Here is a 71,483-nt window from a genome sequence, read left to right as displayed (position 1 = left end):
GAGAGAGAGAGAGAGAGAAGACAGTGAGGGAGAGAAAGTGGGAGAGAGAGAGGGAAGATAGTGAGGGAGACAAAGAGGGAGAGAGAGAGGGAAGACAGTGAGGGAGACAAAGAGGGAGAGATGAGAGGGAAGACAGTGAGGGAGACAAAGAGGGAGAGAGAGAGGGAAGACAGTGAGGGAGACAAAGAGGGAGAGAGAGAGGGAAGACAGTGAGGGAGACAAAGAGGGAGAGAGAGAGGGAAGACAGTGAGGGAGACAAAGAGGGAGAGAGATAGGGAAGACAGTGAGGGAGACAGAGGGAGAGAGAGAGGAAGACAGTGAGGGAGACAAAGAGGGAGAGAGAGAGGAAGACAGTGAGGGAGACAAAGAGGGAGAGAGAGATGAGAAGAAGGGTGAGGGAGGGAGAAAGAGACCGACCAAGAGACCAACCAAGAGACCGACCAAAAGACCTACCAAATGTGAAAGAGACACAGGACAGAGAGATGAGAGGAAGAGAGAGAGAGAAAGGGGGAAGGACATGGACGGAGAGATGAGAGAGAGAAAGGGGGAGGGACAGAGTAGAGGACAGATAGAGATGTGGGAGGGACAGTGAGAAGAGAGAGCGAGAGAGAGAGAGAGAGAGAGAGAGAGAGAGAGAGAGAGAGAGAGAGAGAGAGAGAGAGAGAGGGAGAGACATATAGTGAGATACAATGAGAGACACCGAGTGAGATAGTGAGAGAGACAAATAGTGAGATAGAGGGAGATAGAGAGAGATAGGGTGAGATACCATGAGATACATTTTACATTTACATTTTAGTCATTTAGCAGACGCTCTTATCCAGAGATAGAGGGAGATATAGTGAGACAGAGGGAGATATAGTGAGATAGAGGGAGATATAGTGAGATAGAGGGAGATATAGTGAGATAGAGGGAGATAGAGGGAGATATAGTGAGATAGAGGTAGATATAGTGAGATAGAGGGAGATAGAGGGAGATAGAGGGAGATATAGTTAGATAGAGGGAAATATAGTGAGATAGAGGGAGATATAGTGAGATAGAGGGAGATAGAGGGAGATATAGTGAGATAGAGGGAGATATAGTGAGATAGAGGGAGATAGAGGGAGATATAGTGAGATAGAGGGAGATATAGTGAGATAGAGGAAGATAGAGGGAGATATAGTGAGAGAGAGAGAGAGAGAGAGAGAGAGAGAGAGAGAGAGAGGAGCGTCTGCCATTCTCCCTGCCTGTCAAAGAGGGCATTGTACTTGACGTCTCTCAGAGGACACCCACTTCAAAGCCGCCCCCCAGGCATCACTCAGACAGGACCTCCATTGATCAATATGTCCCCTGGGCATCACTTAGACAGCGCTCCCCATTGATCACTACGTCCCTCAGGCGTCACTCAGATTGCGCCCCCATTGATCAATATGTCCCCCGGGCATCACTCGGAGAGCGCACCCATTGATCACTATGTCCCCCGGGCATCACTCGGACAGCGCTCCCATTGATCACTACATCCCCTGGGCATTACATAACACCTGGCCCTATACAGTGCATTGGGAAAGTATTCAGACCCCTTGACTTTTTCCACATTTTGTTACGTTACAGCCTTATTCTAAAATTAATTAAATTGTTTTTTTCCTCATCAATCTACACACAACACCCCATAATGACAAAGCAAAAACAGTTTTTTTTGCAACTGTATTACAAAAAAAACCCGGAAATATCACATTTACATAAGTATTCAGACCCTTTACTCAGTACTTTGTTGAAGTACCTTTGGCAGCGATTACAGCCTAAATTCTTCTTGGGTATGACGCTACAAGCTTGGCATACCTGTATTTGGGGAGTTTCTCCCATTCTTCTCTGCAGATCCTCTCAAGCTCCGTCAGGTTGGATGGGGACCGTCGCTGGACAGCTATTTTCAAGTCTCTACAGAGATTTTCGATCGGGTTCAAGTCCGGGCTCTGGCTGGGCCACTCAAGGATATTCAGAGACTTGTCCCGAAGCCACTCCTGCGTTGTCTTGGCTGTGCGCTTAGGGTCGTTGTCCTGTTGGAAGGTAAACCTTCACCCCAGTCTAAGCTCCTGAGCGCTCTGGAGCAGGTTTTCATCAAGGATCTTTCTGTACTTTGCTCCGTTCATCTTTCCCTCGATCCTGACTAGCCTCCCAGTCCCTCCAGACGTGACACTTGGCATTCAGGCCAAAGAGTTCCATCTTGATTTTATCAGACCAGAGAATATTGTTTCTCATGGTCTGAGAGTCCTTTAGGTGCCTTTTGGCAAACTCCAAGCAGGCTGTCATGTGCCTTTAACTGAGGAGTGGCTTCCGTCTGGCCACTCTACCATAAAGGCCTGATTGGTGGAGTGCTGCAGAGATGGTTGTCCTTCTGCAAGTTTTCTCCCATCTCCACAGAAGCACTATGGAGCTCTGTCAGAGTGACCATCAGGTTCTTGGTCACCGCCCTGACCAAGGCCCTTCTCCCATGATTGCTCAGTGTGGCCGGGCGGCCAGCTCTAGGAAGAGTCTTGGTGGTTCCAAACTTCTTCCATTTAAGAATTATGGAGGCCACTGTGTTCTTCAGGACCTTCAAAGCTTCAGATATGTTTTGGTACCCTTCCCCATATCTGTGCCTCGATTCAATCCTGTCTCGGCGCTCTACGGACAATTCCTTCGACCTCATGGCTTGGTTTTTGCTCTGACATGCACTGTCAACTGTGGGACCTTATATAGACAGGTGTGTGCCTTTCCAAATCATGTCCAATCAATTGAATTTACCACAGGTGGACTCCAATCAAGTTGTAGAAACATCTCAAGGATGATCAATGGAAAAAGGATGCCCCTGAGCTCAATTTCGAGTCTCATAGCAAAGGGTCTGAATACTTATGTAAAAAATGTATTTCTGTTTTTATTTTTTATAAATTTAAATCATTATGGGGTATTGTGGGAAAATTGAAGAGGGAAAATATGATTTTATGAATTTTAGAATAATGCTGTAACGTAACAAAATGTGGAAAAAGGGAAGTGGTCTGAATACTTTATACTGTATAAAAGGTATTTCAACTCCTAGCCTTATATATAAGGTATTATAAATCCTGGACGTATACATTTAATTGCCTTATTGCTATTATAAACTGGTTACCAACATAATTAGAGCAGTATAAATAAATGTTTTGTCATACCTGTGGTATACGGTCTAATATATCACAGCTTTCAGCCAATCAGCATTCACGGCTCGAACCGCCCAGTTTATAAAAGGTATTATAACTCCTGGCCCTATCTATAAGGTATTATAACTCCTGGCCCTATCTATAAGGTATTATAACTCATGGCCCTATCTATGAGGTATAATAACTCCTAGCCCTATCTATAAGGTATTATAACTCCTAGCCCTATCTATAAGGTATTATAACTCCTGGCCCTATCTATAAGGTATTATAACTCCTAGCCCTGTCTATAAGGTATTATAACTCCTAGCCCTATCTATAAGGTATTATAACTCCTAGCCCTATCTATAAGGTATTATAACTCCTAGCCCTATCTATAAGGTATTATAACTCCTAGCCCTATCTATAAGGTATTATAACTCCTGGCCCTATCTATAAGGTATTATAACTCCTAGCCCTATCTATAAGGTATTATAACTCCTGGCCCTATATATATGGTATTATAACTCCTGGCCCTATCTATAAGGTATTATAACTCCTGGCCCTATCTATAAGGTATTACAACTCCTGGCGCTATCTATAAGGTATTATAACTCCTAGCCCTGTATATAAGGTATTATAACCCCTAGCCCTATCTATAAGGTATTATAACTCCTAGCCCTATCTATAAGGTATTATAACTCCTAGCCCTATCTATAAGGTATTATAACTCCTAGCCCTATCTATAAGGTATTATAACTCCTAGCCCTATCTATAAGGTATTATAACTCCTGGCCCTATCTATAAGGCATTATAACTCCTAGCCCTATCTATAAGGTATTATAACTCCTAGCCCTATCTATAAGGTATTATAACTCCTAGCCCATCTAATCTGTAAGGTATTATAAATATGTCAAATGAAGGGTAGGACACAGTGTCTTTCAAGTTGAAACTTCGTATTTTGTTTTATTTTTCCTTTGAAAATCACAAGTTAAACTTTGCGCTGGTTCTTCAGATACCCATCACACAGGTTCTTGAGACGTGACACTAACGCCAACCACAGATGACTATACCACCGACACAGACACAATGTTCCATACACCCACACACAGACTGTTAGTGGAGCGGACGTGGTCTATGGTAACACTCTAGCTAGCCGCCCACATAAAAAGAGGTCCGTAGTAATCAAACCGCTGACAACCCAAAGGAGGGACGCAAATTAGAGTCATCTTCAAGCCAAGTGAGCGGCTGAACGATGAAACGCGGCGCGGCTCGTAGCGGGACAGCATCAAAGGCACCCGACCCGACCCTCACCACAGGCAAATGCTGACGGCAGGATTTACACTGCCAACAACATACGTGTGAGAGTGTGTGTGACCGTGTGTGTGTGTGTGTGTTTTGGTGTGTGTTGGTGTGTGTGATTGTCTCTTTGTTGTTCATAAGTTTGCGGTGTTGTGTGCTTGTACTGTTGTGTGTGTTGTCATGTGTGTGTGTGTTGGTGTGTGTGTGTGTATGTCATGGCCGTGCCCACTCCATACACCCGTACAGCACAATGGCCCTGAGATCTGTCAGCCAGCTGAGGCAGAGCAGAGCGGAGCAGGATGACATGGGACAAATGGGCGGCGCTCTTTCATCCCATCCCTCCATCAGCCTTTGATGTCCTTTGATTAATCTGGCCTCCACTCACTCACTCCTCCCATCTCTCCCCCCCTCCCATCCTCCCCTCCCTCCCCTCCCATTCCTCCCCCTCCCATCCCTCCCCCTCCCATCCTCCATCCCCTCCCAGGTATTGTGTGTGGTTATGAAACCCTTTTCTCCCATTGTTTCAGGCAGAAAACAATTGAAAACTAGGTCAGTAGGGTATGCAGGGCTGGGCAGGGGAGAGAAGGGGTTCCCAATGTGGTAGCACAGACAGATGGACTAAAGACAGACGCTTCAGTCAACAGAGAATATTCAAGCAGAAACATCTTGTCTGTGCAGGACTGGAGCGGGTCATTGTTAAACATCTCATTAATTATATCTTGATAATTATTAAACATTTAGTATAATGCTTTAAAATACTTAAACTTATACTTAAAGCTTTAAAATACTTACAAATACTTAAACACATATTTAGATGGAGGACAGGATACAACTGAAGAGGTTTGTCACGGTTTCGGCCGAGGCTGCCTCTCTCCCTTGTTCGGGCAGGCTTCGGCGTTCGTTGTCTCCGGAATACTAGCTGCCACCGTTGTATGTTTCATGTTCGTTTGCTTTTGTCTGTGTGTTGTCACACCTGTTTTCATTTAGTGTCATTAGTGTCCTATTTAGTTCCCGTTGTGTTTGTCAGGTGTTGTGTATTATTGATTGTTGTCAGACGTGTTTTCGCTCGGTTGAGCTTCTCTCCACTGCGCTGGAGTTTACGCACCTGTTTGTGCGCTGTTTTGTTTCTTTTTTGCCTTCGTGCGTATTTCGCCTTCGGGCAAGTGTTGTCCGTTTGCCGTGTTTTCGGCTAAATACAAGTCTGTTGGATTATCCGTCTGCGTCCTGCGTTTGATTCCGCCACTGCACCTACAGCACGCCTTGACAGAATAATACACACCAATGGAATCAGCAGGAGCCGCAGCAGCCCAGGCGACTCTGGAGGACAGGATCCGGGAGCAAGGGGACCAGATCCTGCAGATGGGGACCGCACTGCAGGAGGTGATCACCACCATCCGAGGCTGGGGGACGCCTCCACCGCCACCCTCCGTGCCAGCACCATCGGCCAGTCAGCCTACTCCCGCACCAGAACCCCGAGGAGTCCGACTCTCGCTCCCGAGGGCTTACGATGGGACCGCGGCCGGGTGCCAGGGTTTCCTTCTCCAGGTGGAGCTGTACCTGGCCACCGTGCATCCGGCGCCCTCGGGACATGAGAGCGTGTCCGCCCTGATCTCCTGCCTGTCCGGGAAGGCGTTGGAATGGGCCAACGCGGAGTGGAGGAGGATCGACGCAGACACCATAACGTACAACGAGTTCTCCCGCCGCTTCAAGGTGGTGTTTGACCATCCCCCGGAGGGGAAAGCGGCGGGGGAGCATCTGGTCTTCCTCCGGCAGGGGAGGAGGAGTGCTCAAGTGTTCGCCCTCGAATTCCGTACTCTAGCGGCAGATGCAGGGTGGAATGATTGGGCCCTCGTCGATCACTACAGGTGTAGTCTACGAGAGGACGTCCGTCGGGAGCTGTCCTGTAGGGACACCAGCCTCACGTTCGACCAGTTGGTCGACATGTCCATCAGGCTGGATAACCTGCTAGCTACCCGCGGGCGTTCCGAGGGGGGTCCGTCCATTTCACCCTCCAGCGCTTCCGAGCCGTGCCCCATGGAGCTCGGGGGCGCTGGCGCTAGAGAGAGGAGGGGTCGGCTTACTAGGGGGTCCATCCCTTGCACCAACTGTGGTCGGGGAGGACACACCGCGGCTAGGTGCTGGGGATGGCCTCCTAGGGGAGAGGACGACAGGTCCCGCACTGGGGATTCCCTCCAGGTGAGTAGGCGCCCCACTCACCCAGAGCTCTCTGTTGCACATTTTTGTATGCCTGTGCGTTTTCCACAGGTAGCACCTCATTCCCAGCATAAGGCGCTGGTAGATTCAGGCGCGGCTGGGAATTTTATTGATAAAAAGTTTTGTTTAGCGTTAGGGATTCCCCTTCTTCCTGTTGATGTTCCTTTCCCCGTTCATGCCCTAGATAGCCGTCCGTTGGGTACGGGCTTGATCAGGGAGGTCACGGCGCCACTTAGGATGTGTGCGCAGGGGGGTCATCAGGAGATGATTCAGCTATTTCTGATTGACTCTCCTGCGTATCCGGTGGTGCTGGGCATTCCCTGGTTGAGTACCCATAACCCATCCATTTCGTGGCAGGAGAGGGCTCTGATGGAGTGGTCTGCTCAGTGTGTGGGTAGATGTTTGGGCGTTTCCGTAGGGGCTACCTCGGTGGAGAGTCCAAACCAGGTGCCCGCATTGCACGTTCCCCCTGAGTATGGGGATTTGGCTATTGCGTTTAGTAAGGCGAGATGGACGCAGTTGCCGCCCCATAGGCAGGGAGATTGTGCGATAGACCTCCAGGCAGGAGCTGCGCTCCCACGGAGCCATGTGTATCCTCTGTCTCAAGAGGAGAAGAAAGCTATGGAGACTTACATAGAAGAATCTCTGAGACAAGGATACATACGGCCTTCCACTTCCCCTGCGTCCTCGAGTTTCTTTTTTGTGAAGAAAAAGGATGGTGGTTTGCGCCCGTGCATCGATTACCGTGGTCTCAATCAGATTACGGTGAAGTACAGTTATCCACTCCCGCTGATTGCGACCATGACTGAGTCGTTGCATGGGGCGCGTTTCTTCACTAAATTAGATCTCAGGAGCGCGTACAACTTGGTGCGCATCAGGGAGGGCGATGAATGGAAGACAGCCTTTAGTACCACCTCGGGCCATTACGAGTATCTGGTCATGCCATACGGGTTGATGAACGCTCCGTCAGTTTTCCAATCATTCGTGGATGAGATCTTCAGGGACATGCAGGGGCAGGGGGTGGTTGTGTACATTGATGACATTCTCGTGTACTCGCCTACCCGTGTCGAGCATGTGGCCCTGGTGCGTAGAGTGTTGCGGAGGCTGGTGGAGCACGACCTGTATGTGAAGGCAGAGAAGTGTCTGTTTTTCCAGGAGTCGGTCTCCTTTTTGGGGTATCAGTTGTCTGCGTCAGGGGTGAAGATGGAGGTAGACCGGGTGTCGGCCGTGCGTAATTGGCAAACACCAACCACTGTGAAGGAGGTGCAGCAGTTTTTGGGGTTTGCGAATTACTACCGGAGGTTTATCCGGGGTTTTGGACAGGTGGCAGCTCCCATCACGTCTCTTTTGAAGGGGGGTCCGGTGCGTCTGCAGTGGTCGGCCGAGGCGGACAGGGCGTTTGGGAGGCTGAAGGACCTGTTTACCTCGGCCCCGGTGCTGGCGCATCCGGATCCCTCTTTGCCGTTCCAGGTAGAGGTGGACGCGTCAGAGGCCGGTCTAGGAGCCGTGCTTTCACAACGGTCTGGCGCGCCACCTAAACTCCGCCCCTGTGCCTTTTATTCTAAGAAGCTCAGTCCGGCGGAGCGGAACTATGACGTAGGGGACAGGGAGCTGTTAGCCGTGGTACAGGCCCTAAAGGTGTGGAGGCACTGGCTTGAGGGGGCTCAACACCCTTTCCTCATTTTGACGGACCACCGTAACCTGGAGTACATCCGGGCAGCGAGGAGGCTGAACCCTCGCCAGGCAAGATGGAATATCTTCTTGACCAGGTTTACTTTTAAGATCACGTACATCCCTGGGTCACAGAATGGTAAGGCAGATGCGCTGTCTCGGTGGTATGACACGGAGGAGAGGTCCGTGGAGCCCACTCCCATACTGCCGGAGTCGTGTCTGGTGGCACCGGTAGTGTGGGAGGTCGATGCTGAACTCGAGCGGGCGTTACGCACCGACCCTAGTCCACCACAGTGCCCGGAGGGTCGGAAGTACGTTCCGCTCGAGGTTCGGGATCGATTGATCTATTGGGCTCACACGTCACCCTCCTCTGGACATCCGGGTATCGGCCGGACAGTGCACTGTCTTAGTGCCAAGTACTGGTGGCCCACGTTGGCAAGGGATGTGAGGGTTTATGTTTCCTCCTGCTCGGTGTGCGCCCAGTGTAAGGCGCCTAGACATCTGCCTAGGGGTAAGTTACTAACCCTGCCCATGCCACAACGACCATGGTCCCACCTCTCGGTGGATTTTCTTACTGACCTTCCTCCTTCACAGGGGAATACCACTATACTGGTCGTTGTGGACCGGTTTTCTAAGGCCTGTCGTTTGCTCCCCATGCCGGGCCTTCCTACCGCCCTGCAAACTGCCGAAGCCCTATTCACCCATGTGTTCCGGCACTACGGGGTACCCGAGGATATTGTGTCTGATCGGGGTCCCCAATTTACCTCCAGAGTCTGGAGGGCCTTTATGGAGCGGTTGGGGGTCTCGGTGAGCCTCACCTCGGGTTACCACCCGGAGAGTAATGGGCAGGTGGAACGTGTAAACCAGGATGTGGGCAGGTTTCTTAGAACATACTGCCAGGACCGGCCGGAGGAGTGGGCAAGGTACGTTCCCTGGGCAGAAATGGCCCAGAATTCCCTACGCCATTCCTCCACTAACCTAACCCCTTTCCAATGTGTGTTAGGTTACCAGCCGGTTCTGGCACCCTGGCAGCAGAGCCAGATCGAGGCTCCTGCGGTGGATGAGTGGGCGAGGCGCTCGGAGGAGACATGGAACGCTGCACACGTCCACCTGCAGCGGGCCCTCCGACGTCATAAGGCGAGCGCTAATCTCCACCGCAGTGAGGGACCGGTGTACGCACCTGGTGATCGAGTCTGGCTCTCTACCAGGAACCTGCCCCTCCGCCTGCCCTGTCGGAAACTGGGTCGGCGGTTTGTAGGGCCATTTAAAGTCCTGGGAAGGTTGAACGAGGTGTGTTATAAATTACAGCTACCTGTTGAATATAAAAGTATTAACCCCTCGTTCCATGTGTCCCTTCTCAGGCCGGTGGTAGCTGGCCCACTCCAAGACAGTGAGATCAGGGAGACTCCTCCGCCCCCATTGGACATCGAGGGGGCACCGGCGTACTCCGTGAGGTCCATCTTGGATTCGAGACGTCGGATGGGGGGTCTCCAGTATCTAGTGGAGTGGGAGGGGTACGGTCCGGAGGAGCGGTGCTGGGTGCCGAGGAGAGACATTTTGGACCCGTCTCTCCTGACGGAATTCCATCGTGGGCACCCGACGCGCCCGGCTCCGCGTCCTCCGGGTCGTCCCCGAGGCCGGAGTCAGCGCACGTCTGGAGCCGCGCGTCAAGGGGGGGGTACTGTCACGGTTTCGGCCGAGGCTGCCTCTCTCCCTTGTTCGGGCAGGCTTCGGCGTTCGTTGTCTCCGGAATACTAGCTGCCACCGTTGTATGTTTCATGTTCGTTTGCTTTTGTCTGTGTGTTGTCACACCTGTTTTCATTTAGTGTCATTAGTGTCCTATTTAGTTCCCGTTGTGTTTGTCAGGTGTTGTGTATTATTGATTGTTGTCAGACGTGTTTTCGCTCGGTTGCGCTTCTCTCCACTGCGCTGGTGTTTACGCACCTGTTTGTGCGCTGTTTTGTTTCTTTTTTGCCTTCGTGCGTATTTCGCCTTCGGGCAAGTGTTGTCCGTTTGCCGTGTTTTCGGCTAAATACAAGTCTGTTGGATTATCCGTCTGCGTCCTGCGTTTGATTCCGCCACTGCACCTACAGCACGCCTTGACAAGGTTAGCAACATTTTCCAAAACTACAAAGCAATATGGGGATGAAAGCTTGTTTGCTTATTAAGTGATGTAATGTTGCTTTTGTGATAATGAAGTTTAATTCAAACTCTGAAAACATAGCTTTTAATATTTGTTATTAGGAAATACAATGACAAAATCACCACATTTAACATGAAATACTGTATCTTCTCTTTATCCAAAACTATCTTTAAGACAAATTAGAAACATCTAATATTTTACTTCGAAGGATTCTTCATTGATCCTTTTTATAAACTGGAGGAAGGATAGTTTAATAGCAAAATATTCCTAATACAGGCCATAAACCCAAGGGATGCATCTTAAAAGTGTCTTCCTCTCCTTGTCTCCTCTCTTTCAGTGGTTCAAAGGCAGTGCAGACTGAGGAAAGGAGACAAGGAGAGAATGCCACTTTAAACTATTGAGATGAAGCCTGTGTCTTAAAACAGTACAGTCTCTGGCTGCAATGGTCAGTATCTCTGGTTGGTGAAGCTCTTGTCCCCCCCCCCCCATCCCCATTGTGCTGTTAACCACAGCTGGTCAACCTGGCTGTCAACCTACTCTATTATGTTGCGATGCTTTTTTGTTAGGTGGGTGACCCCACAGCTCGTAGGGAGGGTAGCCAGCCGCTCAACTCCATCATACATCGTGGAGTTGAGTATCATATCATACTAAATGAAGGGTCACAAATGTATTTCCTACATGCTACGAATTGCCCCGAGGCAAGGTTGATACTCAAGGTTACATCTTTGAACCTGTATTCCCGTTAACCTAACAACCATATCAGATGCAACACCTGCCAGTACCAATATAAACACATACTGTCCCTGTTACCATGGTTTCTTCACAGTACCTCAGGCTTAGACTGTCGAGACTTAAAGGTCAGTGAATGTTTGAGTGATAGTTGAAAGTGAGTTCCAGGTAGGCATGTTCTATACTGATTAGACCTATAGGTCAGTGCAGTTAAATGAGCTGATGAGTGTATATGGGAGAATCTATTGTGTTTCCTTGATTCCTCGCATCCTCTCTCGTCGCCTCCTTCTTAAAACCCATTGGATGAGAAGGTCAGAGGTCCCTCCCCTGACTGTGTCTGACTGTGACCTGTTGAGGAGAGGCAGGCAGACAGACTCAGATCATTTGCTCTCCTGGCTCTGTCAGCCATTATCTTGAGTTATGGGCTACAGTCAGAACCAATTGCCTGGACACAGAACAGACAGCCTGAATTATGTCCACCACAGCAACTGACCCAGGAGCTGTGTTTCTGTTTGGTTTATAATGGTGATAGGTAAGGATGGGATATGTAGGGCTGATTGTAGATCAATAACAGACACATGTTTATCTTTGCATAATTTCTGGTTTATTGGTAAATAACTACTGGGAACTATACTTGTACAACTTCAAAGTTCCAATGTTATCGATATATACACTAATACTGAATGAATAAGCATTATTTACATTTTAGTCATTTAGCAGACGCTGTTATCCAGAGCGACTTACAGTTAGTGCATGCGTTTATTTTTTTCATATTGGCCACCCCCTGAGAAACGAACCCACAACCCTGGCGTTGCAAGCGCCATGCTCTACCCACTGAGCTACACTATTCTGAATGAATAAGAATAATATTATTTATGTTCATAATGTCTTCCCTGTCAGTGAATCCTCATCAATCATAATAGTTGTCTTTACAGTAAAGGGGGGTGAGTCACTTTTTGCTCAATCAGATAAGTAACAATGTTTGTGTGTGTGTGTGTCAACGCACGCACACGCTCTGCACCGTCCGTAATGCGCGTGCGCGTGTGGATAAATAGGAGCTGAGGAGCAGAGGGTCCATCCATTACTGGTTAAAACCCAGGGTTAACAACCAGGTTCACGTTTATTGTCATGAGTCTTGTCCTGGAGGCAGAGCTGAGCGATTTCCCCCTTAGCTAGATAGATAGGCCAGCTGCAAAGTCAAAATTGGCTATTTTGCAAAAATTCATGAACACAAAAATATACTTTTTGGTCTGAATTTAAGGTTAGGGTTAGGTTTAAAATCAGATGTAATGACTTTGTGGCTGTGCCAGCTAGTGACCACTGCAGAGCTGCCTCCAGAACAAGATTCATGACGAAAAACGCTAACCTGCGTTTAACAACAACCGAAGAAAAATGTGTAGTGGGATGGAGTGATGCAAAGCGCCAAGAGAGGAACCGGAGAAAAACAACGGGACCGCGGTGACCACAGAGAAGCAGGAAGCACGGTAAATTAATGCAAGGCAATGTATTAATTTAGCATTTTATAAAGTTTTTTTTTAAAGGAAATATCCTGCAGTAGCCTGTAGCCTACTCCCTTTGTATATATATCCCTGCAGTTACTTTCCACACAATAAAAACAATGAGCAGCTCAATATGAATGAATCATTTAGCTTTTTCTGTTTCATGTTTATATAATAATGCACATATACGAAGAAAAATATAAACGCAACATGCAACAATTTCAACGATTTTACTGAGTTACAGTTCATAGAAGGAAATCAGTCAATTTAATTAAATTAATTAGGCCCAAATCTATGGATTTCACATGACTGGGCAGGGGCGCAGCCATGGGTTTTTTCCCCCCAAAATCAGAATGAGTTTTTCCCCCAAAAATGACTTAATTACAGACAGAAATACTCCTCAGTTTCATCAGCTGTCCGGTTGGCTGGTCTCAGAAGATCCCGCAGGTGAAGAAGCTGGATGTGGAGGTCCTTGGCTGGCAGTGGGTGGGCCTATGCCCTCCCAGGCCCACCCATGGTTGTGCACCTGCCCAGTCATGTGAAATCCATAAATTAGGGCCTAATTTATTTATTTCAATTGACTGATTTCCTTCTATGAACTGTAACTCAGCAAAATCTTTGACATTTTTGCATCTTGCGTTTTATATTTTTGTTCGGTATATGTGCATTAATATATAAACAAAAACTCAGAGCAAGTAGGCTAAACATGAAACAGAAAAAGCTAAAAGGATTCATTCATATTGAGCTGCCATGTGTTTGTTGTTGATACCGTTCCCCTCATTCCACTCCAGCCATTACCACGAGCCTGTCCTCCCCAATTAAGGTGCTACCAACCTCCTGTGCTTTGTAGGTTATGCATTCAGATACTTACACCTTAGAAGGATAAAGGATCTCTACCAGAATACAAATACTGTTTACTTGAGAATACCTAATTCCCTTTTAACATAATGGTCTAGTCTTGTAGGATGGGGCAGAGGACTGAAGCTAAAATGATTTGGTTTATTGCCTTTGTTAAATGGCTTTCACATAGTGTAAAGTTGTTTTTATTTTATTTGACAATTTAAAAATATATAAACATTACACCAGGCAACAGATACAGTTGAAGTCGGAAGTTTACATACACCTTAGCCAAATACATTTAAACTCAGTAAAAATTCCCTGTCTTACGTCAGTTAGGATCAACACTTTATTTTAAGAATGTGAAATGTCAGAATAATAGTAGAGAGAATGATTTATTTCAGCTTTTATTTCTTTCATCACATTCCCAGTGGGTCAGAAGTTTACATGCACTCAATTAGTATTTGGTAGCATTTGGTAGCATTGCCTTTAAATTGTTTAACTTGGGTCAAACGTTTTGGGTAGCCTTCCACAAGCTTCCAACAATAAGTTGGGTGAATTTTGGCTCATTCCTCCTGACAGAGCTGGTGTAACTGAGTCAGGTTTGTAGGCCTCCTTGCTCGCACATGCTTTTTCAGTTCTGCCCACAAATTTTCTATAGGATTGAGGTCAGGGCTTTGTGATGGCCACTCCAATACCTTGACTTTGTTGTCCTTAAGCCATTTTGCCACAACTTTGGAAGTATGCTTGGAGTCATTGTCCATTTGGAAGACCCATTTGCAACCATGCTTTACCTTCCTGACTGATGTCTTGAGATGTTGCTTTAATATATCCACATAATTTTCCTTCCTCATGATGCCATCTATTTTGTGAAGTGTACCAGTCCCTCCTGCAGCAAAGCACCCCCACAGCATGATGCTGCCACCCCCGTGCTTCGCGGTTGGGATGGTATTCTTCGGCTTGCAAGCCTTCCCCTTTTTCCTCCAAACATAACGATGGTCATTATGGCCAAACAGTTCTATTTTCGTTTCATCAGACCAGATGACATTTCTCCAAAAAGTATGATCTTTGTGTGCAGTTGCAAACCGTAGTCTGGCTTTTTTATGGCGGTTTTGGAGCAGAGGCTTCTTCCTTGCTGAACGGCCTTTCAGGTTATGTCGATATAGGACTCGTTTCATGGGTAATGTGTCCACTTTGTGATTTGGTTTTAGGCAGGTGCAGGTGCTGGTCTATGGGCTTTAGGTTTGTATTCCAGGTTGGACAGGGCTTGATTACATTCTAACGTCATTAATATAGGATTATGTCTGTTTAATTTATTCCAAGGGGGAATATATATAATGTGTCCTTCAATATTAACCAATAGGCATTAACCCTTCTGTCCACCCTCCCCTCTCCCCCCTTTCCAGGTGACCCTGACCCAGGCCTGTGAATACATCGAGGATGAGGGTTGACATGCGGGGCACCAACCTGCCGGGGGCACTGTCCTGGGTCTACCAGCAGCATGTTCATCATCACAGACTGCGGCGTCAGCAGTGTGGGCAAGGTGCTGGAGCTGGTCCGCAGGAACACCTGTGCTGCCAGGTAGGGTACTGTCTGATGGCAGCTGGTAGAATGACATCAGTAGAAATGTGAACATTTTAGCATTTACAACCTACTATTGATCAAAACTGATACTGTAGGTTCAACCATTATTATTGTGGCAATAACGTGTGTGTGTGTGTGTGGGCAGGAGGGTTGGTGGGTGTTGATATTCATGTGGGACAAAGTCTGTCTGTCCTGCCAGACAGAGGTAGCTGCATTTTGAGAAGACAACACTCTGTCTGTCTATTGGCCTTTTCAATTAGTCTGGCCTGTGGCCCTGGCAACCATGCAATTAGTGAAATGGCTTTTGATTGCTCTCAGTGTTGTGTTTAACACAGCTGTGTGTAGTTACTAACTCAGGTAAACTCCGGTTTAGATGTGGAAGGACACAGTTGGGATAAATGCAGAAGACACATTTCAGTTGAATGCATTCAGTTGTACAACTGACTAGGTATCCCCCTTTCCTTTAAAGACCCCCCCTCTCTCTCTCTCTCTCTCTCTCTCTCTGTATTAACTGAATAAGAGGTTATTTTGTTATTATCCCAGGTGCTTTGGGCTTGTCCTGGGCCCCCGAGCCTGCAGGAGGCTCCTACAGGGCGTTGCCAAGGTGACAGGTGGAACCACAGAGTTCTTGGGTGTGGAGGAGACTGCAGCCCAAGGTGAGAGAAGTGACATCACGGTAGCTGACAACACTGCCCCCTAGTGGGGAATGTAAATAATTTAACTTGGGTGAACAAATGGGGAAATACACTGTAGTATGCTACTGAGTACATACTCTCTACTCTAACCCCCAAATAATATTTATTCCCTCCTGTGGAAGAAAAAAAAAAAAACATTGCTTAAAGAAAAAAATAAGCAAAGACGTTTGGTGTTCACCAAAAGGCATATGGAAGAAGGTACTCTGGTCAGATGAGACTAAAATTGAGCTTTTTGGCCATCAAGGAAAATGCTATGTCTGGTGCAAACCCAACACCTCTCATCACCCCGAGAACACCATCCCCACAGTGAAGCATGGTGGTGGCAGCATCATGCTGTGGGGATGTTTTTCATCGGCAGGGACTGGGAAACTGGTCAGAATTGAAGGAATGATGGATGGCGCTAAATACCGGGAAATTCTTGAGGGAAACCTATTTCAGTCTTCCAGAAATTTGAGACTGGGACGGAGGTTCACCTTCCAGCAGGACAATGACCCTAAGCATACTGCTAAAGCAACACTCGAGTGGTTTAAGGGGAAACATTTAAATGTCTTGGAATGGCCTAGTCAAAGCCCAGACCTCAATCCAATTGAGAATCTGTGGTATGACTTAAAGATTGCTGTACACCAGCGGAACCCATCCAACTTGAAGGAGCTGGAGAAGTTTTGCCTTGAAGATTGGGCAAAAATCCCAGTGGCTAAATGTGCCAAGCTTATAGAGACACACCCCAAGAGACTTGCAGCTGTAATTGCTGCAAAAGGTGGCTCTACAAAGTATTGACTTTGGGGGGGGTGAATAGTTATGCACGCTCAAGTTTTCAGTTTTTTTGTCTTATTTCTTGTTTGTTTCACAATAAAAAATATGTTGCATCTTCAAAGTGGTAGGCATGTTGTGTAAATCAAATGATACAAACCCCCAAAAAATCAATTTTAATTCCAGGTTGTAAGGCAACAAAATAGGAAAAATGCCATGGGGCGGTGAATACTTTCGCAAGCCACTGTAAAGTGATAGTGATGATTCATCCATAGAAACATGCTGGGCTTCCCACCTTAAATTATAGTTTTTAATTAGGTTCAGTTTAAAAATGCTTTTTACAGCTCTGGTTGTTGCTACTAATGCCTTTGTGCCCTGTCTACGAATCCCATGCCATATTTACCAGTGCAAAGATCATTTTAAAGCCATTGCATTAGATAAATGAAGAGACTTGATCATCTCTAAAGCTTTACTTTTAGTATATTTTAGTCACTGCTAAAATAAATCTTAGCTGAATGACCTATTAATAATATAATATGACTGGGCAGTATGTCTATAACTCGCATTAGTGTAGAATCAAATGACTGAATTACATAAAATTCTAATTTCTTTACACAGATATGCATTTTATTTTCTCTTTATCAACAGGATAAAACACCTTTGGAATAAATCTCCAATCTCTGTCTTCATGTGTAACACAAACACTCATGCAAATCAAACATACACTATCAACAAACAAATATGAGCACTAAACTATGGTAAACATCATCGATGGCAGCTAATTAGAAAAGTTCACACTTAAAGGGACAGTTCGGTACTCAGATTAAAGGGACAGTTCGGTACTCAGATTAAAGGGACAGCTCAGCAAAATATCGAAATACGTTATCTCACTGAACTATCTCTATTCTTAGCCTAAAATAAGTACAGTGCGTGTTTGGTCAAGGGGTAGGCTTAATCTAGGTGCGGGAAACGGGCCTTCTATTTGTTCTACTGCACACACCACACTGAAAACCAAAAACTATTTGAACATTTTAAAAAAACTAATCGACAGACATCCATGATTGTCAACAGCTTAGTTTTGCATGGTCATATTGTTATATGAAATGCCATTTATTATTATTATTATTATTATTATGTATTAGCCTATAGTAAGCCTTGTGCTTGCTAGGCTACGTAATTCCTATTGTACCCAATGGGTGGCACCAAAAGCTTATCGCAGAGGACAGTTCAATTTAAAGCTTTAAGGACAAAAACATAGAAACCATCTTTAATATAATATGCCATTTAGCAGAAGCTTTTATCCAAAACGACTGAGTCATGCATATTATTATTATTATTTCATTTATTTTTTTACACATGGTGGTCCCTGGAATTGAACCTACTATCCTGGCGTTGCAAGCGCCATGCTCTAACAACTGAGCTACAGAGGACCAGGATCTTTACACCAACAAATAGTCCAGTAACAGAAGTTCAGACCAGCTGATCGCCAGGATGAGGAACTGCTGTCCTAACAGTTTGACTATTCTCTACTATCACCAAGACTAGTGATAATACTTAACACGACAAATCACGGACTAAAGGTAGTTTCGCCATTAAAAATACATACTGGAAGTAAGAGACCCTTCCTTAAGATGTCTTATCGACGACACAGCAAAGCATTCAGCATTTCTCCTCACAACTAGACTCCCACCTTTATTATATTTCATTCTTTAACCTGAGAATCCTAATTGTTTTCGGCCTCCTCCCACCCCACGAACCTGCCACATGCAGTCTCATGCAGTACCTTCTCCCACCTGTATGTTACGCTATACATTAGCACAGAGCTACAGCCAGATGGGCAAGAAAGGGCGAAGGGTGAGAAGCAGCCTGGGGTGAGAGCAGGGTGGAGATGGTCGACCAGACCCCCATGACGGGAGGATCCCCTAGGGGGCCGGGGCTGGGGGCTGGGCGGGGGCGAACCACAGGGAGAGTATTATGATGAGGTGACACACGTGGAGGGCTGCTGAGCTGTATGTGGTAGAGGGGTAGGTGTTCCAAGACAGCTCCACCAGGCCTAGAATCAAAACCCTGTCCACAGAAAGACCATGTTAGACATAACGTAAGGCTCATATTTTATGGTTCCTAAGTTCCTAATTCTGCTCCCAACATAGGCCTGAATTCTACATGGATGTCAATAAAAATATTTTTGAAAATGCACATCGCAAGTTAGGACACTGCCCATTTCTACACATTGCAGCCAAAAGGTATGTCCCATCCCCTCTTACCTGAGTAGGTGAGCCAGCTTCTTGACCCCTCCGCTCCAGAGAAGGAAAGGTAGGGTGTGGAAGTACGTAGAACTGGTAGTGCAGCGAGCGGCTGAAGCACATGCCGATGAAGTTAGACGTGAAGAGGATCAGCACCAATTGTGATCGGCTGTTAAGGTCTAATATAATTGTCTTTTGGAACACTTCAACCCATTTCCACCAATAGTACTCTTAAGTGATATACTAGACACTGGGACTTTATGGCCATAGAGACAGACCTAATAAGTGTTAGAGATATACAAAACACCACAATGGTACAGTGTTTCTACTCATGGTTCCAGAGACACAGACTGAGGAAAGGATATGATCTGAGGTGAGTTTCTGGGCAGGGATGACTCGCTTGCCTGGCTCCTTCAGCAGTTCCATGATGCTCTCTCCAGGCCTGAGGGGAAATTAGTTGGTTTAGTTAATCAGAAAGTCCGGTAACAATAAAAAGCAGAGATAGCCAGACTCAGCATTGGTGTGCTTGTCATTTAGGCTGTGTGGTTCAATTTAGGCTGCACTATGGCCAAAACTTTCGTCCTGACCATGAAAATCTCAAGTCCTAGTGATAACCCCAGTAGCCACCTCTCTCACCTCTTCCAGCGACGCAGGGCAAACAATAGCAGGGCTAGCAGGAGGGCAGCCAGGAGCACCAGATGGAAGTAGCGACTCAGGAAAAGCGTCCCATAGGCTGCATTTACACAGGCAGCCCAATTCTGATCTTTTGCCCTATTGTTGGCAAAAGAGCTGATCTGATTGGTCAAAAAACCAATTAGTGAAAGAAAGATCAGAATTGGGTTGCCTGTATAAAACGCAGCCATATTTGCCCACACTGAACTGAACCAAACTAAACTGATCGAGGCGGAGTTGAACTGAGCTGAGATAGGCTCCAGTTGTGCAGGACCAGGGTTCATACTTGCCTGTAGAGGCCACAGCCCAGAGTCCAGCGGCCGTCCAGGAACAGATTGACAGCCCCAAACAGCATCATCATGGCTACAGGGTCGTTGAAAAGACGCAGGACGAAGATGGAGTGGATCCAGTAGGAGGCACAGCACACATTTAAGGACCAAAGGATTGACAGCCGTTCCATATAGATTGCAAAATAGTTGGGAAGAGATTTTTGACATACCGATCCCATGGCATAGTGTTTATGAACTGATACGCAAAACGATACCGGATTCAACACTTAGAATCTTTCAATTTAAATTATTATATAAAATTCTTGCTACCAATAGAATGTTATATATGGGGGATACAATCTTCCCAGCTCTGCAGATTTTGCTGCGAAGAGACAGAATCATTAGATCATTTGTTTTGGTACTGTCCATTTGTAGCTTGTTTTTGGACACAGGTTCAGGAATGGCTAAAGGATTGCAATATTTACCTGGAGCTAACCTTGCAGATAGCATTACTGGGTGATCTGAAAAGTCATAGTCAATCGATCAATAATATAATAATGCTTTTAGCAAAAATGTTTATTTTCAATTCACAATCTGTAGAAACAATGAGAATAGAAAGGTTCAGAACTTTTGTAAGACATCACAGTACAGTTGAAATATATATGGCAAATAGAAATCCTATATGGATGGTGTTAAGGGATAGATGGGAGGTGTTGAATGGAATTGAAGGATGGGACTAATAACAACTAACAACAAATAATAACAAGATAACTAATAATGTAAGCATACTGTGTCCATAATAAGTATATAGGTTGTAGGTTGGGAGCTTTTGTGAAAGAGCACAGTTAGAAATATATGGCATATAGAAGCAAACCGGATGGACATCATGAAAATGATCGGAGAGGTTGAGAGTCGAAGAAGTTCAGGAGAAAAAACAAACAAAATATAATTATTGTAAAATTGACTGTGTCCATAAAATGTAGATAGTAAGTATAAGCTGGAAGTAGAGGCCTAAGCATTGTTTTTCACTAGTTTACTCCAAGTAGGGAAAGGGTGGCGGGGTTGGAAAGTAATAAAGGGGAATATATATATTTTTTAAGGGTATATGCATGTATGTATGTATGTATGTAAAACATGGGGGATTGGAAGTGATGCAGACAATTACATTGATGGAAGTTACAATCTATCTGCAATATTAAGCAGATCTACATGTGGGGAGGAACCTGGGCCCAGATTCACAAAACACTTCTTATGCAAAAACTTAAGAAGCTTCTTAAGAAAAAAAATAAGAAGTTCATAAGATAGTTTGTAAGTGCAATTCCTCAACAATATCTTAAGATGTAATGATTTTTGAAGAAAATGGTTTTGTGAATGTGGGCCCTGGAGAGGAGGGCAGACAAACAGGCAGGCAGGCCTGCTTTTAAAGCAAACTGAATAGCCTTTTACAGTGCAGGATTTTCTTATGCAGAGATTGTTATAGGAAACGGAATATTCCAGTTCAAACTGTTTTTAGGAAACATAATTAAGTTGGGACTTGATACTCTAATATTGAGAGAGCAAACTGTAGATAAAGACTGTTCTCTGGGTAAGTATTTAGACCTAGCTGACCTTCTTGGTGCGGTGGTATATCCTGAAGACAACAGATAACAGCTACTGGGCCAGGCGGATAGTTGGTGATGTGTAGCTCAGTTGGTAGAGCATGGCGCTTGCAACGCCAGGGTTGTGGGTTTGATCCCCACGGGGGGCCAGTATGAAAATGTATGCACTCACTAACTGTAAGTCGCTCTGGATAAGAGCGTCTGCTAAATGACAACAAAATAAAATATGTAATACAGCGCTGTGAAGGTGTACACAAATCCTGCTGGGTATCTGGAATGGTAGTTTCAGAAGTCAGTTTCAAGCCTGTGATTTTGTTCACGTCAAGATATGTCACACTGCAGGCATACACACATAATTGTCATGGGGTCCGGTGATGAGGACCTGGGGTGGCCAATCCAGGTACTGGAACCTGGTTCCTTAACTTATAAAGTGCCACCACGAATAGGTTAGTGTAACTTACACCAGAGGGCCTGTGCCTCCTTTGAGCTGGGTGTAGTCGTAGGTACCGTTGATGACTCCCTCTACCTCATCCATATACGCCTTCCAGTCGATCTCTGTGTCTGCACGAGAAGACATTCACCAATGAGCAGGGACGGCTTGTTCAATAGGGCGATATGGGCGACGCACTGCCAAACGGGAAAAGGAAGGGATTTTTTTTCTAATCAATTATAAAAAAATAAAAAATAAAAAAAAATTATATATTTTTTTAAATAAATTTATAAAAAATTATATCACGGCAACAGCAGTTATCAGTGTTCACGTCTGATCTGCCAGCCACTAAATGTCAAATCAGGCTAAAGTCGTGCTTCAAATGGCCCCGCCCGTTTTTGGGCGATTTCAGTCAGGTTGAAAATCGCCCAGAAGTCTCTCATAGCCTGTCATGTAAAATCTATTTTTTTCACATTTCAAAGCTTTCAATACATTCTCTATGGGTGTCTGTGTGCATGCACTTACGCGCTTTCGTCATACGTGACGTAACGTTGAACGTAACTAAGACAATGGCGGCTATTAGCGTCTATGTTGCGACCTGCAGTGTGGCGTTATTTTATGTTTTTAATTTGTAGACTTAGTTTACAAACATTCTGCAAACATTCTGCTTTGGACTGATCTTCGGTTTTGGACTGATCTTGTTGATCGTGTACATACCCGCTACGAACGGACTAAATAATGAAAACGCTGCAGGCAGCTGTAATCCCAATACAGCTGGGAGACTTGACTGGATGACAGAGTCCCGGACAGAGAGGTGGAGCCGGTCACCTTCACCCTGGTCAGAGCGGACCGCGATCCTGGTAAGAGAGCGACTCTGTACCCCGACATTGAACTGCTTTCTGTGTCATTGAACCTTACTATTGTTGATAAAACAAGTTTACTGGAGAACGGAGAAAAAGTAGAGACTTTTGGACAAGGTGGATAATTGTATAATATAAGGCAGTTTATTCAGAGGTAAAGATATCTGCAATCGCGTTCACGGACCCGTTCGTCAAACTCTTAGGGAGCTATAAATCAAGCCCCATTACTTACCATATCAGATAAGAGAAATTGCTGCAGCTACATATATTTTACATCCTGGCCCTACATAGTTCACTATTTGCATCACTTACCAAAATATTACATGTGGTCATATATGCTTGGAAAGTGGAGATGCCATAGAACGTCAAAAAAGTAAACATTGCTGGAGACACATTGCCGTTTTGGAGAAGACATCGCGTTTGCTAGCGAAGAGATTTGTTGTGGCAAATGAACTTGGGCTGGGAATTGCCAGGAACCTCACGATAAGATATATGCATCAGCATTGCGAGTCTCATGATTCTATACGTATTGCGATTCGATACTGTGATTTTATTGCGCACCATATGTCTGTTGCAGAGGGATCAGAAAGCCATGAGAACGAGTTTTGATCAGTCATGGAAATAAAAGTGCTGAAAACAAATTGGCTCCCAATGTGAAAAGATTGAGAACAAGCTATGAAGGAACAATAATGGTGTTTTGGTGCAGGTACAGCCAACTAGCGCTAAAATATTGCGATATTGTCAATACAGTATATCGTAAAGTATCACTATGTAACTCGATTTCTTTCACCCCAATCCCTCAAATTAACGGTAAATAACTGAATTGTTTGCCCCACATTTAGCTAAGATGATTAGCTAGCCAGCTAAAATGTTTTATTTAGTTAGCAGTCGCATCTACAATAGTTTACTGTCAATAACATGTCTCCAAAAATGACGTGGTGTCTCCAATTGTGTTGACATTTTACAATTGCAATGCGCATCCATGAGTATCCACTTTCTGTAGCTCAGCTGGTAGAGCATGGTGCTTGTAACGCCAAGGTAGTGGGTTCGATTCCCGGGACCACCCATACACAAAAATGTATGCACGCATGACTGTAAGTCGCTTTGGATAAAAGCGTCTGCTAAATGGCATATTATTATTATTATTATTATTATTATCTGAAGAGAGCCCCGAAACATTGTGTGCAGACATTTTATGCAATAAATGAAGTAGGTTCAATCTAGTAGTTCTGATCTTCTGATTGGTCCTGATGAGTTGGGCGAGGTCCCCTCCAGGCTACTGTCACTGTTGCATTGGCTCTGAGTCGGGTTCTCTGTCTTCAAATGTTCAGCCTAAGAGAGGGGATTTTTGTGTGTGTGTGTGTGTGTGTGTGTGTTTAACAGTGATGATGTGTGTGTGTGTGTGTTTGTGTGTGTGTGTGTCCTCAGAGCAAGAACTCGTGAGTTGGAAGAACTGAGAGGCCTATGGCGTGGGTGTTGTCCTTGGCCACCTGCTGACAAGGCTGACAAGATAGGACCCTTTTGTCCATTGTTATTGGATAGGAACAGAACTTATAACCAGCTCCTGACCTAAATAGATCTTAGCACAACATTTTACTCAACATATCATATTCCATATTCACTATAACAAATATATTTACTACGACATTAGCAAGAACCGCCACATCCTCAGCCGGCTAATCCAGTGTGTGAAGTTTTGCGGAGTGTTTGAGTTAGCTTTGCGAGGCAAAGATGAAACTGAGGGCTCCACCAACCCTGGTAAGCCAACACTTTTGAGATCAGTCAATAAATGCTTCTGGTATTGACTTATATGCTGCCCCTGTCTTCATGTTGTTGCTGGACATATCTTTTTTTAAATGTGTGTAGGTCACCTAAATCATCAGAAAAATTGCCCCTCCTGAGAATTTTTTCAGGAGCCGCCACTGCCAATGAGTGACAGGTGGCATTGGCAATAACTTAAAATATGCATTCAACAAACTGGGTAAAAGATGTGGAAGGTACCTAAAGAATCAGGTGACGGAACAATCAAAAGCAACTACTGCTAAGAAAAAAAATCCTAAACAAGAAAAGGGAAACTGTAGGAACTGTGTCAAAAGTACAGTAGACTAGATTAACAACCTACCATCGTTGCTTTGAAATTCCAGGTTTTGTGTATCTTACACATTGTTGTGCTGGCAACAGAACTTGGCACAATTTTTGAAAACATATTTCATTCATACTAGGCAACATCATCACAAGGAAGGGAACGTAATCACGCTGTGGCTGTAAATTCACTTTGACAGGTGGCACTACAGAGGCTTGATGGCAAACTAGCTGTTAGCTAGCGAGTAGGGCTGAACGATTAATTGCATTCGCGATAATATCGCGATTTGACTGAACGCGATTTTCTAATCGCAACGTGCGCGATTTGAGGTGGTCACGTGACGCGACTTTTCATGCTGTCCAGCGCAATGGCCTCTTGCTCGACGGAACAGTCAGAAACTGACACAGCTGATACTTTAATATCGAAGAGGAACAGCACGTCGGTGGTGTGGAACTATTTTGGTTTTAAAAAAGAAGATGCTGAGCAGCGTCAGGTGTTGTGCAGAGCATGCCGTGCTCCGATTGCTACTTCACGGGGTAACACTACAAACCTGTTTCAGCACTTAAAAAAATACCACAAATCAATGCATGACAGTTGTATGACCAAAATGCCGAGCATCAGTGCGCGAGACAAGCCAAATACCTCAAGACAGGGATCACTGACAGAAATGTTCGAAAGTGTCACTCCGTATGAACGTAATTCAAAACGGCACGGAGAAATCACTCGGACAATAACCGAGTTCATAGCCAAAGATATGATGCCTCTCAGCACGGTGACCAAGCCTGGGTTCATGGCATTAATACATACGCTTGATAAACGTTACAGTATACCCTCCCGCACATACTTCAGTCAGACTGCCATACCGGAGCTGTACAAAAAGTGCAAAGAGAAAGTCGCCGCGGAACTTAAAACGGTGGAGTTTTTTGCTAGCACTACTGATATGTGGTCAAGCCGCACAGCTGAGCCGTACCAGAGTCTTACAGTCCATTTTATTGATGAAGATTTCAACCTCCGAGCTCGCTGCCTACAAACTACCTACTTCCCAGACGATCACACAGGGGAAAATATTGCAGCCGGCCTGAGAGAAGGGCTTGTCAGCTGGGATCTCCACGAGGAGAATCACGTCTGCATCACGACGGACAACGCGTCGAATATGGTGCTTGCTGCGCGGCTTAATGAATGGACGAGGCTCCAATGTTTTGGCCACAGATTACATCTTGCCATTGGTAAGTTATCGTGTGTGTGTGTGTGTGTGTGTGTGTGTGTGTGTGTGTGTGTGTGTGTGTGTGTGTGTGTGTGTGTGTGTGTGTGTGTGTGTGCGCGAGTGCGAGAGAGAGAGATGCGTCGATTAGTAAAGCTGAATATACAAATATATATAAATGATATTATATAAATCGGATGGGATTAAATAAATTCATACTTCCACTCCTTTTCTAATATGTAAATTCATTTTACTTGCTTATATCATATGTCTGTCTGTGGTGGAATGCCCACCTGCATTTTTTTTCTTTTCTTGTTTTTGTTTTTTACATGTTTTTTTAGTGTTTATGAGAGAGAGAGAGAGAGAAAGAGAGAGAGAATTGACATGCAAATAAAGACCCTTTGAATTGAGAGAGAGAGAGAGGATGTGTTGTGGATGTGTGTATTTCAGAATTACAGCTAATTTGAGTGTGTAATAGTGAGAGCCTTGTATCAAAACTCAAATTGTGTGTAATACACTACTTTTTATTTATTTTAGAAAATGCACTCAAAGATGACAGAGTGTCAAGGGCAACAGCACTGTGCAGGAAGCTGGTGGGGCACTTTTCCCACAGTTGGAAGAAGAAAGCAGCCCTGACGGAGGCACAGAGAGAGCTCAAACTCCCTGAGCACAACCTCATAACGGAGTGCCCAACAAGATGGGGTTCTAAAGAAATGATGATTGCCAGAGTGCTTGAACAGGCCAAAGCCATTTCTCAGGTATTGTCTGGAGATCGATATGCACGCTCCCTTATCCCAACCTGGCAGGATATTGACGTGTTGGAGTCGATTCACAAGGCACTGCATCCTCTACTGGAGTTTACTGATGCTCTTTCTGGAGAGGAGTATGTAAGCATCTCCTACCTCAAGCCAGTTCTCCACCTTTTTGCCACATCAGTCCTGGCTGAAGATGCTGAGGACACTGACCTGACTAAATCAATAAAAACCAAAGTCCTAGCATACCTCAATAACAAATATGGAGACCCAAACATCCAGGAGCTTTTGGATGTTGCCTGTTTCCTGGACCCTAGGTTCAAAATACAGTACATCAGTACAGACAACATCCCTGCTATCAAGACTCGTCTGAAGACAGAGATAGTAGACTTGGCACAACGTACATATCATTGGGTAAATAATTATGTATTTCACAAAAACAAAAATTTTGTAAAATCTAACTGGAAAACTAATGGCTGTTGTTTTCATCTAATAGGAGAAGAGGTCTCGTACTGAAACTGTTCAGATGCCTCAAAGTGCACAGTCCTTGGGGGAAAAGACGAAGAGGTCTCTTGGCAGTTTTTTCAAGACCAGTTCAGCCTCTCCTTCTTTGCCTGTAAATCTTGAAGATGTCGCAGAGGCAGAGATAAACAATTACCTGATGACTCCTACCATTGATGGAGAAGATGATCCATTGGCTTGGTGGAGGGTGCACAAGATCAGCTACCCACAGTTGTGCACCATGGCACGCAAGTATCTTTGTGTACCTGCTACAAGCGCTCCCTCAGAGCGTCTTTTTAGCACAGGAGGGAATATTGTGACTTGCACTCGCTCAGCCTTGAAGCCAGAAAAAGTCAATATTCTGGTTTTCTTAGCAAAAAACCTGTGAGCCACTGAGAACAGAACTGTTGGATAAGTATGGCTGGCAGTGCCATACTCGTAGTGAACTTTAGTCTGTGTGGTGTGTTATTGTTGTGTACTTGAGATAAGTGAGGCTCATCTATTTTATATTATAATATTCAAATCGTTTATAAAAAATAGTTTGTCTAAATTAAAAGTGCATTTCTCATTTTTTATTTATAACTTTATTTACTTTGATTTTACAAAATATTTTCAAAGCAAATTCCTTGTTTCAGTTGTGTGAAATGTTACTGACTTGGGAGCAGTAAGATACATACAATTTAAAATTATTTTTTTCTTAAGACTGTACCTTTTGCACACAGTGTTTACAAAGTTCATGCCTTTGTTTAAATTATTTAAATGCACAGTGGCAAAGCCACAGATGTTTCTGTAATGAGCAGTTCAATAAAAATGTCATTTATTTCAAGTCATACATGTTTGAATTTAATTCTAACAAATAGACCCAGCCTATGGGAAAGAACATTTCACACTAAATGTATATACTATTGTGTTGGTCATATTTAAATCATTCATTATGTTTTGTAGGGGAAAAAGGATAAATAAATTAAATCGCATATTAAATCGCAATCGCAATATTGGGGGCAAAAAATCGCAATTAGATTATTTTCCAAAATCGTTCAGCCTTACTAGCGAGCTATGTTAATTGCAATGCAGGGTCAAGCTAACTGGCTAAACTGCTAGCATGCTACTAGTACTGTACTTACATGCTACTTTTTGTATGACCCATATGTTTATTCCAATCTCCAAGAACCACAGAACAGAGGCGACCAGTATTGTGTACTCCGCCTTGAATACGACCAAATGTTTCTCTTGCCATAGTGTACGAAGTGGCGTTCACACTCGAGACTGTAGACCAGGGGACTACTTTTTCTTCACACCTCCTGACATTTCGGCGCAGCTAGCTACGTGTAGAGGCCGAAACTTCGCCCGCAACACTTGTGTCACTACAACCCAACCAAAGACAGTACCAAATATTTGTTTATAACTGACAATATGTGACAGGACTTATTAGTACCCTGTCACATGATTCAGGAAAGCTTCACCCGAAGATGCGTGGTGGCTTCAAGGAAGTGGAACATGTCATGTGACCAAAACAAAAATAGCCATTCTTCCGGGGATGACAACTTGAGCATTTTCAAAGGTAAAAATGGACAATACTGATTGATTAAGTCAAATTTGACGTATGACTGTAGCAGAACAGTGCACAAATACTCTTGTCATGTTATGGTCAAACTTTTGCTGACATAGGCCACCTTTATGACTAAACAAATAATATATTTTAGAGGTCAATGGCAGGTCTTCCACTTCCAGCTAACGTTTGCTAACCAAATGTAATGTTTATTTCTAGCCACTCAGTGAGCCAGCCATTACTTTCATTTGTACTTTTAATATTTATAAGTAGCTAGCTATCAATGTTCAACGAGATATTTCGTTAAATGTAGTTCTGGGTCGGCTAACGTTACATCTTAGAACTGGCTTTACTGGTTCCTATGTATCTAAACTACTGGTAGTTCTAGTTAGCTAGCTAGGCCCAAAATAACATGTTCAACTCGATAATTGTATTAGCTAATCACCTTAGTCAGTAATTGGTATTTGAACCCAAGCACTGTCATCATATGACATAAAACATCTAGAAAGAGAGATGTATAGGTACCCCTTTTGAATCAAAAAGGTAGCTAAAAAAATGCCACCTACCCATATTGTAAATCATCAATGAAATAAAACAACTTTGCAACTTTGTTGTGCTTGTGGGTGAAGGCAGTTAATATGTAAATAGTCATGATTATCTGACTGAATTAGTGTAATACTAGAATTATTTGAAATCTATTTTCTTAGATTGTAAGTTAGGTTATATAACCCAATCATATGTGAATAACCCAAAATGTTGTGTGACTCTTTGTATTCTGAGTAGCCTAATCCAGTTTACTGTCAAAGTGCTGAACAGAAATAGCAACCAGTCTTGTGCCACTTTGCTGTCATACATAAAATTATAGACATTTTCAAGCATTTCACTGAAAATCTCAAAGAGAATTCTGCAGCTGCGGATTTAATTGCAGCTTGTCAGAGGGATGCGTGGGCATCATGCTTTCATGCTGAAGAACCTCCTTCATATTACATCACATGTTTGGCAATCTGTTTCTGTACTGTAGCCCTGTTACAAGGGAGGTGAGAAGAGACACTGTGGAGAGTGTGTTGGGGGGATGGAGGAGTTTCCAGTGAGGATGGTGGAGGGGCTGTGTCTAGGCACCAGCTTGGCCATATCAGGCCTCTTCTACTACATCTACAGGAAAAAGAGGAAAACGGTGGACAAGCTCAATGTTAGTAGCCGTGCCTGCCCTGCATCTGTTCCTTCAGACATAGGCCTAGATTCAATCCGTATCGCTGAAGATCCGCGCAATAGCTCGATCTAAATTTAAAGGCAATGTTTCAGCATTCGCGGAGACTGCATTCACGGTAGCCTACACGCTGCATATGTCAGCTCAAACGGAAATGACCTTTACATTTTAATCGCGCTATAACGCGGATCTTCCGCGATACGGATTGAATCACATTGTAAACAAAGTGCAAAACCATGATTTGTTGGAGACATGTGAATTTTCTTAGGAATGACAGGCTTTTCTTTTTGCTTGTTGTTTCAGGGGGCACCCCACATGAATTTGGATGGGAAACTGGCAGACCTTTTGAATGTGATTCCGGGAAAGTGTCTGCAGTATGTTGTCATCGAAGGTAAAGTTATCTGTGTGAATGGGTAACATTTCTGAATGTATCACTATGATCATATTATTATGATATTGAGTGGACCCTGTTCTCGCTCACCTACTTAGTTAGGTGTAATTAATGGCTCTATCCATTTGTGTGTGTGTGTGTGTGTGTGTGTGTGTGTGTGTGTGTGTGTGTGTGTGTGTGTGTGTGTGTGTGTGTGTGTATATGTGTAGGGGCAGTGCAGCCTGTGGGGGAGCCTCTAAGGAGTCAGTACCAAGAAGGCAGTGTAGGGGTAGTGCAGAAACTCATGCTGAGGGAACACAAGCTGGTGTGGAACAACCTGGCCCACACCTGGTAGAAACACTCCTGACTGACACTCCAAATCTAATGTATAAGACTAGTTTAATCTGTATCACCACTTTGTTATAAACTGTAATATGACTAGGACCGTCTGACATTTTAGTCTCAGCAGTAATACATCACTAATTATAACCTATCATATCACCACACAAAACACCTTACCCACTGTGCACCCCCTTTCCTGTGTAGGATGGACAGCGAGCGTGTGCTGCACCAGAGGGTGAATGCGGTGCCCTTCAGCCTGGTGGGGTCGGACCAGGCCAACGTGAGGGTGCTGTGTCCCCTGGAGGCCTCGGAGCTGAAGATGGACATCATCCATGAGAAGTTCCACCAGGCCACCTACGGTTTCACCGACATCGTCGGACAGTACCTCAGTGGAGAGAAGCCTAAAGGCCAGCTGGAGACTGAGGAAATGCTCAAGGTGAGATTTAGTTTGGTTTGATCATTTTTTAACATAGCCATATCACTGATATATTACCTCTTACTCATTCCTAAAATTCCACAATAAGATCCCAAAACGTTCCATTGTGTTTAGGATGAGGTCACCACTATTGCCCCTGAATAGTGAGCGTGTGTTGCTCGAAAGAGCATGAATAATCCTGACCAGTTTATGTCTGTCTGTATTTCTAGGTTGGTGCTACTCTGACGGGTGTAGGCGAGCTCATCCTGGACACAGGCCGGGTGATGAAGCTCCGTCCGCCCACCGACGGCTCGGTGTACTTCCTAAGCACAGCAGACTTTGAGACTCTGCGGCTGGAGCAGGAGGGCCAGGCGGTGGTCTGGCAAGTCCTGGCCTCTGTGTTCGCCCTGGCCGGGGCCGCCGTCCTCCTCTGGGTGGGCCACCGCTATTACCGTAGCCTGAGGGTCCGCTGGGACCAGGAACAGCTGAGGAGGGAGTTTGAGAGACTGAGCGCCGGGGAGACAGGGTCTGGGTCTGCGGCTGAGGCTACACAAGAGGGGTCTGGGGAGCAGGAGACGCCCCTGGAGAACGACTGTGTGATCTGCCTGACCCAGCCGCGTAGCTGTGTGCTGCTGGACTGTGGACACGTGTGTTGCTGCTACAGCTGCTACCAGGCCCTGCCCCAGCCCACCTGCCCCATATGCCGGCAAGCCATCAACAGGGTGGTGCCCCTCTACCAGGCATGAGGCCCAGCCAGGGAGAACAACAGACATCTGTGTTCTCATGGGTGCTGTAGGTATGTGTCCCCTGGGGTGTTGTTACATGTACTATAGAAAGAAAAGGTGGTTTTATAATTGCTGTTTTGGCTGGCTGTAACTAAGGCCTCTACAGAGAGGTGGAGGGAAATAGCAGGTGGATAACTGCACTGTGATGTCAACACAGTGGACACCCTGTAAATACACCTCCGGAAAGCTGAGGAGAGGCCTTACACACCCTAACTGGCTAGACCCTAACACACCCTAACTAGTTAGACCCTAACTAGTTAGACCCTAACACACCCTAACTAGTTAGACCCTAACACACCCTAACTAGTTAGACCCTAACACACCCTAACTAGTTAGACCCTAACACACCATAACTAGTTAGACCCTAACACACCCTAACTAGCTAGACCCTAACACACCCTAACTAGCTAGACCCTGACACACCCTAACTAGTTAGACCCTAACACACCCTAACTAGTTAGACCCTAACACACCCTAACTAGTTAGACCCTAACACACCCTAACTAGTTAGACCCTAACACACCCTAACTAGTTAGACTCTAACACACCCTAACTAGCTAGACCCTAACACACCCTAACTAGTTAGACCCTAACACACCCTAACTAGTTAGACTCTAACACACCCTAACTAGCTAGACCCTAACACACCCTAACTAGTTAGACCCTAACACACCCTAACTAGTTAGACCCTAACACACCCTAACTAGTTAGACCCTAACACACCCTAACTAGTTAGACCCTAACACACCCTAACACACCCTAACTAGCTAGACTCTAACACACCCTAACTAGCTAGACCCTAACACACTCTAACTAGTTAGACCCTAACACACCCTAACTAGTTAGACCCTAACACACCCTAACTAGTTAGACCCTAACACACCCTAACTAGTTAGACCCTAACACACCCTAACTAGCTAGACCCTAACACACCCTAACTAGCTAGACCCTAACACACCCTAACTAGCTAGACCCTAACACACCCTAACTAGTTAGACCCTAACACACCCTAACTAGCTAGACCCTAACACACCCTAACTAGCTAGACCCTAACACACCCTAACTAGCTAGACCCTAACACACCATAACTAGCTAGACCCTAACACACCCTAACTAGCTAGACCCTAACACACCCTAACTAGTTAGACCCTAACACACCCTAACTAGTTAGACCCTAACACACCCTAACTAGCTAGACCCTAACACACCCTAACTAGCTAGACTCTAACACACCCTAACTAGCTAAACCCTAACACACCCTAACTAGTTAGACCCTAACACACCCTAACTAGCTAGACCCTAACACACCCTAACTAGCTAGACCCTAACACACCCTAACTAGTTAGACCCTAACACACCCTAACTAGTTAGACCCTAACACACCCTAACTAGCTAGACCCTAACACACCCTAACTAGCTAGACCCTAACACACCCTAACTAGCTAGACCCTAACACACCCTAACTAGCTAGACCCTAACACACCCTAACTAGTTAGACCCTAACACACCCTAACTAGCTAGACCCTAACACACCCTAACTAGCTAGACCCTAACACACCCTAACTAGCTAGACCCTAACACACCCTAACTAGTTAGACCCTAACACACCCTAACTAGCTAGACCCTAACACACCCTAACTAGTTAGACCCTAACACACCCTAACTAGTTAGACCCTAACACACCCTAACTAGTTAGACCCTAACACACCCTAACTAGTTAGACCCTAACACACCCTAACTAGTTAGACCCTAACACACCCTAACTAGTTAGACTCTAACACACCCTAACTAGCTAGACCCTAACACACCCTAACTATCTAGACCCTAACACACCCTAACTAGCTAACCCTAACACACCCTAACTAGTTAGACCCTAACACACCCTAACTAGTTAGACTCTAACACACCCTAACTAGCTAGACCCTAACACACCCTAACTAGTTAGACCCTAACACACCCTAACTAGTTAGACCCTAACACACCCTAACTAGTTAGACCCTAACACACCCTAACTAGTTAGACCCTAACACACCCTAACTAGTTAACCCTAACACACCCTAACTAGCTAGACTCTAACACACCCTAACTAGCTAGACCCTAACACACTCTAACTAGTTAGACCCTAACACACCCTTACTAGTTAGACCCTAACACACCCTAACTAGTTAGACCCTAACACACCCTAACTAGTTAGACCCTAACACACCCTAACTAGCTAGACCCTAACACACCCTAACTAGCTAGACTCTAACACACCCTAACTAGCTAGACCCTAACACACCCTAACTAGTTAGACCCTAACACACCCTAACTAGCTAGACCCTAACACACCCTAACTAGCTAGACCCTAACACACCCTAACTAGCTAGACCCTAACACACCCTAACTAGTTAGACCCTAACACACCCTAACTAGTTAGACCCTAACACACCCTAACTAGTTAACCCTAACACACCCTAACTAGTTAGACCCTAACACTCCCTAACTAGTTAGACCCTATCACACCCTAAGCTAGCTAGACCCTAACACACCCTAACTAGCTAGACCCTAACACACCCTAACTAGTTAGACCCTAACACACCCTAACTAGTTAGACCCTAACACACCCTAACTAGTTAGACCCTAACACACCCTAACTAGTTAACCCTAACACACCCTAACTAGTTAGACCCTAACACACCCTAACTAGTTAGACCCTAACACACCCTAACTAGTTAGACCCTAACACACCCTAACTAGCTAGACCCTAACACACCCTAACTAGCTAGACCCTAACACACCCTAACTAGCTAGACCCTAACACACCCTAACTAGTTAGACCCTAACACACCCTAACTAGCTAGACCCTAACACACCCTAACTAGTTAGACCCTAACACACCCTAACTAGTTAGACCCTAACACACCCTAACTAGTTAGACCCTAACACACCCTAACTAGTTAGACCCTAACACACCCTAACTAGTTAGACTCTAACACACCCTAACTAGCTAGACCCTAACACACCCTAACTAGCTAGACCCTAACACACCCTAACTAGCTAACCCTAACACACCCTAACTAGTTAGACCCTAACACACCCTAACTAGTTAGACTCTAACACACCCTAACTAGCTAGACCCTAACACACCCTAACTAGTTAGACCCTAACACACCCTAACTAGTTAGACCCTAACACACCCTAACTAGTTAGACCCTAACACACCCTAACTAGTTAGACCCTAACACACCCTAACTAGTTAGACTCTAACACACCCTAACTAGCTAGACCCTAACACACCCTAACTAGTTAGACCCTAACACACCCTAACTAGTTAGACCCTAACACACCCTAACTAGTTAGACCCTAACACACCCTAACTAGTTAGACCCTAACACACCCTAACTAGTTAGACCCTAACACTCCCTAACTAGTTAGACCCTATCACACCCTAAGCTAGCTAGACAGAGCAGGACTTGTGCACACAAACACACATTAGTCCCATAAACCCCTCACAAAGGACACTGCAAAAATCAGCTGTTGAGTCTGTCGGAGAGATAGAGACCAACCCATGATACACCAGCTCTGTATTTATTAAACTGGACTAAAAGGGTTCTTGGCATACTTTAAACATAGACTAGATGTAGCTGCTGGTATGTACAAAATTAGAATTTGGGGTTTGTGAAAGATGTTAAATACATGCTGTATGTATTTATGAAGCTAACAGCCGTTCTGTTGAGTTTTGTTTTCGAATAGTAAATGCATGTTTACAGATACTGAGGAATGTAGTTCCCTCATCAATCTGCATATGTACAGAGATGGATGTTTATTTTCGTACTACTATTGCATGCTTTGTACCTTAATTGGTTAATATGAATCATTGCTGCTGTAAGGAGTTACTGTATAAATTTGTGATGATAACCCAATGTGGAATAATATTTGTAATATATATACTACTGGTCAAAAGTTTTAGAACACCTACTCATTCAAGGGGTTTTCTTTATTTTTTACTATTTTCTACATTGTAGAATAATAGTGAAGACATTAAAACTATGAAATAACACATATGGAATCATGTAGTAACCAAAAAAATGTTAAACAAATCAAAATATATTTGAGATTTGAGATTCTTTAAATAGCCACCCTTTGCCTTGATGACAGCTTTACACTCTTGGCATTCTCTCAACCAGCTTCACCTGGAATGCTTTTCCAACAGTCTTGAAGGAGTTCCCACATATGCTGAGCACTTGTTGGCTGCTTTTCCTTCACTCTGCCGTCCGACTCATCCCAAACCATCTCAATTTGGTTGAGGTCGGGGGATTGTGGAGGCCAGGTCATCTGATGCAGCACTCCATCACTCTCCTTCTTGGTAAAATAGCCCTTACACAGCCTGGAGGTGTGTTGGGTCATTGTCCTGTTGAAAAACAAATGATAGTCCCACTAAGCCCAAACCAGATGGGATGGCGTATCGCTGTGGTTAAGTGTGCCTTGAATTCTAAATAAATCACAGACAGTGTCACCAGCAAAGCACCCCCACACCATAACACCTCCTCCTCCATGTTTTACGGTGGGAAATACACATGCGGAGATCATCTGTTCACCCACACCGCGTCTCACAAAGACACAGTGGTTGGAAACAAAAATCTCCAATTTGGACTCCAGACCAAAGGACACATTTCCACCAGTCTAATATCCATTGCTCGTGTTTCTTGGCCCAAGCAAGTCTCTTCTTCTTATTGGTGTCCTTTAGTAGTGGTTTCTTAGCAGCAATTCGACCATGAATGCCTGATTCACACACTCTACTCTGAACAGTTGATGTTGAGATGTGTCTGTTACTTGAACTCTGTGAAGCATTTATTTGGGCTGCAATCTGAGGCTGGTAACTCTAATGAACTTATCGTCTGCAGCAGAGGTAACTCTGGGTCTTCCTTTCCTGTGGCGGTCCTCATGAGAGCCAGTTTCATCATAGCGCTTGATGGTTCTTGCGACTGCACTTGAAGAAACTTTCAAAGTTCTTGAAATGTTCTGGATTGACTGACCTTCATGTCTTAAAGTGATGATGGACTGTCATTTCTCTTTGCTTATTTGAGCTTTTTTTGCCATAATATGGACTTGGTCTTTTACCAAATAGGGCTATCTTCTGTATACCACCCCTACCTTGTCACAACACAACTGATTGGCTCAAACGCATTAAGAAGGAAATAAATTCCACAAATTAACTTTTAAGAAGGCACACCTGTTAATTGAAATGCATTCCAGGTGACTACCTCATGAAGCTGGTTGAGAGAATGCCAAGAGAGTGCAAAGCTGTCATCAAGGCAAAGGGTGTTATTCTCTTGTCTTATCCGGTGTCCTGTGTGAATTTAAGTATGCTCCCTCTAATTCTCTCTCTCTCCCTCTCTCCCTCCCATCCCAGAGGACCTGAGCCCTAGGACCATGCCTCAGGACTACCTGGCCTGATGACTCCTTGCTGTCCCCAGTCCACCTGTTCGTGCTGCTGCTCCAGTTTAAACTCTTCTGCCTGCGGCTATGGAACCCTGACCTGTTCACCGGACGTGCTACCTTGTCCCAGACCTGCTGTTTTCAACTCTCTCTCTCTACCGCACCTGCTATTTCAACCTCTAAATGCCCGGCTATGAAAAGCCAAGTGACATTTACTCCTGATGTACTGATCTGTTGCAACCTCTACAACCACTGTGATTATTATTTGACCCTGCTGGACATCTATGAACGTTTGAACATCTTGGATAAAAATCTGGCCTTAATGGCCATGTACTGTTATAATCTCCACCCAGCACAGCCAGAAGGGGACTGGCCACCCCTCAGAGCCTGGTTCCTCTCTTGGTTTCTTCCTAGGTTTCTGCCTTTCTAGGGAGTTTTTCCTAGCCACTGTGCGTCTACATCTGCATTGCTTGCTGTTTGGGGTTTTAGGCTGGGTTTCTGTATTGCACTTTGTGACATCTGCTGATGTAAAAAGGGCTTTATAAATACATTTGATTGATTGATACTTTGAAGAATCTCAAATATAAAATATTTTGAATTAACACCGTTTTGGTTTCTACATGATTCCATACGTGTTATTTCATAGTGTTGATTTCTTCACTATTATTCTACAATGTAGAAAATAGTACAAATAAAGAAAACCCTGGAATGAGTAGGTGTGTCCAAACTTTTGACTGGTACTGTACATGTGTAAATATGAGCAGTTTATACACAGACCTTGAAATGAAACGTTACCAGAATATACATGCTATTCACTGCACTGTGCACATAATCCTGTCAATGTGAACTAAAGGACATCTCTAGGAAAGTGTTTCATCATTAAAGTGTCACTCCCTAAACCCTCACCAGCTACAGGGGTTCATGTCTTTCATTCATGTATGTTGTTATTACTTGTTGTATTTGGCCTAAATGTATCAGAATGTGGGAAGACACAGCCAATAGGAAACTAGGCTCTCTCTCAAGGTTGGTAGATGTGTTGGTTAATCACTTGACACCTTAATGACAGTATTATATCTGAAATGTAGGTGAAATCACACTTTAATGAAGAGTAGAGTGTAGGAGTTCATTTGTTCTCTCTCCTGGCTGTTCCAATTCACTCTGCTCTCCTGTCATATTGTTAGATGAATCTTTGACGAACACAATAGGAATATAATCATTAGAGGCTGTGGAATGCAAATGTATTTATGGCTTTAGGTTGACATCAAACAGATATTTTCCTGTATAAATGTAGGTCACTTCTGTCTGTTATTCACCGTTTGGCATCAATACACTGTCACTGAACAACAACATGGATGTGACGCAGCTGTCCAGCCGGATAAAGTTTTTGACGTTTGAATATCTTGATGAGCCTGCCACACAAAGTTTCCCAGACTCCCCTCAAGTTGAAGTGAAGCGCTGCTCTTTTTCCAGGAAGACAAATCTGTTGACAACGTCTGTACTCCGAGAAGTCTGCTGTTGTGAGTCAACCATCCTGCTATTTCTATTATCTATAACAAGCAGAGTGGAGGAGGGGGAAGAGGAATAGACAGAAAGCCACCTACAGAGTTTTTTGGCACTGATGAAACGGAAAAGACACTAACTTGCATGCGTGGGTTGGGTGAGGTAGAGGGGGGGGGGGCGTAAGGTAGAAGCGGCGTGTGTTGGGTTAGAAGGTGTCGTATATCTTCCTGGGGCGGTCGCGGAAAGGGGGGGGGGGGGGGGGGGTAATTTATCCACCTCGGAGATTTACAGAGAGACAGACAGACTGCTGGAAAACACCAACACGTCGTGATCTGAAGACTTTTAAATACTTTTTCAGAGTGGGAGGAACATATAATATTGATCACTTACTGATATTATCAAACCAGTTTGAAATCAATGTACATTGTAGCATTATTTAAAACGTTATTGGCCAGTCCGATACTGTTTGAGTAATAATGTGATCATTTGTTAAATGGCCACCAGGGGGCCTACTTGGATTTGTTTCATTACAGCACTAAATCCTAATTTACCTGCAGTGAGTTTATATTTCGTTCATGCATTTGCTTGCGGCTCCGGCATTTCACAAAAATAATCTACATATAAATAGTTGAATAATGCCACTATCTCATAATAATTGACCTATGAAAAGAGACCAATTGTGGCATTTTAAACTTGGAGGGCACATGAGGTGTGAGCTCCTGGTATGAATGACTGGGGACATTTGCAGGCCCTATGACACAGTTAAGTGAAAGGTCATCATCCAAGGAAATCTACAAAGGATGTTGTGTGGCCTACAGTTAGGGTTGAAGATTAGGTTAAAGTGCAGGTGAGGACAAAGAATGGGCAGAGTACAGAAAAGATTACAGCTACCTTAGTCCACTTAAAAAATATTTATAGTAGCTACAGTAAACAAGGCCTGTTTATCAAAGCCTGTTAAATTACCCTCTAAACACACACTCCTAAAATGGACACATTTGGGTCGCTCCTGTTCTTTAATTTCACTTCATCACATTTAATAATTTAACTTCATATTTTATAGTGACACAAATATAGCTCCTGCACGTCTCTTATTGGACAGTTATCCTCTCCTGGTCAGTGGCTGTGGTACACAGGCCAGGCACATGTTGTGATAATGACTGGAGCAGAACTAATTCAATATATTTGGCATTGACTGTTTCACCTGCGCTACAGCACTAAGGGGCATTAACATGGCGTACCGCTAGAATCCTGGGAGGAGGTTGTTAACAGGAGACAGAGATGGGCATAATGGCAGCTGTTCCAGTGTGTGTGTGTGTGTGTGTGTGTGTGTGTGTGTGTGTGTGTGTGTGTGTGTGTGTGTGTGTGTCCTATGCCTCAGACTCCCCACGGCTAAACGTGCATTTATATTCTGCCTCAGTCTCCGGTGGGAATGAAATCCTCAAACACAACCTTTAAACCTGCTCATTTTCTGGTGAGGGAGGAAACCAGTCTTTGTGGTCGTCTGCCAGGTATAAAGATACAGGTTGCTACCAGCCAGGCAGAGGGTTCTTCTCTTTAGTCTGAGGTGCTTTCCGTTCCCCGTTTCCACTCCTTCATCTGCACAGATGTTTATTTTTAACCTTCATTTAACCAGGAAAGGCTAATTGAGATTTGAAATCTATTTTTCAAGAGCGTCCTGGCCAAGATAGGCAGCACCAAGTCATTACACAATTACAGACAGACAACATGAAAAACTACAAGTCATCTAGTAAACATCCATAGAAATCACAGGAGCATAACAACATCATAAAACAGCAATTTAAAAACATTGACAGGTCAAGGAATCAGCCTCAAAATCCTTCATCAATGATTTACAAACACCAATCGGGACAAGTTCTTCCAGTTTAAAAGTATGTTGTAAGGCGTTCCAAGCCGATGGCGTACAGAGTACGTAGTTGCTAGCCCCCTCCAGTTAGCCCTAACCGCTGTTACCTATCTTGGCCATTTCAACCAATCACCGCACATTTACCGCATATTGTGGTTCAATCGAGCCACACGTCAACAAAATTTTTCTCTCATCAGCACATATTCGCAAACAAATTGGATAAAATCATCGCATATTGCCATGCAAAATGTCAGAATTGCTTCAGCAAAATCAAGCATTTTTGCTGGCAAATATCACAAAAAATCACTGCGAAATCCTGGAGGGACCGATTTTAGACTACTGAGATTGAGATGCACCCATGGTTTGTAAGGACAATAACCATGGTTTGCAAGGACTTTAACCATGGTTTGCAAGGACAGTAACCATGGTTTGCAAGGACTTTAACCATGGTTTGCAAGGACTTTAACCATGGTTTGCAAGGACTTTAACCATGGTTTGCAAGGACCGTAAACATGGTTTGCAAGAACAGTCTCCAGAAAGAAGTTGCCTGTAGGCACAGATCTATAGGCTCAGCAAATCCTAACCATCAAAACTGACATTGGATCAGTGCACAGGAGGTTGGTGGCAACTTAATTGGGGAGGACGGGCTCGTGGTAATGGCTGGAGCGGAATAAGTTGAATGGAATCATATACATGGTTTCCATGGTTTCCATGTGTTTGATACCATTCCATTCGCTCCGTTCCAGTCATTATTTTGAGCCGTCCTCCCCTATCAGTATACCCTAGAGCAGTGTTTCCCAAACTCGGTCCTGGAGACCCCAAGAGGTGCACATTTTGGTTTTTGCCATAGCACTCAAATAATCAACTCATCATTAAGCTTTGATTATTTGAATCAGCTGTGTAGTGCTAGCGTTAAAAAAACGAAATGTGCGGTCCCCTTGAGGTCCCCAGGACCAAGTTTGGGAAACACTGCTCTAGGGGCATCTTCATCCTACCTACTCAGCAGGGAGTGGACCCAGCAGGTAAGGCATGAAGAGATATGGGCCAGCTGACTGCCTTTCCTTGCGTGGAGCTGCAGAGAGAGAAAGTGAGTGCGTAGCTGTAGTATACTGCAGCTTCCAGCTGGGGCCCTTTCTGTTTAAGCTGGGTAATCAATGTTCCAAGGGCAGAACACTGCCAATGTTCCCACAGCCAATTTGATCCAATGTTTATGCAGTGAAACAAACAGCATTTATCTTCATGAGGATGGAAGGGGAGACAAACACACACTCATACGTTACAGGGACTACAGACGGTGTGTGTCTCCTCTGACTAGAGACAAATGATTATAAAGCACCTGGTTCAGTGTGCTATCCTGTCTCTATCTCTGCCATCTCTCCCTCCCCCTTATTGCTCTCCCTCCCCCTTATCTCTTTCTCTCCCCCTCTCTCTCTCTCTCTCTCTCTCTCTCTCTCTCTCTCTCCCTCCCCCTTATATATTTATCTCCCCCTTCTTTCTCTCTCTCTCTCCCCCCCTTATATCTTTCTCTCCCCCTTCTCTCTCTCTCTCTCTCTCTCTCTCTCTCTCTCTCTCTCTCTCCCTCCCCCTTATATCTTTCTCTCCCCCTTCTCTCCCTCTCTCTCTCTCTCCCTCCCCCTTATATCTTTCTCTCCCCCTTCTCTCTCTCTCTCGCTCTCTCTCTCTCTCTCTCTCCCCCCTTATATCTTTCTCTCCCCCTTCTCTCTCTCTCTCTCTCTCTCTCTCTCTCTCTCTCTCTCTCTCTCTCTCTCTCTCTCTCTCTCTCTCTCACTCCCTCCCCCTTATATCTTTCTCTCTCCCTTATCTATCTCTCTCTCTCTCCCTCCCCCTTATATATTTCTCTCTCCCTCTCTCTCTCTCTCTCTCCCTCCCCCTTATATCTTTCTCTCCACCTTCTCTCTCTCTCTCTCTCTCTCTCTCTCTCCCTTCTCTCTCTCTCTCTCACTCCCTCCCCCTTATATATTTCTCTCTCCCTTATCTCTCTCTCTCTCTCCCCCCCCTTATATATTTCTCTCTCCCTTATCTCTCTCTCACTCTCTCTCACACACACACAGCTCTGGGCACACAGCGTTGGCACAGGAAAATCACCACTAAGAAAAAGCAGCATTGCCCAGAGCTAAGCCCACTGCGGGCAGGGAGGCAGAGGAGGGGGGACAGGGTAGGGGGGTAGGGGGGCAGAGAGACGTGTGACTCAGCACTGTGATGTATTTGAAGAACTGTCTCTGGCAGCACGCGTGCACACACACACACACACACACACACATACACAAAGAGAGAGCGAGAGAGAGAGAGCCAGGCCAGAGGACGGGCATCCTTGTCAGGAAGGAAGGGGCTAATTGAGTGAGCCTGGTTTTTAATTAAGAAACGGTCTGAACAACAGCTGCATGCTAGAGGCTAAAAAGGAAGAGTAGTAGAAAGGGAGAGAGAGATGGAGAGGGCAGAGAGGGGGAAGGGAGGTTAAAAGAGAGGAGGAAGTGGGATGGTGAAGGAGAGTGGCAGGGTGCCTCTTGGTCATGTGTATATTTCTGTAGGGTATACGTAACGTTGTTGTAATGTAACCATACTTTTCCTGGACAGTGACACACTACACCCCCACCTGTCACCAGGGCAGCATGGCTGCTCTGACATGGAAACCCATTTCATTTAGCCAAATCCACTCATTTGAAGGGGTGTCCACATACTTTTTTATATATAGTGTATTACTTCAATTCAACCCAGAATTCAACTACAAATAGACAACACAATAGGCCTAGGGTTTCAAGCTTTGGTTGATTTAAAATGTCATGATATTTAGTGATATTGAATTGTGTTTGGTTGTCAAAGCAACAAAATATCAACATTTGAAGGAGATGTTTATTCTGCTTGGATATTTCTTAGTCTGGCTTTAATTCCAGTTTGTCTACAAATTAATAATTTATATGTTGGATTCACGTCTCAACCAGAAATCTAAGTTAAGAATAGGACTAAATCAAATCAAACTTTATTTAAAAGTGCATTTAAAATTCAATTAGATTTAGTCATATTCTTTAACTTTTAGATTTTTGGTTGAGATGGAGATGTGAATCCAACATATCAATTATTAATTTGTACTTAACAGATCATGCAAGAACGCTTGCTCACCAAAGTGCCTAAAATGTCTTTTAAAAATGTAACAGGGTTTATTTAGCTTTGGGCAGTTTCGTACTTCTTACACAAGCGATTGCGCAATGATCACTGACATCATTACAGAATATCCCAGTAGATGAGTATTCATCAGAATAATGTCCAATAGCGTGGTGTTGGTTTGTTAGGTGCTCTGGGATTCGGTCTTGTTCAGAGTCACACAGAAAGCGTTCTTGCATCATCTGTTCCATAATATTAACAGAGTAAGTCTGATTCCTGATGTTGACTCTGCCTGGGGACATTTTTATATGACATTTGTGCATATTTGTGATAGCCCAAGCATGCTGCTGTGAATAAATGTTGAATCAGTGGAAGGGACAATCCCTGGTTTTCAGATAACTTGTCAGAATGAATTAGACAGAGAAATGTTTATTGGGCTAATATTAGAGGTACACATGCACCTGCTGACGGACCTGCATCAAAGAAACAAGTGTACAGGGTTGATCAGGAAGTCTAAATCAGAGTTCTATCTGAAAGCAGTCACCCTAACAACCCTACCAAGTTCTGGAAACTAATCAAATCAGTGTCAGCTTCTCTGGCCATCCTGTCCTTATAGTGGTGGATTCTAATGAAGTAAAGGATAAAGCTGATATTGTGGGGGTCTTTAACAAACACTTCATATCTGCTGGTTCATTTTTTTATGATGGTGGGGCACATGCCTCTAGTGTAAGTTGTGTTACAGTGAGCTCTAATACAGGCCCTCGTAAAACCCTTTTAACTTTGAGCCTTATGCAGAGGCCTATACATCTCTAAAAGCCATAGACCCTAAAAAGTATTGGATCCCTACCTCTTAAAGACAGCAGATGGTATTAGTGCTGAGCCTGTGGCTCACATGTTTTACTTAGGTCTCTTGTTGATATCAGCGTATCAAATCAAATCAAATCAACCAACAGTGCATTTATTTTTTATAAAAAAATCAAATAAAACAACAACAAAAAAGTGTTGAGAAAAAAAAGAGCAGAAGTAAAATAAAATAACAGTAGGGAGGCTATATATACAGGGGGGTACCGGTGCAGAGTCAATGTGCGGGGGCACCGGCTAGTTGAGGTAGTTGAAGTAATATGTACATGTGGGTAGAGTTAAAGTGACTATGCATAAATAATTAACAGAGTAGCAGCAGCGTAAAAAGATGGGGTGGGGGTGGGGGGTCAATGCAAATAGTCAGGGTAGCCATGATTAGCTGTTCAGGAGTCTTATGGCTTGGGGGTAGAAGCTGTTGAGAAGTCTTTTGGACCTAGACTTGGCACTCCGGTACCGCTGGCCGTGTGGTAGCAGAGAGAACAGTCTATGACTAGGGTGGCTGGAGTCTTTGACAATTTTGAGGGCCTTCCTCTGACACCGCCTGGTATAGAGGTCCTGGATGGCAGGAAGCTTGGCCCCAGTGATGTACTGGGCCGTACGCACTACCCTCTGTAGTGCCTTGCGGTCGGAGGCCAAGCAGTTGCCATACCAGGCGGTGATGCAACCAGTCAGGATGCTCTCGATGGTGCAGCTGTAGAATTTTTTGAGGATCTGAGGACCCATGCCAAATCTTTTCAGTCTCCTGAGGGGAAATAGGCTTTGTCGTGCCCTCTTCACGACTGTCTTGGTGTGTTTGGACCATGATAGTTCGTTGGTGATGTGGACACCAAGGAACTTGAAGCTCTCAACCTGTTCCACTACAGCCCTGTCGATGAGAATGGGGGTGTGCTCAGTCCTCTTTTTTTTCCTGTAGTCCACAATCATCTCCTTTGTCTTGGTCACGTTGAGGGAGAGGTTGTTATCCTGGCACCACATGGCCAGGTCTCTGACCTCCTCCCTATAGGCTGTCTCATCGTTGTCGGTGATCAGGCCTACCACTGTTGTGTCGTCGGCAAACTTAATGATGGTGTTGGAGTCGTGCCTGGCCATGCAGTCATGGGTGAACAGGGAGTACAGGAGGGAACTGAGCACGCATGACTCTGTAGTCATGGAATTCTGGAACTGGACTGTTTGAATTGGAATTGTAAAGACATTTAATCATTGGAATTTAATTGAATTGGAATTCAATATTTGTACATTTCCCAGTCAATGGAATTAATGCACTTAGTATTCAAAATTGATTCGATAATTTGTTTTAAATGATAGAGTTCAGACAGCCAGTGACATGATCAGCCTGAAAGCCTGAGGTAATTAAAATGTTCATCGTAATTTGTGGAATTTTGGGGGATAATATTCAATTGGGAATTGAATTCTTGGAATTTACCTAACATTGGAATTGAGAGGAATTGAATTATCTCTGAATTCAAATACTGACCTGGAACTTGAATTTAATTAAATGGAATTCACAGGGAGAGGGAATTGAATTAGTGGAATGAACCCCAAACATGAAGGGCACAGCACCATAACTGTAGCTATGGCAGTGGCAAATTACATCATAAATACACTTGAAAAAACAACATTGTGCTGCATTGTTTGTTGATTTAAGAAAGGTGTTTGATTCAGTTGTCCACGAACTCAGTAACATTGGTCTCAGTGACGGGTCTGTCTTTGATTCAGTTGACCATGAGCTGTGGCTAGCCAGACTCAGTGACATTGGTCTCAGTGACAGGGCTGTAAATTGGTTTAGGATCTATCTTGCAGGCATAACACAATGTGTCTATGCTGAGAATCACAAGTCTAGCTTCCTTGAGATTACTAGAGGTGTACCCCAGGGCTCCATTTTAGCTCCTGTTCTGTTCTCTATTTTTATCAATGACCTGGGAAAGGTGCATCTGTATGAAGATGATACGGTCAATAATTAAAATGTTCTTTCTCTGGTTCAGGATGTTGAAGAGCTCCACACTGTCTTTCAGTCACGGCAGACCTCCCTATATGGTCTCAGACTAGTCTTGAATGCACAAAAAAACAAAAGGCTAAGTTCATTGTAAAAACCTTCGTAGGAGCATTATTACATTTTAGAGCTGTTTCCCAAAACCATTGTTACTAAGGTTGCACTTGAAAATGCTTGTTATTTACCGACTGGCTCAGACCACTTGTAGAACAGCTAAGTGCGTCGTTAGATAATTTTTTGCCCTTCCGCTATACATAGAATCAAGATGTTTATCTGTCTCTCTGTGACTGCCGATAACTTCAGAACGAAGACTATAGTATAGCCTACAAATACAAAGTTGCGAAGGATAAAAAGATGCTTCAAAAGATAAATACAGTATAGGCTACATCCGGCCTATACACTCAGTGGCCAGTTTATTAGGTACACACATCTAGTACCGGGTCGGGCCCACCTTTGCCTCCAGAACAGCCTGAATTCTTTGGTGAATGGAAACGCAGCTCAATTGGTATCAAGGGACCTAACGTGTGCCAGGAAACATTCTCCACACCATTACACCACCAGCCTGTACCATTGACACCAGGCAGGATGGGGCCATGGACTCATGCTGCTTACTCCAAACCCTGACTCTGCCATCAGCATGACACAACAGGAACCGGGATTCATTGGACCAGGTGATGTTTTTCCATTCCTCAATTATCCAGTGTTGGTGATTGCGTGCCCACTGGAGCCGCTTCATCTTGTTTTTAGCTGATAGGAGTGGAACCCGGTGTGGTCGTCTGCTGCAACAGCCCATCCGTGACAAGGACCGACGAGTTGTGCTTTCCAAGATGTCGTTTTGCACACGTTGTACTGCACCGTTATTTGTCAGTTTGTGGCCCGCCTGTTAGCTTGCACGATTCTTGCCATTCTCTTTCGACCTCTCATCAACAAGCTGTTTTTGCCCACAGGACTGCTGCTGACTGGTTCTCGTTAAACCCTAGACCGTTCTCGGTAAACCCTAGACACTGTTGTGCGTGAAAAGCCCAGGAGGCCGGACATTTCTGAGATACTGGAACCGGCGCGCCTGGCACCGACGATCATACCACGCTCAAAGTCACTTAGGTTACTTGCTTTGCCCATTCTAACGTTCAATCAAACAGTAACTGAATGCCTTGATGTCTGTCTGCCTGCTTTATATAGCAAGCCACGGCAACTTGACTCACTGTCTGTAGGAGAGAACCATTTTCGTGAATGGGGTGGTGTACCTAATAACGGTTCATGGCTAGAAGGGATCCAACTTTTGTCAAATTAATGTCAGATTTGACTTTAGGTAGCAGGTTAGGAGAACTTATGCAGCAGGTTAGGATAATTATCATAGCAGGTTAGGAGAATTAGGTTAAGGTTAGGAAAGGGGTTAGGGTTAGGAAAAATAAAATGCTGGAGCCCTTCTAGCCATGACCCTAATAAACTGGCCACTGAGTGTATCTTTCAATCATATTGAAATACATTTCATGTTCATACAATTGAGTTCTATTTTGCTAATTATAGGCTACTGTCCAATTTTTTGCCTCAATATATTTCATGATGTGTGACAACATGTGCGCAATGATGTACCAAATCTACGATTTAGTGCATTATTATATTATAAGAATTAGAATAAGCCGCCTCAATATTTGCAGCCATATAGTTAATAACATAGCCTATCTCTAGGAGCTGATCCGTCTTGTGCAATAATTCTAGTGTTAAGGTAAGATTTGAACCCTATCAGTATCGACACATGCTCCAACGACGCACTCAGTCAAAGTTCTCCCTACGTCGTGTTTTGGGAAACGCATGTGGGTTGAAGGTAAGTACCACAGCGATGAGGAGGATGCCAAAAACAGACACAGAGAGAATCACCACAGCGGCTGTCTTGGACATCTGAACCACACCAGTATGGCCCTGAGGCACATCAACATTATTATCATCGTGGTCCAGATCATCTCGATGGTTGTCAGGCGTAACTTGTAAACCATCAACGGAGAATATGCGCAGAAGTGCATTGGTGAAATGTGTAAACCTCGTTTACCCGCTGCGGCTGTAGCTATGATGTATACGGGAAAAGATTTGCGTGACTCATTTTATAGGCACTTCCGACTTCTGTGGGCAGACAGACGCACAAAGGAGCAGGTAATGATTTCCTGTGAGAACCTCGTGTCCCCAGAGTCAATGTCAAGCAACCTTCCTGGTTACAGGAAGGAAATATACTACATACGAGGAGAGAAACATAACAATGTCAAGCATATAGATACAAAACATAAGGCTATTCCAATAACTGTAGTCTAGCCCACTGTGCGCAATTGCGCGAATAAACTATTATAATTCTCAGATTAAATATAATTAACCTATGGCATATGCGTAAATATCGTCACATTTTAATACGTTTTTAAGGCTACACATTTTGTTCAGTATTGAAAATATTATGCACCAAATTAAATGTTTATTTCACCGTTGCTCCTGTAGCTCTAGGTCTGTGAACATGACTTTCTGCTACCTCCACGGCACATATACATATATCTCGCCTGTTGATGTCACCCTTACTCCTCCAGCATTCGGAGTCCCCCAGCGCACACACACACACAAAGACATACACAAAGACACACACACACCCGGATGGATGACTTCACCGTTCCGCCTGGGTTTCCTTTTATGATCCCGGGATCTCCCACGTTCTTCATCAGACTTCATCGAGCAACACAGTCGTACAGACCGCTCTTCCTCTGCTCTATCTCGACCAGCGACACAACAGCCTGCAACCACCCCGCCTCATCCCGGACTCTGCACCTTCAACCTTCACAGGCTGGCTAAGCACGAAGAAGCCAACGAGTGATTTTCCAAACGGATTTTCACCAGAAAGCTCGACAAGTGCAATTACCAAGTCAAGGATTTCTGGGCTACATCGACTATAGCCGCCGAATTTAAATCGTTTTTTATTTTTGCGCTGTTGATCCGTCAGTCTCTGCCGTGCAATAATGTCCGAGGTACTGCCGTACAGCGAGGGGAAAATGAGCGGCTATGGAGACAGCGAGGCCAGTCAGGTGTCCTTTAGCTGCGGGCTACAGGACACCAATTCGTTCTTCGGGGCGTCGCAAGCGAAAAGACCCCCAAAGCTGGGACAGATCGGCAGAGCCAAGAGAGGTAAGATCTGGTTATTGGAATGGATTGTTGAATAGAGGTTTTGGTTTGGGCAACAAAAACAAAGGCTTGGCCACCCATGCATGTTATGGTGATATTTAACTTTAACCTAGGCTACAGTTGCCTAGCCTACTTGTTATACAACACCGAAATGCAACAGATATGCATTTGACCTCTAAATTACGAGGCAAACGTTTATTTGTTGATATAACAAAGGTCAATGGCTGACCACAATGCGCCCCGTTGATAGTGACGAATGAGAATAGACTACCGATGTGATATCAAAATGAATTTGAGTATCTATAGGCTACTAGGCTAAATGTCTACATTAGTTACGCTCTCAGTCTTTTTAAAAAGGGCACATTTCCCTATTGCATGGAGTGGGAATTGGAAGTGCTGACAGCGTCTAGGGCGCGCGGTTGGCTTTGCGCCATTATGGACAAAGCATTGTTTCCACGACCAAAGTCAGGGGTTTGGCACAACGACATATATCCCTTTGTGTTGCACCAGTCCCCAAAACCTTTGCAATTAGCCTACTCGATTTGTTGTCTGTAAAACATATTTATGAAACAGTTAGGCCTATAGCCTATGATATGACAGTGATGACTCCCTGATCAAATAAAGGTTAAACATATGTAATACATAAATCTAATAAAACATAATCAAATAAATATTAACATAATTGCTTCTCCCCTCCGCAGTGGTCATCGAAGACGACCGAATAGACGACGTTCTAAAGGGGATGGCAGACAAGTCGTCACCAGGCGTTTAAAGATGACCAATGCCTTGCAGACTTTTTATTTTGATCACCGATTTGAAGCACTTGTCGGCTGTGCATGTTCGAGGATTGTAGGAGAAACGATGGCACGAAGCGAAGACAAGAGGAAGGAAAGGGGTGGAAAGAAAGATGTGAAGATTGGACGAGAAAGCAGAGGAAGAGTTTGAGGAAGACTCCGAAAATAACCGAGATTTATCATGTGGTTGCTGACAATTTGATGAAACCCGATTTTAACTTCTGCTGCGCAGCGTGATGTTGAGATGGGCTGACCATGGCTCCATGTCTCAACCTCAGCTGACTTCTTCTGATGGATGAACTTACCATAACTTCACGATCATCTTCCAAAAGCGCCGCAAGCAACACAAAACTAGAACTGGTGGCAGAATCTAATTTCAAGCTCTGTTTCTATAGTTGTACCCAGTAGACGGCCTATGCTCGAATACCATATTCCCCTTGCAGGCTTTGCATTGTTGATAACAATCGGCGACATTGCGTTCAAGGGAGCTGTACTTTTCAGCATTGGTCGAACGTAGAATGCATTCCGATCCCGATTGCTGCTAACGCTTTTTAATACAGACCAACCAAACACTGAAGTCCAGTAACTAGAAGAAATCCATTGTGTGTAAAAATATATATATACCGAGGATGGTGCAATGTTAATATTTTCTTTCGTAGGCCTATATTCACTTTGGCTTCACCTGTAAAGAATAAGCTAGTAGGCCTAATGCATAGTCCCCAGGTTCAATTGAATGAAATTGATACATGGGCTTACATTACCCCCCATGGTTAAAGATGCAGGTCAGCGCCTTCATGTAACCTTAGCCTACCGGCACCTGCCCATAGGCTATCTGTTTCACTTTTACAGACTATAAATATCGAAGGAGGCCAGCAGAGATAGGCAAATTATAAATGTTTGAAACAATAGTCATGAAATTAATGGGAAAATATATATTTTTTAATTTATTTATTTTGATGTTGCAATTATTCGTGTTTTTCGTGTTCTATAATTAAAAGTCGACTATTTTATCTATCTATTTGCATGATCTTTCCCTCTGGTGCCATCACAGGTGCCAACCACTCTTACCCTGGCACGCTTCAATTCATATTAAAAAATTCATATTTGTATTTTTATATTTAAATAATTGTTATTTAAAAATGATATGCTAGTTTATCATCTTACAGTTCATCAACACAAATATTTGTATTATAGAGAGGATATGCAGATTGAGACTAGCCTATATAACGGAGAATCTAAGAGATTTGGGTGTTGACTTTTCTCATTCTATATCAAAGGGACTGACGTTTTTTTAAAGACTAACTGAATGTGTTTGGGGTTTTGTACACATCAATGTTAAACTATTATTGAGAAATCGTATACTGTGACTTAAGCTTCGTTGATGCATTTGTTAGAAAATTGCGATTTTAGAGTATATTGCACTGTTTACGAGTATTCTCAAATAACACGTTATTTGACCGATTTTGGACATTACAGTTATGTTTTTTTATTTCGTTTATCTTGTACCATTCTTTTGAGGAAACTGAATATGGTTTGTTGTGCATGAAAACTTAATACTTTCAATAATGAAACATCGTTTTATGAAGCAAAAAAGCAACAAAATTGTCATGACATTCTAAGAATGAGTCATTGTATATTATGATGCCATTTTCACTGTATTTGGTGAACTAATAAATGGTGGAAGAACATGTAAAATGTGGTCCTACGGTATTAATTTTCCAAGATCACTCCATTATCACATAGCACAAACAATAACACATGACAGTTGGTCTGTACATCCACAGCATTGTTGGACATCACAAAGATGTTGAACCACATTCCCATAGTCCCATTAAACAAACTGAGCCCTACAACTGTGGCCTACTCCCACTGGTGGAAGAGGGTATAGAGGGGACAGAGGAAGGCCAATGGATTACGGTGCTTCTCCAATTTGTGAAATTTTTACATTTGAGTCATTTAGCAGACACTCTTATCCAGAGCGACTTACAGTTAGTGTGTGCATACATTTTTCATACTGGCCCCCCGTGGGAATCAAACCCACAACACTGGCGTTGCAAGCGGTCATGCTCTACCAACTGAGCTACAGGAGGAGACCCACCTGATAAACAAAAAAGTATTTCTAAACCAGGGCCTACAGGCTTTAGAAGAGACCAGCAGCACGTCCTCCCGACCCACCATTTGAGAAACACTAATCATGAACATAGATAATAGGCTACTTATTGCCTCAAGTCCTGATGTAGGCCGTCTTCACTCATAGCTCATAGTCTTTGAGGACTATGTGAGGTAGGCCTATTGGAGGCCATCCATCTAACACAACTATAGGCTATGTCTACCTGATGACCAGATGGTTCTGGTCAAATGTAGTGCAATGCAACATGGTGGGGAACAAATTAGAGATTTGCCTACATTAGTAGGCCAGGGAATCTATTGGAACAAGGGCCCGCAGGAATACAACACCAATCCATTATCTATCAAAGTCCCTATCCTAACCTGAGATACAACGTGTGTGAATGTAAACACGGGTCTAGGCCCCAGGCCATCCACACTAACATAGTGCCCCACACATAGTGGCAGTCATGGCTAGAAGGGATCCAGCTTTTGTCAAATTATCGTCAGATTTGACTTTTCATAGCAGGTTAGGAGAACTTACGCAGCAGGTTATGAGAATTAACGTAGCAGGTTAGGAGAATTAGGTTAAGGTTAGGAAAAGGGTTAGGGTTAAGGTTAGCTAAAATGCATAATTTCTTTATGACATTATTTTGACAAAAGCTGGTAGTATCACTCAGTAAAGCTCCAGACAATAACAACACCAATAACAACACAAGCCTCTCCACTCCCAGTACCCACACTATAGCAGCTATTGACTTTCCTGTTGCTGTCTCCGCTGGACCCAATGGGAATACATTACCATCCACCTTTGTTGAGCTGCGGGAAGTGTGTGTGTGTGTGTGTGTGTGTGTGTGTGTATTCATAGCCTGATAAACTGTCACCTTTGATATTGAGTACTAAGTTGGAAGGGGCATGACCACCAATCACCACTGACCAATTTGTTGCACTTTGTGAGTGAAAGTGTGTGCGTTTGAACTCTGTCATATTGTTTCTACTGAACCTGTTGGCATGCATGGGGAAACCAGAAGACATTACCATCAACCATTGTATGTGTGTGTATGTAAGAGGGAAAGTGTGTGTGTTTTGTATGCTGCTACATTATCACCATTGATGTTGAGTACCAAGTCAGATAGGCATGCCTTACCATCGACTTGTTGCTCTTTATACATACAAACACACATACATTCAAACATACATACAAACATAGAAACATAAATACATACATACATACAAACACCAGTCTCAACGTCAACAGTGAAGAGGCGACTCCGGGATGCTGACCGTCTAGGCAGAGTTGCAAAGAAAAAGCCATATCTCAGACTGGCCAATAAAAATAAAAGATTAAGATGGGCAAAAGAACACAGACACTGGACAGAAGAAGATTGGAAAAAAGTGTTATGGACAGACGAATCGAAGTTTGAGGTGTTCGGATCACAAAGAAGAACATTTGTGAGACGCAGACCAAATTAAAATATGCTGGAGGAGTGCTTGATGCCATCTGTCAAGCATGGTGGAGGCAATGTGATGGTCTGGGGGTGCTTTGTTGATGGTAAAGTGGGAGATTTGTACAGGGTAAAAGGGATCTTGAAGAAGGAAGGCTATCACTCCATTTTGCAACGCCATGCCATACCCTGTGGACGGCCCTTGATTGGAGCCGATTTCCTCCTACAACAGGACAATGACCCAAAGCACAGCTCCAAATTATGCAAGAACTATTTAGGGAAGAAGCAGTCAGCTGGTATTCTGTCTATAATGGAGTGGCCAGCACAGTCACCAGATCTCAACCCTATTGAGCTGTTGTGGGAGCAGCTTGACCGTATGGTACGTAAGAAGTGCCCATCAAGCCAATCCAACTTGTGGGAGGTGCTTCAGGAAGCATGGGGTGAATCTCTTCAGATTACCTCAACAAATTGACAACTAGAATGCCAAAGTTCTGCAAGGCTGTAATTGCTGCAAATGGAGGATTCTTTGACGAAAGCAAAGTTTGAAGGACACAATTATTATTTCAATTAAAAATCATTATTTCTAACCTTGTCAATGACTACATTTCCTATTCATTTTTCTATATTTCCTATTCAAACTCATTTCATGTATGTTTTCATGGAAAACAAGGACCTTTCTAAGTGACCCCAAACTTTTGAACGGTAGTGTACATACATACATACAAACTTACATACATACATACATACATATAAACATACGTGTGTGTGTGTGTGTGTCACTTGTGAATAATTATCCTGTCCTCATATGATGTTCATTGTGACGCTAGCCTCCCTCTCACCCCAGTGATACCACCTACTGTTACTATTGACTCCATATCAACAGATAATATAATCCTAATATATGCCATTTAGCAGACGCTTTTATCCAAAGCAACTTAGTCATGCGTGCATATATTTTCACGTATGGGCGGCAATGGTCTGTCACTGTGCAGACAGACATGCATATAGCAGTACACAATATATAGCAGATATACACTGAGTATACAAAACATTAAGAACACCTGCTCTTTCCATGACACAGACTGACCAGGTGAATCCAGGTGAAAGCTATGATCCCTTATTGATGTCACTTGTTAAATCCACTTCAGTGTAGATGCAGGGGAGAAGACAGGTTAATTAAGGATTTTTAAGCCTTGAGACAATTGAGACATGGATTGTGTATGTGTGCCATTCAGAGGGTGAATGGCCAAGACAAAATATTTAAGTGCCTTTGAATGGGGTATGATAGTAGGTGCCAGGCGCAGCGGTTTGTGTCAAGAACTGCAACGCTGCTGGGTTTTTCACGCACAACAGTTTCCCGTGAGTATCAATAATGGTCCACCACCCAAAAGACATCCTGCCAACTTGACACAACTGTGGGAAGCATAGGAGTCAACATGGGCCAGCATCCCAGTTTAATCACACACATGCAAGCAAGCACATGCTGTCTCACAACACCAGTCAAAACTGTTTGCTGCTCTGGCAAAAAAAAATTGTAAAGTGGTTATCCCACTAGTTATAGGGTGAATGCACCAACTTGTAAGTCGCTCTGGATAAGAGCGTCTGCTAAATGACGTAAATGTAAATGTAAATGTCTCAAAGATACGGAGGGTCCCTCTTTGCTTTCTTTTAACAGACATACAGTTGTGACCAAATTCAATATAATTTTGTATGTCGATTTTCATATCAGTATCAGTTAAAATGGAGAGAATGAAGAGGTTATAAAAAAGCTCCATTGCCCCCCCCTCTATCTCTCTCTACCTCTCCCTCTCTCTCTCTCTCTCTCTCTCTCTCTCTCTCTCTCTCTCTCTCTACCTCTCTCTCTCTACCCCTCTCTCTCTCTCTACCTCTCTCTCTCTCTACCTCTCTCTCTCTCTCCCTCTCTCTCTCTCTCTCTCTCTCTCTCTCCCTCTCTCTCTCTCTACCTCTCTCTCTCTCTCTCTCTACCTCTCTCTCCCTCTCTCTCTCCCTCTCTCTCTCTCTCTCTACCCCTCTCTCTCTCTACCTCTCTCTCTCTCTCTCTCTACCTCTCCCTCTCTATTTCTCTCTCTCTCTCTCTACCTCTCTCTCTCTCTCCCCCTCTCTCTACCTCTCTCTCTCTCTCTCTCTCTCTCTCTCTCTCTCTCTCTCTCTCTCTCTCTCTCTCTCTCTCTCTACCTCTACCTCTACCTCTCTCTCTACCTCTACTCCTCCATACACTAACATCACTAATACATAACTCCTCCATACGCTAACATCACTAATACATAACTCCTCCATACAGTGACATCACTAATACATAACTCCTCCATACACTAACATCACTAATACATAACTCCTCCATACAGTGACATCACTAATACATAACTCCTCCATACAGTGACATCACTAATACATAACTCCTCCATACACTAACATCACTAATACATAACTCCTCCATACAGTGACATCACTAATACATAACTCCTCCATACACTAACATCACTAATACATAACTCCTCCATACAGTGACATCACTAATACATAACTCCTCCATACAGTGACATCACTAATACATAACTCCTCCATACGCTAACATCACTAATACATAACTCCTCCATACAGTGACATCACTAATACATAACTCCTCCATACGCTAACATCACTAATACATAACTCCTCCATACGCTAACATCACTAATACATAACTCCTCCATACACTAACATCACTAATACATAACTCCTCCATACAGTAACATCACTAATACATAAATCCTCCATACACTAACATCACTAATGGCATTATACTGCCTCCAGGGACACTGATATACTGAGCATACAGCCATCGCTGTGCCGCCTGTCATGGTAGTCCATGCTACGGATAACACTGATTAGCATACACTGACAAGGACAACTGGTGGTGGGCTCAGATATATCTCCGCCTATATAACCATGTCAAATATGATTATCTCAATTTGGGATTGCAGTTAGTGTAGTTGATGGACGTACAGGGTTGCCGGATCAATCCCAGCTAGAGCCAAGTCCCTTTAACTTTGCAGGAGGCCCCCTGTCAAATCAACCAGGCCTATACAGTAGCACTGTGTTGTGGAATAGATAGATTCCTCACACACTCAGATCATGGTACACACAGTGACATGAACAGGGGATATGTAAGCTTTCATGACAACATACACTCACACAGTCATACTCACATACACAAGCACCAAAACCAAAAATCTATATAAACAACATCATATGTGAAGGGATTGGCAGAGGCTGAAAGAGGGAGGGGAGAAAAGGAGAGGGATACATTATCAGGACATTTTACAGAGCGAGAGAGAGATGGGAAAGGGTACACGGTGTGTGTATGTGAGAGAGAAAGCGAGAGAGAGAGAGATGGCGAGAGACAGGGAGAGAAACAGAGAGAGAGAGAGTGATAAGAGAGAGAGACAGAGAGAGAGAGAGAGAGAGAGAGAGAGAGAGAGAGATGGCGAGAGACAGGGAGAGAAACAGAGAGAGAGAGAGTGATAAGAGAGAGAGAGAGAGAGAGAGAGAGAGAGAGAGAGAGATAAGTGTGTGCATTGGGTATGCAGCAGCTTGCAGATGTTGTTGGCCTTGGGCACCAGAGCATAAAGAACAATTAGGAGTAACAGAGAAGGCTGAAACTAGGCTGAACACAGCCATCACCACTACAGTAGTAGCAGAGAAGGCTGAAACTAGTCTGAACACAGCCATCACCACTACAGTAGTAGCAGAGAAGGCTGAAACTAGTCTGAACACAGCCATCACCACTACAGTAGTAGCAGAGAAGGCTGAAACTAGTCTGAACACAGCCATCACCACTACAGTAGTAGCAGAGAAGGCTGAAACTAGTCTGAACACAGCCATCACCACTACAGTAGTAGCAGAGAAGGCTGAAACTAGTCTGAACACAGCCATCACCACTACAGTAGTAGCAGAGAAGGCTGAAACTAGTCTGAACACAGCCATCACCACTACAGTAGTAACAGAGAAGGCTGAAACTAGTCTGAACACAGCCATCACCACTACAGTAGTAGCAGAGAAGTTTGAAACTAGTCTGAACACAGCCATCACCACTACAGTAGTAGCAGAGAAGGCTGAAACTAGTCTGAACACAGCCATCATTTACATTACATTTACATTTACGTCATTTAGCAGACGCTCTTATCCAGAGCGACTTACAGTTAGTGAATACATATTTATTTTTTATTTTTTTTATACTGGCCCCCCATGGGAATCGAACCCGCAACCCTGGCGTTGCAAACGCCATGCTCTATCAACTGCTCTACATCCCTGCCGGCCATTCCCTCCCCTACCCTGGACGACGCTGGGCCAATTGTGCGACGCCCATGAGTCTCCCGGTCGCGGCCGGCTGCGACAGAGCCTGGATTCGAACCAGGATCTCTAGTAGCACAGTTAGCACTGCGATGCAGTGCCTTAGACCACTGCGCCACTCAGGAGGTAGCAGAGAAGGCTGAAACTAGTCTGAACACAGCCATCACCACTACAGTAGTAGCAGAGAAGGCTGAAACTAGTCTGAACACAGCCATCACCACTACAGTAGTAGCAGAGAAGGCTGAAACTAGTCTGAACACAGCCATCACCACTACAGTAGTAACAGAGAAGGCTGAAACTAGTCTGAACACAGCCATCACCACTACAGTAGTAGCAGAGAAGGCTGAAACTAGTCTGAACACAGCCATCACCACTACAGTAGTAGCAGAGAAGGCTGAAACTAGTCTGAACACAGCCATCACCACTACAGTAGTAGCAGAGAAGGCTGAAACTAGTCTGAACACAGCCATCACCACTACAGTAGTAGCAGAGAAGGCTGAAACTAGTCTGAACACAGCCATCACCACTACAGTAGTAGCAGAGAAGGCTGAAACTAGTCTGAACACAGCCATCACCACTACAGTAGTAGCAGAGAAGGCTGAAACTAGTCTGAACACAGCCATCACCACTACAGTAGTAACAGAGAAGGCTGAAACTAGTCTGAACACAGCCATCACCACTACAGTAGTAGCAGAGAAGGCTGAAACTAGTCTGAACACAGCCATCACCACTACAGTAGTAACAGAGAAGGCTGAAACTAGTCTGAACACAGCCATCACCACTACAGTAGTAGCAGAGAAGGCTGAAACTAGTCTGAACACAGCCATCACCACTACAGTAGTAGCAGAGAAGGCTGAAACTAGTCTGAACACAGCCATCACCACTACAGTAGTAGCAGAGAAGGCTGAAACTAGTCTGAACACAGCCATCACCACTACAGTAGTAACAGAGAAGGCTGAAACTAGTCTGAACACAGCCATCACCACTACAGTAGTAACAGAGAAGGCTGGCTGGCTCACTGAAACTAGTCTGAACACAGCCATCAACACAGCCATCAACACCAAGGCAGAGAGAGACAGAGGGGAGGAAATGGGACAGAGGAAAAAAGAGAGAGTGATAGAGAAAGAGCTTATGCAGTCTCTTCATTACATTATGACTGTCCCCAAAGTCTAATCAAGTTTAATCGAACCGCTAGACCCACTTTAGGAGATGTTTGAGATAGAAGAACCCCTAGCGATGCCATATCTGCCAAAGAATAGCATTTATACAAGTTATACGTGTTACTGTATGATAGATACTGTTCTGCTTTATTGAGGGACAGTATTGAGCTGCCTGGTGAGGACTTGACAGGTTCAGTTCTCAGTATTGCATTATCTCTTTGCACTGCCCTGCCCAGAGCCAGTCACACACACGCACAAGCGCACGCACGTACACACACAAACTACAACCCCCTCCCCCCACACACACAAACTACAACCCCCTCCCCACACACACAAACTACAACCCCCTCCCCACACACACAAACTACAACCCCCTCCCCACACACACAAACTACAACCCCCTCCCCACACACACAAACTACAACCCCCTCCCCACACACACACAAACTACAACCCCCTCCCCACACACACACAAACTACAACCCCCTCCCCACACACACACAAACTACAACCCCCTCCCCACACACACACAAACTACAACCCCCTCCCCACACACACACAAACTACAACCCCCTCCCCACACACACACAAACTACAACCCCCTCCCCACACACACACAAACTACAACCCCCTCCCCACACACACACAAACTACAACCCCCTCCCCACACACACAAACTACAACCCCCTCCCCACACACACACAAACTACACCCCCCTCCCCACACACACACAAACTACAACCCCCTCCCCCCACACACACTATCCCATGATCCCATCAGAAGTGAACCCTCCTCCTCCTCTCTCCAGCCCTGCTGATAGCCTGGTACCCTGCCAGTGATAAATCATCCATTATCAATATTGAACCCCCTGCCACTTAGTTACATAACCAGCTGGGTGTCAGCCTGTTTGCCACCCCACCCCACACCACAGCCTGTTTGCCACCCCACCCCACACCATCACCCTGGAAACCCCATAACACCCAAACAGCCAATCAGTACAGTTGGACAATGGAGGGTGATGGGGAGGATTTTAGTGGACAGGGGGAGGAAGGAGTGGGGGCGGAGGGGGACAGGGGAAGGACAGAGGGGGAAAGGGGGAAGAGGGGGAGGGGGGAGACTTAAGGCATGAGTTCAGGCGTCGCTAGTGTCAAACGCACTTTAGTTTGCAATTTCGTAAAAATTTATGCACACATGACTGTAAGTCGCTTTGGATAAAAGCGTCTGCTAAATGGCATATTATTATTATTATAATTTCGTCATGTAAAAACTGTCGCACTGTCATTTTCCAGCCCTAACACCAGGTTCGGCAATTTACCTGTTTAACATCAGCACGCTTGCGCTCAGATGGGAGGGGTTGGAAATATTTTAGGCGTGTCCTTAAAAACATGATCCAAAGTGGTAATTTCAGGCAACGATGTTAGGGATATTTAAGACCAACCAAAAGCTGGTTTTATCGGTTGGTTATGGCATTAATTTTGACAGCAGAAATGCAACCTATCCAGCCGTGACGCACACTGACCATATGCGCATGGAACAAGATTAGCCTAATGTGCTTTTGGTGCCTGTATACTTTGTATTTAAAACATTTAAAAATATATTTTTTCCCATTTCGTTTCATAAATTCAAAACCCAAGTCCTCTCTTAGGCCTACTATAACGAAGGCTGGTTCAACAGCAATGCGTGTTTTTTATCCTGTTGATTTTATGATATAATTACATTTATTTATTGTTGTTGTTGTTGTTGTTAAAAAAACAGATTCCTTGTTTTTTGTTTAATTGTATTACAACCAACCTTATTACAATGATTCACCTTCCTGGTTTTATGGTTCCAACGTCCTGGCGCGTGCAATGCAACTTCTGGAGATGTGGTGTGAATGCGATGTGATCTGTAAAATGGTTCCGAGTATGTTCATAAAACATAGCCTATTAGGGAGCAGTATAACGGTGAGTGGACATTCTCACTGTCTCTTAATATTGGATCTTTGTCCAGTTACTGTGAAAAGTTTGGATGTGTGTAAAACCCTCCATAGTCTGCGTTGTTTTAATATGATATGCACACGGGGAGAAATTATGGTGCCTGCAAGTGTGACATACATTTACATTAGACATTTTAGTGATTTAGCAGACGCTCTTATCTAGAGAGACATACAGTAGTGAACGCATACATTTTCGTACTGGTCCCCCGTGGGAATCGAACCCATCTGAGATACATGGGACATAGCCTTTAGCCTATTTAAAACAAGTTGTTGTTCGTTTTGTTTAGAATTTGATTAGAATTATTTGCTCTCTTTTTAGGCCTTATCAATAATTAATTTAATCTTGCTTATTGACAATGTTTGGCATGTCCATGCTCAGCCATAATGCAATTTACAGTCGGCCTAGCCCCTATATCAGTGTGAATGCTATTGAAGCCATGCAATTACTTAGAACAATGTGGACTGCAAATGATTTCAAGTTAAGGTATTTAGCAAAGATAGGTGTACATTTTGTTATTTCGTTTCTGTAAGCCATTTAACAAACTATAACGGGACTAACATTGGAATTAAAGTTGATTCCAAGGCAATCCATAGAAGACCATAAATGCACAACTTGAAGCAACCACACATTTAGCGATGGAGCACGTTCAGTTTGGCTAGTGAGGGGCCAAGCCTGACACACCTACAACTTGTATATTCATCAAAACCCAGCCCTTTTGCGCCAACGCCACCAAGTGCGCCGATAATTATAATAGTGAAAATAGCTAAAATATTTCGGAGACACCCCTGAACCTATAGAGCTACCGCCTACGCTTAGATTTACCTCTGCCTTCAGTTTGTTAAAATAGAGCCCTGTGTGTGTGTGTGTGTGTGTACACTTTGTGTATTGGCACTGAGAGGTTCTTAATGAGTTCAATTGTTTCTTTCACAACGAGGTCCACGGAGTGTTTTGAACACTCACACTATCAGGCAGTATTGACTGTTGAGGCACAAAATGGTGCTAATGCATTAAGGTAGACGCTAGCTACACAACAATAGTTGTGTGATACCAAATCTTTGCAAATCTCTCCAGCACACTCAGCAGAAAGAAAGAGGAGCCTGTCTGCTGAGACATCAGAAACCTTTTTTTTTAAGTCTTAAAAATAGACAGTAATTACATTTCAGCAGAGAATTAAAAATAAATGATTTCTACTTTATCAATGGAGCCGTAGCTCCCTGCCTCTCTGCATGGCTCTGTGCTGTATATTTAAGCTGCAGCAGAAACCAATAGCTTCATTTGATCTGATTTTTCTTTCACAAATACCAGGAGGATGCTAGTGTCATGTTAATGGAGTTTTATACAGACTGTCCAGAGAAGCTTGTAGTGTGGGGTCTCACAAAACTTCCAATGATGGATGATTAGGTTAACAATATAATGACGATTTGATGGAACACCAATGATACAGAAATGACTGGCCTTTATGTCGTTTTAATGAAAGATGTTTTCACTTGAAAAAACCTACATACATTACAGAATCATAAAATGTAATCACAATATAAGGACAGGTTCAAAAGCCACAGTGGATAAAAAAAGTATTTGAAGGCATAATGGCAAACAGTGAGAGTTAAGTCACTTGTGGTCTGTTGTAGAGTCCATTAAGATCCCGTCTCCTATAGGTCAATACAATCCAGGAAGGCCTCAGTGTCTGCTTCCTGGGTCCTGACCTCATTGGGTGGGTCTTGGGCCTCCTCCAATAGCCTTCTCTCCAGAGTGGCATCCTCTGGACTAAGCTCCTTCCCTTTGGTCAGCACATACAGGAAGTATTGGAAGCCGTCTCCGTAGCTACGGGTACATACAGACCAGCCGTAGTCATGGCGAGCGTAGAGCCGCTTCCTGAAGTGAGGCTGGGCGAAGGTTACAGACAGGAAACGACCTCCCGGTTTTAAAACACGACTGATCTGGAGAGAGAGGGGGGAGAGAGCGAGAGAGGGGAGAGAGAGTGAGAAAGAGCGAGACGCGGGGAGAGAGAGGGCAGAGAGTGTGAAAGAGAGAGAAAGAGGGGGGAGAGATGGGAGAGAAGAGAGAGAGAAAGAGAGAGAGAGAGGGGAGCGAGAGCGTGAGAGGGAAGAGAGGGGAGAGAGGATGGGGGGGGGGAAAGCGAGTGTTAGACAAGCTTATTTTAATTATATCATGAATCTTTCCTCTGTGGGTACTATCGCTAAAAGAGTGGGCAGTGGCAGTTAGGGTGGAGCAGGACTGATCTATAGACAGACTAGACCAGAGAGAGAGAGGGGTACGCTCTCATCACCGCCGTAATGACCTGAGAGAGAGGGGTGATGAGAGCATACCCTTCTCTCTCAGGTCATTATGGCGGTGATGAGAGATTACCCCTCTCTCTCAGGTCATTACGGCGGTGATGAGATTACCCCTCTCTCTCAGGTCATTACGGCGGTGATGAGAGATTACCCCTCTCTCTCAGGTCATTACGGCGGTGATGAGATTACCCCTCTCTCTCAGGTCATTACGGAGGTGATGAGAGATTACCCCTCTCTCTCAGGTCATTACGGCGGTGATGAGAGATTAGCCCTCTCTCTCAGGTCGTTACGGAGGTGATGAGAGATTAGCCCTCTCTCTCAGGTCATTACGGAGGTGATGAGAGATTAGCCCTCTCTCTCAGGTCATTACGGAGGTGATGAGAGATTAGCCCTCTCCCTCATGTCATTACGGAGGTGATGAGAGCGTCCTCATCATTATCGCTATTGTTATCATCACTATCATCATTATAATCCCTTCAGTCATCATCATCATAATCCCTTCAGTCATCATCATAATCCCTTCTGTCATCATCATCATCACCTTTCATCATCATCATAATCCCTTCAGTCATCATCATTATAATCCCTTCAGTCATCATCACCTTTCATCATCATCATAATCCCTTCAGTCATCATCATCATAATCCCTTCAGTCATCATCATCATAATCTCTTGTCATCATCATTATAATCCCTTCAGTCATCATCATCATCACCTTTTATCATCATCATAATCCCTTCAGTCATCATCATCATAATCCCTTCAGTCATCATCATCATAATCCCTTCAGTCATCATCATCATAATCCCTTCAGTCATCATCATCATCATCATCATCACCTTTCATCATCATCATAATCCTGATCGCCATTATTATTGATCACATCATCATCATCATCAACCCTTGTGTTACATTACACTGCAATGCTCCAGCTATACTGAAGCTCCACTACAGTACATGATGGTAAAAACAACACGCTCTAGGACAAAGGGCCCTTAAAGCGTGCGTGGCAGTTCACCATCAAGGATTCCAGCTTTAAGCTTGAGTAACAGGTTTCTGGATTACTCAAAACAACCCTTCTTTCTAAGCGTGGAAGGCTGCTGTGCGAGTTAGAGTATGGTTAATCTGCAGTGATCATGTATACTGTGGTGACAGTGCAACGCCCTAAGGTCGATGTCCGCCCCCGACGAAAATTAATTAGCATAATAATAATAATAAAAAAAGCTGTCAGTTTAAGATAGAGATGTCTGTTTGCATTGGATGCTTCTCAATCCACCGCATCCACATATGTAACACTTCCGCATCTGCGGGGAAAGGTGACAGAGCGGTGTTTGTCAGACCATGAGATCCTGAAAATCGGTCTTCTGACAAAATCGTCTGTAGCGTCCGAACAGTTTAGCCTCTATGGAAAGATGAGACTCTCACGAACACGGTGGTGTTCTCCGTTTTTCTCTACGACCCCCACAAGCGTCTTGGGACTCGTCTGAAGTCGGTACAGCCGATCTGCCAACTTCTATCTGTAGTGTCTGAACAGTTTGGACAACACACTAATATGACCCCTGCTGTGTGGTGAGAGACTCTCACAAACACGTATGTACATGTTGGTTGTTTTGCTTTAGGACGCCCACAGGCCTCACAAGACTCGTCTGAAGGTCCCCCGGTACCAGTTGAAAAAAGATATGGAAGTATATCTGGAGACTGTTTAGTGACAAAAATGAGGGGTTCATACATGTAAAAAAAAAAAAAAAAAAAAGATGATCCTGATCTTTCTTATATCTCTCAGATATAGGACAGTCACTTCAGAACAAACTTCCTTTAGATTTTTTTTGGGGGGACTATCTGTTGTTCCATGTAGTGAATCTGTTAATCAATGCGTTTGTATGGGCTAAAAGCAATAAGGCCAAAAATAATTGTTTATCAAATAAAATGTGTATATCTTTATTGGGATACTTCAAGGGGTCTTAAAATTGAAAATCAAATCGCGAAATGATCCTTGGTATGACCTTCTTTAAACTATTCCATATAGCTTAGTAGTACCCCAACGAGAGAAGGTTAACCAAACTTCAGAAGATAATTTAATATGTGCAGATCAATACATTTACAGTCCTCGCAGATTCTGTGTTGCCCTATTCATCAGCCTCCACTGTGCTCACGTGTGAGGATGCAACTTACCGTAGAAAGAAATACATTGTAGTGTCATGTCCAGTATGGGATGGTGAAGCAGTTCAGTGACAGGGCTCTAGGGATAACACAAGCCCCAACTGTGCTCACGTGTGATGATAAAACATAACCTATTGCAATGTATTGCCATGCAACACGGCGTAGTGTACATTATGGTATGGCAGTGCAGTTTAGTGCCAGGTCCTTGAAGATCCTCTATGGAGCTCACATGAAATAAAGTAATTTAATCCAACGTAATGCAATGTCTTGCAAGATGGTGTAGTGAACGATAGGTACGTCTGTGCAGAGAGAGGGCATGAGAGAGAGGGGCACTGGGAGAGGAGAAATGAGTAGAAGAGAAGAGGAGAATAGAGGAGAGAAGAGGAGAAGAGATAAGGAGAAGAGATGAGAAGAGGAGAAGAGAGGAGAGAAGAGGAGAATAGATGAGAAGAGGAGAAAAGAGGAGAGGAGAAGAGATGAGAAGAGGAGAAGAGAGGAGAGAAGAGGAGAAGAGATGAGAAGAGGAGAAAAGAGGAGAGGAGAAGAGATGAGAAGAGAAGAGATGAGAAGAGGAGAAGAGAGGAGAAGAGGAGAAGAGATGAGAAGAGGAGAAGAGAAGAGGAGAAGAGAAGAGAGGAGAGGGGAGGAGGAGTATCTCACCCTCTCACATGATCCATATCCACCAGCTAGCAGGATACACATTAATTATTAACAAACTACTGTGACAGAGAGAGACATAGGAAAGAGAGAGAGACAGACAGAGAGAGAGACAGAGAGAGACAGAGGGAGAGAGAGAGAGAGAGAGAGAGAGAGAGAGAGAGAGAAAAGAGAGAGAGAGAGAGAGAGAGAGAGAGAGACAGACAGAGAGAGAGAGAGAGAGAGACAGACAGAGAGAGGAAAGAGAGAGACAGAGAGAGAGAGAGAGAGGAAAGAGAGAGAGAGAGAGACAGACAGAGAGAGCAGTGGGATAAAAGAGAACGGGAGAAAAGAGGGGAAGATAACAGGAAGATAAATAGCAGAAGGAAGGGAGGAAGATAGAAAGGTGTTTTGCCTTCCTCTAGTTCTTGTGTCGGAGGTAAAAAGGGATTTGTAAAACTGGTGAAAAAATGCACTCAATTAAAAACAAATATATATATAAATGTTTCCTTCAAATATTCCTTTAATGTTTTATCACGGTGGTCTGAAAACAAAAGGGATGAAACGTATGTCCATGCATAGTTAGATACTGACAGTTGGAAACACTCTTGGGTATCATATTCTTGGCAGTGAACATGGCTGTGAGTTCATTGCTTAACAACCCCAGGGAGTCATTTCGTGCATTTGATGACAAACAGGAGACGGTCATGAGTCTAAAGTTAAAGGTTGCATCTCAATAGTCTAAAATTAAAGGGTGCATCTCAATAGTCTAAAGTTAAAGGCTGCATCTCAATAGTCTAAAATTAAAGGGTGCATCTCAATAGTCTGAAATGAAAGGGTGCATCTCAATAGTCTAAAGTTAAAGGTTGCATCTCAATAGTCTAAAGTTAAAGGGTGTATCTCAATAGTCTAAAGTTAAAGGTTGCATCTCAATAGTCTAAAGTTAAAGTTTGCATCTCAATAGTCTAAAGTTAAAGAGTGTATCTCAATAGTCTAAAGTTAAAGGTTTCATCTCAATAGTCTAAGGTTAAGGGGTGCATCTCAATAGTCTAAAGTGGCTTCCTCTACTTATCTCCTTTCCTTCCGTTCTCACCGACGTGGAAGAGTTGGGCAGGTGAAAGCAAGACTCCTTCCCTATTGATCCCCCCAAATCCCTGGGGTTACTCCCTGTGTATAGCTTCAATCCCTGGTGTTATGGTACTGGTACTCCCTGTGTATAGCTTCAATCCCTGGTGTTATGGTACTGGTACTCCCTGTGTATAGCTTCAATCCCTGGTGTTATGGTACTGGTACTCCCTGCATATAGCTTCAATCCCTGGTGTTTTCAAATGAGAGCAGGTGAATGAAAGAAGATAAGAAGAGGAAGCCATTTTAGACTATTGAGATGATGCCGAAACGAAAGAGGATAAGAAGAGGAAGCCATTTTAGACTATTGAGATGATGCCGAAACGTTGGTGTTTTTTACCCAATAAATGACTGGGAGGTTATACATATGGAGTGTGCAACTCTCTTTATTTTTATAGCTTACAGTTTATTCGCTGTTAGTCAGCACCTATACACTAAATAATGTTCTCTGGGTGAGCGCCAGCTCATGCTTTTTATTAGAATATTGAGATGAACCATTACTGTGAATGCATCACTGTGTCCTTACACATTATTCATATCACTGAGATGAATGTGTCCCATTTACAGGGCTTGTATGACCCAGGGGCTCAGCACTTAGCATGCTTATGTCACCATAACACATATAGAGGCACACGTCACAGTTAACTGCCATTGGCACCAATGGCACAATTGTGATTAGTGCAAAAGTAACTCATCTAAAACATAGCGTTGAATGCAGTGATGAGTAACGAATGCGGTGACGTAAGTTTGATGATGTGCGTTTGTATGTGTGTGTGTGTGTGGTGGGTTATTGGGGCTTAGTGTGCAGTAATTCCTCCTCTCTGTTAATTAGATTGTTTTGGGTTAATTGCCTCATTGCCAACTGCTAAGACTGCATGCAAAGGGAAGTGTCTCCCCTCCACCACACACACACACACACACACACACACACACACACACACACACACACACACACACACACACACACCAAAGGGATTTAAATGTTCTAAATAATAATAACATGGGAATGGATGAGAGAGATGGGCGGAGACAACAAAGAGTATTTGCAGGAATTCAGCTCAAGTGGTGTCCTACTGTTGTGGCTCATTGTGAGATCATAGACAGGAACAACACTTTTGTGATCTAGTGAAAACTTGCTCCTGCTCCTAGAGCGGAGAGACTGCACCAGCTGCTTTTACCCGCTTGTTGCTTTGAAATACAAGGAAGAGTTACTCATTTCAAATGAACAGTGAAACACAAATTTCTCAAAATCAAATCACATCTAGTTTTATTTGCCGAACACAACACGTGTAGGTAGTAGACCTTCCAGTGAAACGCTTCCTTACAAGCTCTTTCTCAACGATGCAGAGTTAAATAAGAAACATAAAACACATATAAGAAATAAAACACAGGAATGAAGCTATATACTGTACAAGGAGTAGCAGTACCATGATAATAGCATGAACGTTCTGTACAAAAAAAAAGTTTAGATAAACAAGTCCTTCCACCTCAAATGCACAAGAAAGAGGATTTCATCACCTACCGTCAGATTGTTCTGAAATCGTTTCTGTAGCCTGAAACATAATTTTGTTAAAATATAATTTAATCTCTGAGAAATTAAGCTTCAACCTTTGTAATGTATTCCCTGTGTACCTGGTGATGTTTTTTTCTGCTATTGGTTTTCTACCCAAATTTGCAAAGAAAATGTTGTGCTCCATTTAATAAACACAAGAGACCAGAAAAAATTGATAAAAGGGTGTGGTGGCAGTAGCAGGAACAGCGGCATCTGGTGGGAAAAACTTGGTACTGTCACACAAATGTATGGTATAGAATGCAAGTGACTTCAACGTCTAATTTCTCTGAACATGGGGAAAGAAACATCACCAGAATCACAGGGAATACATTACAAAGGATGAAGAAGCAATACTCCAAGCCGCAGCTCTATACTACAGACATAGAGAACTGATACTGGTTGTTGGAGTGTGGGGGGTCTGTGGGTGGTTACTTATAATTTTATTGGATTCCTCGTCTAACTCATTGTTAGGAAGAATTTTGGCCCAATCGGATGTAAGGTACTATATTTATTGAAGATTATATGAATCCTATAAATTAAAATGGCCAATTGGGGTGCAATCAATAAGCTTAAATCCTCAGAGATCAAATTATATTTCAACAACATTTCAGGAATGTTAATCTTATGTGTTTCTAACTACAGAAATGATTTCAGAACAATCTGAGATGGTGGGTGACATGGCTTGCTGAAATAACATGGAATGACCCAAACACAAAAAAAGTGTCACTAAGTAGCAAAGTTGGGTCGGTGCTCGTAAGATGGCAACCTTTTGCGCCATCCTGGGTGACTTCCTGATATCAATGCATGATTTTAAGAGGAAGAGATGCTTATCTCATATTACGGTTCCATGGAGGCCACTGCTGTGTGTGTGTGAATAACACTGACACTAACACACACACCAGTGGCCTCCGCCTCCATGGAACCATAATATGATATTTGCATGAAATCTCTTCCTCTTAAAATCATGCATTGATATACACACACAAAAACTATACTCCCCTCTACACACACAGACAAGTGGGGACATTTCGCCGGTCCCCACAAGGGAAAATGCTTTTTTAGGCTTATGGGTTAGGTTTAGGGTTACAATGAAACCAAACCACCCACCCACCCACCCATCCACACCCACACAACTTCCTCTCCATCACAACATCCTGTGTATGATTATGATGAGGCACCTGTTGCAAGCAGCTGTATCTAGGACAGCACTTCATATCAACGTAGTATGTGTGTGTGTGACTCACTCCACTTAAAAGACCAAGTATCCATCAAGCTTGCCAGGGAGTGTGTGTGTGTGTGTGTGTGTGTGTGAGTGTGTGCGTGTGATGTCATGGTTTGTCATGGTGTTCTGCTGGGAGTAGTGAGTGGTTATATCACAGTACTTCTGAACCATTAACAAAGCCTACATCCCAAATAGCACTCTATTCCCTATGTAGCACACTTTTTTTGGACCAGGGACCATAGTGAAATATAGGGACTAGAGTGCCATTTAGGATACAGATTAAAGCAAGCCATTGGAATTAGCCATCCATACCAAAACTATTCTAGTCAGTATAGGATGAAGTTGCCCTTATAAGCTGATCCAAAGATCAATATTGCTTCTCCATCCCTAATGGTAAAAGTTTAGGATGAGGATAATAAGCTGATCCTAGATCTGTGCCTATGGGCAACAAACTGGAGCAAAGTGTTAATCAGGAAACAACTCATTTGATCCCTCCCCCCCAGTGGTTTAGAGGAAGCCTGCAGGTCTAGCTGTCAGAGTAATGGGACAGTTTAATTCAGTCCCCCCTTTAAAACATGGACATTCTGAGTACAGTCCATTTCCTCCCTCTACTCTGCAGTTCCCGTTCCATTAGTTTTGTTTAACTTTTGTCGTTTTTTTGCCATGCCATTTTAAACTATCTCTCTGCCAAATGTGCTTTGAGCCAAAGTTACAGAACAGCATTACTTTCTTAATTGAAACAGTATATTACCATTTAATCCAGAGTTCTGCAGTTCTCAACAGCTTTGTATTAGTTTCATAGAAAGAGCAGGAGAGGGTTTGTGTGAAGGGAACACACTCACTGTGTGAACCTACAATATAATCATCTCGCTATAATAACCCTCTATCATAGCTTGTCCCCATATACTCTCTACTTCTCGGTACA

The 71,483-nt window shown here is 44.0% G+C and overlaps 3 protein-coding genes and 1 pseudogene across 4 annotated transcripts; 3 read left to right on the top strand and 1 right to left on the bottom strand.

Moving 5' to 3' along the window:
* Positions 1-18,471: 18,471 nt before the first annotated feature.
* Positions 18,472-28,535, bottom strand: LOC311116202 (dol-P-Man:Man(5)GlcNAc(2)-PP-Dol alpha-1,3-mannosyltransferase-like; annotated as a pseudogene). Its single transcript has 8 exons — positions 28,283-28,535; positions 21,791-21,892; positions 19,751-19,989; positions 19,668-19,686; positions 19,429-19,525; positions 19,122-19,234; positions 18,814-18,971; positions 18,472-18,616 (listed from the first exon to the last, which is right to left on the bottom strand). The product of its transcript is annotated as a dol-P-Man:Man(5)GlcNAc(2)-PP-Dol alpha-1,3-mannosyltransferase-like (transcript).
* LOC311116204 (E3 SUMO-protein ligase ZBED1-like) lies at positions 25,361-27,989 on the top strand. The gene is made up of 3 exons (XM_084191324.1): positions 25,361-25,930; positions 26,443-27,071; positions 27,154-27,989. Exons 1-3 carry the CDS (start codon positions 25,372-25,374, stop codon positions 27,544-27,546), a joined length of 1,581 nt encoding a protein of 526 aa, XP_084047450.1. The 5' UTR covers positions 25,361-25,371; the 3' UTR covers positions 27,547-27,989.
* Positions 28,536-28,648: 113 nt separating the features above from the next.
* LOC311116205 (mitochondrial ubiquitin ligase activator of nfkb 1-A-like) lies at positions 28,649-38,152 on the top strand. Its single transcript, XM_084191325.1, has 7 exons — positions 28,649-28,719; positions 29,729-29,896; positions 30,218-30,305; positions 30,515-30,635; positions 30,831-31,062; positions 31,272-31,837; positions 37,222-38,152. Exons 2-6 carry the CDS (start codon positions 29,780-29,782, stop codon positions 31,785-31,787), a joined length of 1,074 nt encoding a protein of 357 aa, XP_084047451.1. The 5' UTR covers positions 28,649-28,719; positions 29,729-29,779; the 3' UTR covers positions 31,788-31,837; positions 37,222-38,152.
* Positions 38,153-49,225: 11,073 nt separating this feature from the next.
* Positions 49,226-51,543, top strand: LOC311116203 (calcium/calmodulin-dependent protein kinase II inhibitor 2-like). The gene is made up of 2 exons (XM_084191323.1): positions 49,226-49,738; positions 50,437-51,543. The coding sequence occupies exons 1-2, from the start codon at positions 49,573-49,575 to the stop codon at positions 50,505-50,507; spliced, it is 237 nt and encodes a 78-aa protein (XP_084047449.1). The 5' UTR covers positions 49,226-49,572; the 3' UTR covers positions 50,508-51,543.
* The last annotated feature ends 19,940 nt before the right edge of the window (positions 51,544-71,483 follow it).

Source organism: Coregonus lavaretus (assembly GCF_964263955.1).
Source record: "Coregonus lavaretus genome assembly, contig: HAP1_SCAFFOLD_2037, whole genome shotgun sequence".
Lineage (NCBI taxonomy): Eukaryota > Metazoa > Chordata > Actinopteri > Salmoniformes > Salmonidae > Coregonus > Coregonus lavaretus.
The sequence above is the reverse complement of the archived record's forward strand: the minus strand, read 5'-3'. Positions and strand labels throughout refer to the sequence as shown.

Coding starts and splice junctions, on each gene's coding strand:
- LOC311116205 (XM_084191325.1), top strand. CDS start 29,780: ATGGAGGAGTTTCCAGTGAGGATGGTGGAGGGGCTGTGTCTAGGCACC. Junction 29,897..30,217: donor AAACGGTGGACAAGCTCAAT/GTTAGTAGCCGT, acceptor TTGTTGTTTCAG/GGGGCACCCCACATGAATTT. Junction 30,306..30,514: donor GCAGTATGTTGTCATCGAAG/GTAAAGTTATCT, acceptor GTATATGTGTAG/GGGCAGTGCAGCCTGTGGGG.
- LOC311116203 (XM_084191323.1), top strand. CDS start 49,573: ATGTCCGAGGTACTGCCGTACAGCGAGGGGAAAATGAGCGGCTATGGA. Junction 49,739..50,436: donor GATCGGCAGAGCCAAGAGAG/GTAAGATCTGGT, acceptor TCCCCTCCGCAG/TGGTCATCGAAGACGACCGA.
- LOC311116204 (XM_084191324.1), top strand. CDS start 25,372: ATGTTCGAAAGTGTCACTCCGTATGAACGTAATTCAAAACGGCACGGA. Junction 25,931..26,442: donor CAGATTACATCTTGCCATTG/GTAAGTTATCGT, acceptor TATTTATTTTAG/AAAATGCACTCAAAGATGAC. Junction 27,072..27,153: donor CACAACGTACATATCATTGG/GTAAATAATTAT, acceptor TTCATCTAATAG/GAGAAGAGGTCTCGTACTGA.